Source organism: Sorghum bicolor, chromosome 6 (assembly GCF_000003195.3).
Source record: "Sorghum bicolor cultivar BTx623 chromosome 6, Sorghum_bicolor_NCBIv3, whole genome shotgun sequence".
NCBI lineage: Eukaryota > Viridiplantae > Streptophyta > Magnoliopsida > Poales > Poaceae > Sorghum > Sorghum bicolor.
Window position 1 is genome coordinate 45,059,390 of NC_012875.2, and position 71,771 is coordinate 45,131,160.

The 71,771-nt window shown below is 44.9% G+C and overlaps 3 protein-coding genes, 1 long non-coding RNA gene and 2 pseudogenes across 5 annotated transcripts; 5 read left to right on the forward strand and 1 right to left on the reverse strand.

Annotated features, from left to right (window-relative positions):
* Positions 1,874-4,558, forward strand: LOC8079538 (subtilisin-like protease SBT1.7). Its single transcript, XM_002446448.2, has one exon. It carries the CDS (start codon positions 2,015-2,017, stop codon positions 4,328-4,330), a length of 2,316 nt encoding a protein of 771 aa, XP_002446493.1. The 5' UTR covers positions 1,874-2,014; the 3' UTR covers positions 4,331-4,558.
* Positions 7,489-9,288, reverse strand: LOC8074005 (thioredoxin M3, chloroplastic). Its single transcript, XM_002447803.2, has 2 exons — positions 8,930-9,288; positions 7,489-8,152 (listed from the first exon to the last, which is right to left on the reverse strand). Exons 1-2 carry the CDS (start codon positions 9,180-9,182, stop codon positions 7,830-7,832), a joined length of 576 nt encoding a protein of 191 aa, XP_002447848.1. The 5' UTR covers positions 9,183-9,288; the 3' UTR covers positions 7,489-7,829.
* On the forward strand, positions 15,064-18,742 carry LOC110436186. 2 transcript variants are annotated; one of them, XR_002453922.1, is made up of 4 exons: positions 15,064-15,761; positions 16,166-16,419; positions 17,714-17,845; positions 18,389-18,742. It is a non-coding gene; the product is annotated as an uncharacterized LOC110436186 (long non-coding RNA). The 2 variants fall into 2 exon arrangements; XR_002453923.1 differs by having other exon boundaries at positions 15,074-15,761; positions 16,166-16,241.
* Positions 19,973-22,206, forward strand: LOC8080297 (putative magnesium transporter MRS2-D). Its single transcript, XM_021464028.1, has 6 exons — positions 19,973-20,443; positions 20,673-20,775; positions 20,888-21,016; positions 21,140-21,291; positions 21,351-21,510; positions 21,640-22,206. The coding sequence occupies exons 1-6, from the start codon at positions 20,100-20,102 to the stop codon at positions 21,919-21,921; spliced, it is 1,170 nt and encodes a 389-aa protein (XP_021319703.1). The 5' UTR covers positions 19,973-20,099; the 3' UTR covers positions 21,922-22,206.
* On the forward strand, positions 33,718-35,554 carry LOC8074006 (annotated as a pseudogene).
* LOC8074007 lies at positions 38,335-44,294 on the forward strand (annotated as a pseudogene).

Sequence of the window (71,771 nt, forward strand, 5' to 3'; positions counted from 1 at the left end):
ATCATAATAAGAGTAATAATCGACCTAAACAAAGCATCATCGCCATGGATCGTTCACCTTTGCATCATGCTGCCGGCGGCCTCTCGATCGCTTCATAATCACACACCAATGATCAGTAATCGCCACTGAAAAAAGGCTTTGCCAGGACAATTGCCACTTTAGCAAGCCTCTGCATTCTGCATCCACTGCTATTATGGTACTACTAGTACTACACAGTACTACCAATCTCTTGTATTTTTTTATGAAAACCAATCTCTTCTTCTGCCTTGTACTTCTGCCCACTTGAATTTATGGAGCTATTGCAATTATGAGTGCAGTGTGCCATGCATGCAATGAGTTTACAAGAAGCAAGCTTTTCGTGTGGAATTCAGATGGAGTACACAACTGAACCGAATTATGGAACAGTGCGATGGCAGTTGGAGTGCTCAAAGCCAGTTGATATCATATATTTTATTTGATTTGGAGCTCACACACAGCAAGCAACTGATTTTGATTTCTCCCTGAAAACGCGATGATACAGTGTGGCAATCTGAGGAGCAGTTGGTGTCGCTTTCGGTTGCCATCGTCGTCAGGAATTAGAATCTGTTACGCTAGAAAAACTCAGAATTGAATGTGCGGCATGCGACCGTGCTGCACTCTTCCACCTCAAATCTTTGGCGCCCTCCTCAAAACTCCAGTTCATATAGGTAGTAATCATTGACCACAAACTCATCAGAGCAAGGAAGATCATCGACGATGCCACATCCACATCCACCTGAAATTGCTTCTAAATTCCGGACTGGCATCGTCGTCAGCGGTTGTAGAGTTCGTTACGCGAAAAGAAGAATTAAATGAAGAGAATGCAACCCTCAGGAATCAGAAGTTCAGAACCCGTTACGCGAGAGAGCTCGGAATTGAATGAGAAGGGCGACGCAAATCGTGCTGCACTGTGCACTCCTCAACTCAACGGTCTCACCGGTCACTCTCAGTGCTCGCTGCCCGCCTGTCCTCCAGTCATCCAGTCGGCGGCCGGGTCGGTCTCCGCCGCAACCGAAGACGGCGGCCGGCGGTGGAGCACAAGGCCGGAAAAGGAGCACATCGGCTTGACCGCACACACACCAAGACCATCCCATCCCATCCCATCCCATCCCTCCCTGAATGCATGCCTGCCTGCCTGACTGCCTGAGTGCACGCAGCACCCACAGTGGAGCGCACAGCACTGGCGCCCTGCGTGCCTTTTGTTTTCATGCGCTTCTGTTTCCTGTTGTGCATCGGTTTCATTTCACGCGATCATATCGAAGGGAAACAGATAGCATATCCACACCCGAATCGTGCCCCTTTTTCTGAATTTCTTTGACGTAGCAACAGTGCCAGCCAAGTGGCGCAGCTTGACCGGAAGAAAGCACTGCTGCAATTGCATAACGAACTGATTGGCGAGTAAACAAGGTGGCATCATGGCATTAGCACTGTAAAGTGTAAAGACAGGAGGATTATAGGATGCTACTAATCAAACCGGCTCGAGCAGGTGCGAATAAGAGCCGCTGTCGTGGGAGGAAAGCAAGTCCAGTGACATGGACGCGCACCAGACGCCGGTTATAATTTACATATATACATACATGTGCTTTCATCAAAAGCTAGCTAATGGAACTGTACAATGATTGCAACGTCGACAGACATGCAGGCCACCCACTGGGGTTATCGATCCCATGGCTGAGCTTTGCGTTATTTGGTGACGATCTTGCTAAGATTCTTCCGTGTGTGACATTTGATTAATCCCATGCATTGCCGCCATGGAATCCATTATATATGTGTATATATATATATATATAATGTATGTACTATCAATCTGCATCTGGTAGGGTGTCACCACACCACTGCACCGGCGACGCGACGGCGAGTGCTCTCCACTCGTGTCATCCACTCACTCACTCTCACTCCACTCCGCTGCTGATGCATAAGAAGCGGCAGCTCTGAGCTCAAGCGTCTCAGCTCAGCTCGCTTCAACTGCGGGCGGCTGCTTCTGACGTCCGCGATCATGTTCCGCGCCATCAGCCTCTTGCTGCTGGCATGCGCCACCGCGGCGGCGGCGGCGGCGGATGACGGCGAGCGGCGATCGTACATCGTCCACATGGACGTGGAGAAGATGCCGTCGCCGTTCATGGAGCACGAGGCGTGGTACCTCTCGGTGCTGTCGTCGCTGCCGTCCTCGGCGACGGCAGGGGAGGGCGCCGCGGCGCCGGTCCACCTGTACACGTACACGCACATCATGCACGGGTTCAGCGCGGTGCTCACCTCGCGGCAGCTGGAGGAGCTCAGGGCCGTGGATGGCCACGTGGCCGCGTTCCCGGAGACGTACGGCCGGCTCCACACCACGCACACGCCGGCGTTCCTCGGGCTGACGATGAACGGCGGCTCGGGCGTCTGGCCGGCGTCCAAGTACGGCGACGGCGTGATCATCGGGATCGTCGACACGGGCGTCTGGCCGGAGAGCGAGAGCTTCAGCGACGCCGGCATGGGCCCCGTCCCGGCGAGGTGGAAGGGCGCGTGCGAGGTCGGCCAGGCGTTCAAGGCCTCCATGTGCAACCGGAAGCTCATCGGGGCGCGCTCCTTCAGCAAGGGCCTCAAGCAGCGCGGCCTCACGATCGCGCCCGACGACTACGACTCGCCGCGGGACTACTACGGCCACGGCTCGCACACGTCGTCCACGGCGGCCGGCGCCGCCGTCAGCGGCGCCAGCTACTTCGGCTACGCCAACGGCACGGCCACGGGCATCGCCCCGAAGGCCCGGGTGGCCATGTACAAGGCCGTGTTCTCGGCCGACTCGCTGGAGTCCGCGTCCACCGACGTGCTGGCCGCCATGGACCAGGCCATCGCCGACGGCGTCGACGTGATGTCGCTGTCCCTGGGCTTTCCCGAGACGTCCTACGACACCAATGTGATAGCCATCGGAGCCTTCGCCGCCATGCAGAAGGGCGTCTTCGTGGCGTGCTCGGCCGGGAACGACGGCTCCGACGGGTACACCGTCATGAACGGCGCGCCATGGATCACGACCGTCGGCGCCGCGAGCGTCGACAGGGACTTCACCGCGACCGTCACGCTCGGCAGCGGCGCCACCGTCCAGGGCAAGTCGGTGTACCCGCTGAGCACGCCGACCGCAGGCGCGAACCTCTACTACGGCCACGGCAACCGGAGCAAGCAGTGCGAGCCCTCTAGCCTGAGAAGCAAGGACGTGAAGGGGAAGTACGTCTTTTGCGCCGCCGCCCCGAGCATCGAGATCGAGCTGCAGATGGAGGAGGTGCAGAGCAATGGCGGCCTCGGCGCCATCATCGCGAGCGACATGAAGGAGTTCCTCCAGCCGACGGACTACACCATGCCGGTGGTGCTGGTCACCCAGTCGGACGGCGCGGCCATCGCCAAGTACGCGACGACGGCACGGTCAGCCAGAGGGGCGCCGCCCAAGGCGAGCGTCCGGTTCGGCGGCACGGCGCTCGGCGTCAAGCCGGCGCCGACCGTGTCCTACTTCTCCGCCCGCGGGCCCGGCCAGATCAGCCCGACGATCCTGAAGCCGGACGTCGTCGCGCCGGGGCTGGACATCATCGCGGCGTGGGTGCCCAACAAGGAGATCATGGAGCTCGGCAAGCAGAAGCTCTTCACCAAGTACGCGCTCATCTCCGGCACGTCCATGTCGTCGCCGCACGTCGCCGGCGTGGTCGCCCTCCTGCGGTCGGTGCACCCTGACTGGAGCCCCGCGGCCATCCGGTCCGCCATGATGACAACGGCGTACGTGAAGGACAGCGCCAGCAACGTCATCGTCAGCATGCCGAGCGGGTCACCGGGGACGCCGCTGGACTTTGGCAGTGGCCATGTCAGCCCCAACGAGGCCATGGACCCTGGCCTCGTGTACGACGTGGCGGCCGACGACTACGTCAGCTTCCTGTGCGGCCTACGCTACAGCAGCCGGCAGATATCGACCATCACCGGCCGGCGAAACCCCAGCTGCGCCGGAGCAAACCTGGACCTGAACTACCCGTCCTTCATGGTCATCCTCAACAGGACAAACTCGGCCACACACACGTTCAAGAGGGTACTGACAAACGTCGCAGCCTCACCAGCAAAGTACAGTGTGTCAGTGGCGGCGCCAGCAGGGATGAAGGTGACGGTATCGCCGACGGCGCTGTCATTCAGCGGCAAAGGCAGCAAGCAGCCGTTCACAGTCACGGTGCAGGTCAGCCAGGTGAAAAGGAACTCATATGAGTACAACTACATTGGGAACTATGGGTTCCTGAGCTGGAATGAAGTTGGAGGCAAGCATGTTGTGAGGAGCCCAATAGTCTCTGCATTTGCCCAATGATCGAGGAAGACATGTTAGCATAACAGGAGCAAAAATAAGACTATAAGAGCACGACAGTAGAAAAGATAATTATTATATTTACGATTAATCCTGATCAGGAACATAAAGAAAAATAGACTGAAGAAAGGGGGAAAAGCCTCTGACAGATACTAAATTACTACAGTTGACAAGTGTATTTATACCTGATAAATCAAATTATAGGTTTCTCAATTATTATTTTTCTCAGCATATCAGACTCTGCTCCAATCCACTGAACTGCTTTCCATATTTTGGTTTGCTTCATAAGCACACAGTTGCAGAATGGTTGAAATTGAAAGGGATTGCACCCCATCTCTGGGAACCTCAATCAGATGGGTTCTGTAACATGTCACGTTACTCCAGATAAACTATAGTATTACTCCCTCTGTTCAAAAAAAAAAAAAAAACATGCAACTACGAGTTGCATACCGACAAAAGTAGTTTACATTTGACCAAATTTCTAGTGAATATTATTCACATTTACGACTCTAAATTAATTTATTAAGAAAATATATTTTGTAATAATCTAAGGGTATTTTTTACTATCATAAATATTGATATTTTTTTATTTATAATTAACCAAACTTGAGATACTAAACCATGACACTGTGCTAGAATTGCATGTTTTCGTGGACGGAGAGAGTATTATACAGTTAGGGCAATCCATGTTAACAAACCTCATACAATGAGTTGGAGCAGGTACATGTACATCTCAGGCTTCCTCCCTCCTACAATTTGTCCTATGGGCAGTGATAGATCAGATACAACATTGAACAAAAGCAACTTCCAAATCCCAAATGTAGAAAATAGTTCTCCAAAATTGCACAACCAGCACCTCACCATACCAATACCCAATTAGATCAGCAAAATTATGTGACATAGGTTGATGCGGCCAAATGGGGATACTCTTAAAGATAAGTCTAACTGGATATGCTTCATATTGAGGCATTTTGTATTCAATATATCCAAAACATCCAAAACTATTGTGTTCTAAGCTCCAGTGGGACAATTTGCTTTGCGCAAAGCACTAGTACCGTCAGAAAAAACTTAAGAAGTCATGGCCATCTTGCTGTAATCAGATCACTGCAGGTCTGTACTACTCAACACCATTCCTGCAAAAAATCCAAAATCCTACTCATTCTAAACTTCTACCTTAGGTATAAAGTCATTGTTAGCAGAACAAGTGAACAACACTTGCAAATGATTATCCATATCACATCAAAGTCTTTTGCCATCCACAGTTAGGTACTTCATGTTGTTGACCATACTAGCACCGGAGACGTACACTGACACTAAAGACCATCAAGAATAGATGAGTCATTGTCTTATTGAGTTGCCTGACTGCTAGCTGTGGTGCTTCCAAAGCTCTAGTGCCTTGTGTAATACAGGTGTATCTCTTGTATCGGCGAGGACAGAGGAGCTCTAGTGCCTTGTGCAATACAGGTGTATCTCTTGTATCGGCAAGGACAGAGGGGCAAGCCTGAGATGATACCAGCAAGTAATGCCTCACCAAGTCACCAGGTACCCAAAGGCTCATGAAGTTTTCTGAAGAAGCCTTAAACACCCAGACCAGTACATCTGATGATGACATTGACAATGCACCCACAGACTACAACAGCCATCAATCCCACATCTTCATGGTTTCAACTACAGATCCTGTCGTCATGGTTGATTGTTTCAGTTGTTATTGGATTCAACATCAACCATTACCACCATAAACTGTACAGGCATGCACTATGTTATAGTCTCAGCAATTGCTATTTTTCATCAGCACTTACAAACCTAATTGCATGGTTACTTTCCTGGTACCAACCACTTGATTTCAAACGTTTCTCAGGATCTCAGATCTCCAGTAGTTCAATAACCATGTGATGTTTTATGCCCATGGTAAATATGATCTTCATTCATGTTCAGCTGGCATGGCTCCCAAGGTACATGCCCATGAATGTCCCAGACCAGATGGTGTACTGGTTGATATTTACGATCAACACTAACTTCATGTCTTCATGTCAATTGCAATATGTGACCCAATAATTTTCTTATTATAGCATAACAGGCCAGATAAAGTCCAAAGCAACAACAGTCATGAAATAGTTAACTAGTCACTGGCAGATGGTGTGCAAGTACTGCAAGAACCAAGCAATTTCTTCATGGTAAGGCTGTATATCAGGCTCTTAAATGCTGGACATAACAAGAAATTACATAGCTGCAACATGTGCACCAAAGACCAATTCCATTTCACCATGCTGACTTGGGGATGAAGCGAACACCACGAGTCGTGACCACATGTGCTTCTGCTGAGGGAATTGAGTGCTGAATAAGATGCATGGAGATTGGTGATACCAAGTTGATCATCCAGTACACATTCATTCTACCATAACCGCATAATTATTACAAACTTGCTTGGTGCATGCCATGCATGAAAGTATGTGCAGCAACCATCAAGTCTGCCACGACAACAGCATATTTGGTCAATAATCCACTAACAAGATCAATAGCATTTGAGCTAGAGTAAGCACAATTCTGCGATGTGTTGATAATGGCTGTGTCATGTTAACACTTCAACCTTAAATTGTGCACCAAATCTTTTTAGTAGGAGCAGTGACTAAGAGATCCCACACGAGCTCCACCAGTGCCCAATCCTGATATAGATTACCTTTCCTAATCATTCTTAGAGAATACAAACAATTAGGAAAGGCTAAACAGGATCTTACAGAAAATCACTTAATCTACATCCAATTAAAATATTCACATGGGCATCCAAACCAGCAGTTAAAGAAGCAGTGTTCAGAAATACAGAGGTAATCAGGAAAGTTAGCTTTGCCCGTCTGTGTCTTCTTAAGTAATACAACAGGAAAATCCCCTGTTTGTTCACTTAAAAAAACAGGAAAATTAGAAACATGTGAATATCATATAGTATAAACTCTAAAAAAGGTATCATATATGACCTTAGCAGTAAGCACGAGTAGAAGTATGTTCTGGACAAAATTGATTATCTCAGATTGCAGTGATTTTCTTGCACTAAAGGCTTGTTCAGTTAATCCCTCCAAATCCTCGGGATTGCCCAAACAAGGCCTAAGCAAATGCAAGATATGTACTATCTATGGAATGCACAAAGGATAAAACAGATAAAAATTAGATGATATAGACTCAACAAAAAAGTTGAGGAAAACCTAACTTTGATTTCATTTAATAAGGTATCGCCGAGGGCCTCAAATAGGCTGCCCTTGCCCTGTAATAATATATTTCAGTCTTTGAGGAAACTTTTTGGTTAAAAAAAAGGAACACGCTGGCTTTTAAGAAATACATCTATATTTACACTGCTATTGTATAGCAAAAGGATCACCATCAGTTCCATACTTCTAGATAAGATGCTTGTGCTGTAAACTCAAATTTTACCTTGAGTTCTCTCTGCACTATCTGGTATAAAATGAAGTATACAGATCAATAACTCTGGACCAGAGAATATTAACCAAATATGTCATTGTTCTGAAATAGATTTCTCAATGGCTTTCACATAAACAGCCTTTGGCAGTGTCCCGGTAATACTATGTATTTTCTCTCCATCCTTGAAGAGTAAAACAGTTGGAATCCTATCGATGCTGTAAGCCGTAGCAACCTGTGGGTAATCGTCAGTGTCAAGCTTGTAGCATTTTATTCTCCCAGCATATTCTTGTGCTATCTCATCGACAATCCGTGTGACCATTTTGCAAGGTCCACACCAGGAGGCCCAAAACTCAATAAGCACAGGTACATCACTGCAGATCACATATTCATTCCAAGAGCATGCAGTGATTCTTTCAGCTGTAGAAGTAGACAATATCATTAGAATTTTTCTAAATATTTCTACATAAGCTTCACAGATAAAATCCATGTCAAATTCAAAGCAGTAGTTCTGCTCATATAACGGAGTTAGAAAAGTTGAAAAAAAAAACAAGAAGTACACAGGGAATCTGAAAGTCTTTATTTAGGTCAATCACAAAGATGCCCAAAGTTGATGGGCTATCTATCACACGAAGAAGATGAATAAAACAGAGAATGAAATCTACTCAATCAAACTATGAATGGACAAAGCTGAAAGCTGTATGGCAGTAAGATAACATAATATGCATAGATGCGTAGTGCCTGTCTATCTTTATGGTATAAAAATATTCGATAGTTTAGTTGTATTTACTCATGAAGTTCTATTGTTAACGGCAAACAGCTATTAGAATATTTCAAAGAAGTTCCAGGAAAGTTCAATTTCATAGCCAGAGCTGCCAGAAGATTATTTCAAGTTTTCAACATGTATTAAGACTCAACTTTCAATCATTCTAGCCAACCACGGCTTCAAATCAAAGGATGATCTACAATGTCCATTCCATCCGTTACATCTAGCTTCTATAAAGTTGCCTTTCACCACGGAGAGAGCACTAGATGCCCGTAAGCATGTTCGCTACAAAATAATGGCAAGCGGAAACTACAATAGAAGCTTGAAGCATGCTATTGCACTTTCCGAGGAGTGTTAAGCGAGCAGTAAAGAGGGCGTGAGAAATAAAGCTTCACGGCACGGGGATAAATCAGCGGCAGCTAGGCCCTTACCGCCGGGGGAGTAGGCGCAGGTCACCCTCAGTGCCGCCGTGCGGCGCGCCGTTGGCCGCCGGATCCGCGTCGTCGCAGCGTCCGGCCGGTGGGCCCAGCGGCGGCACTGCCACCGGCGGGCGTAGGAGGAGCCGTAGACGACCCTTCCGCGGCTGGGTGCGGCGGCGGAGGAGGGAAAAGGCACCGTCTTGGCGCAGCGGAGCCCGCGCGGAGGCGCGGGGCAGGGAGGAGCGGCGACGGCGGCGGCGGCCATGTCTGATTTCGTGTGTCGAGCTCGAGTCGTGGCGGAGAAATGCGGTTGGTAGAAAATTCACGAGACAGCCGCACACGGCCGATCCTGCCTCAAGACAGCGACGTTGACCACGGCGAAAACGTGGAAACGCTGTGGCTGGACCGCTGCAGTGTTGAACCCTTCCAAAACTTCTCTTTCCATCTCACGGGACCAAAAATGAATTTTAGGAAAGTCTAGGCCGTGTTTAGTTTATGAAAGGAAAAATTTTACAACATTGTAGCACTTTTGTTTGTTTGTAGTAATTATTATCTAACCGTAGACTAGGCTCAAAAGATTCGTCTTGTAAATTCTGACCAAACTGTACAATTAGTTTTTATTTTCGTATATATTTAATACTCCATGCATGTATCTAAAGATTCGATGTGGTCGGAAATTTTGAAAAATTTTAGGTTTTAGGGTGCAAATAAACAAGGCCTAGTTCAAAAAGATTCTCCTAACATATACAAGAGTTTCCAAACTCACTCCCAATTTAAACTTGGAAAAAGTCTACATCACCCACTGAACTATGAGGTGGTGTCTACTTTACCCTCCAAACTATGAAACAGTCTAATTTACCCCCTGAACTATCCAAAATTGTTCAAATCACCCCAAGCGGTTTTTGATGGCGGTTTTGCTATAGTACCGTGGTTTTGACTTTTTCTTTTTTCCTATTTGTTTTCATATAATCTTTGAAAAATCATAGTAAATCACAGAAAAATTATAAAATAGAAAATGTAATTTTGTTAGACTCCGCATGAGTAGATCTACGCAATGAATATATAATATGGTATACTTTAATATAAATATTTTATGTAGCTTTAAATTAGTTAGAAAAATAAAATTTTATATATAATTAATTGGAATAATTCATAGCTGCAGCTTCTGTGGTCCAATTGTGGTGAAATATTTATGGTGGACTAATTATTCTATGTTTAAACTATAGTAAATATTTTATACTCATAGGATCATGTATAACTAAGTTTATTCAGGTTTATGCTTGTTAAATATAAATAAATCTATAACTAAGTTATACATGATCCGATGAGTATGAAATATTTACTATTGTTCAAGCATAGAATAATGAGTTCACCAAAAAAAAATTCACCACAGAACCTGCAGCTATGAATTATTCCAGTTAACTACAGATAAAATTTGATTTTTCTAACTAATTTAAAGCTACAGAAAAAATTTATACTAAAGTATACCATATTATATATTCATTCGTAGATCTACTCATGTGGAGTCCAACAGAATTAATTTTTCTATTTTATGATTTTTCTGTGATTTACTATGATTTTTCAAAGATTATATGAAAACAAATAGGAAAAAAGAAAGTCAAAACAACTGTTACTGTAGCAAAACCGCCATAAAAAACCACCCAAGGGATGATTTTAACGATTTTCGATAGTTCAGGGGGTAAATTAGACTGTTTCATAGTTCGGGGGGTAAAGTAGACACCACCCCATAGTTCAGGAGGTGATGTAGACTTTTTCCATTTAAACTTCTTAGCAAGATTAAAAAAATACTCAATCCATTCCAAATTGTAAGTCGTTTGACTTTTTTAATATCAAGTTTGACAACTCGTCTTATTCAAAGTTTTGTATAAAATATCACTTTTTTTGTTGTGTATTGGTCTATTAATAAAAGTTCTTCAAGAATGACTTAAATTTGACTATATTTACACAATTTTTTTTGAATAAGACGAGTGGTCAAACTTGGGGTAAAAAAAGTCAAACGACTTACAATTTGGAATGGAGGGGTACTAGTCTCCAATGACGTCGTGTCTCACCCCTCAATATGCACTAGAGAAAAACGATCTCACAAGAATATACGCCTGCCGATGGGCATGCCAATATAAAGGTGAAAGAACGTGGGAAGAGAAAAGAGTAAGATAAAGTTTATGATGCAAATGTACATGAGAGAAAAAAAGTATAAAAATGATTTTGATGATTTAGAACAGTTATGCAAAAATTTCTTCTATATTTTAGAGGCTAGATTTTAGAAATTATTATAGGAAGCCAACAAATATGTTCCCAATATTTTTTTAGCTGCTTCTAAAACTTATTGATTTACCTAGTAATTTTGTTGAAACTATTGGAGATACTTCCTCTGTGTATATAAATAAACAAATACTAATATATATCCTCTACATAGTATAGGGTAATAACTGTTTTGAATTTTTTAATGAGGTGAATCACTAGATGCACTATGGATTATGGAACACACGAGACTGCGAGAGTAAACAAACAAACAGAACATGTAGACGTGCAAATAAATAGATGGAAGAGGAATCACGAGAAACGATCCACCGGTTGCCTTCCCTTATAAAGAAGGCTTGTGATTGCAGATTATTTCTTCTCTGTACTCCATCCAAAGGAAAGAAAATAAAGACATCACATTTCTCCTCCCTATAGTCACTGAGTTATTGGATGAGCTACGTGGGGGCAAAATGGTTCCCCAAACTATATCGTCGATTTGGATATCATCAACTTTGGTTTGCAATTAGGGATGAGGATGAGTACAAACCTGCATTCAAAACTCATCGTGACTTGTTTGAGTTCAAAGTTATGTCATTTGGGCTCACTAATTCCCTAGCTTCCTTTTGAGGTCCTATAAATTCCATTTTTGCTCCCCTGTTAAGAAAAGGTAGTGTTCTAGGTTTCATGGATGACATTATGATGTATAACTCTACTTTGGGAAAACATGTGGATCTCTTTCTCCAAGTCTTTGAGATTTTGCACCAAAATGAATTCCATCTCAAACTATCTAAATGTGCTTTTGCACAACTAGATCTCGAATATTTGGGGCACATCTTCTCTGTTGCAGGTGTGCCAACAAAACCAACAAAAGTTCTAGCAATTGCAACATGGCCTTCTCCCAAAATAGTAAATAATTTGAGAGGATTTTTGGGACTCGTCACTAAGCCTTTCGAAAATCTATTGAGAAAGTGTACTATATTTTAGTGGACCCCATTAGCTCAACGAGTCTTTGACATTCTGAAACAAACACCTCATTCATGCTCCTATGTTGGCTGTTCCAAACTATCACAAACCATTTTGTGATTGAAACTGGTGCTAGTGACGTGGGTTTTGGAGTTGTTATGATGTAGGATGGGCATCCAAATTTGATATTAATAATTATTTGATCCCTAAAAACAAACTCTCTCTCTGTATGAGAAAGAATGTATATATGTTTTACTAGTCATGGAAAAATGGAGATCATATTTGTTGGGGGCAAGAGTTCACTATGAGAGTTGATCATCAAAGTCTCTAATACCTTATTGAGCATAAGGTCACCACCTAGTTGCAGCAGAAAGCCCTTCTCAAGCTTATGGACCTCAATTTCAGAATACGATAAAAAAAGGTACTTCAAATGTAGCAGTTGATGCATAATCTAGGTGTGTTGCCCCTTAGTCTACTACTGTCATTTCAACTTGATCTCCTATATGGTAAGAAAGACTATAAACTAGATATGATGATTCTAAAGCTAACAATTGCTAACACAATTGGCTCTATGTGATAGCAATGACAGATGTTTTTCTCTCTTCAATAGGATCATTTAATACAAGGGCAGAGTTTGGCGGGTAACAATTCCCTTGCTCAAAATCACATTTTACAGGCCTTGCATGCTAGTGGGATTGGTGGACACTAGAATTCATGACACTTATTGCAAAATTAATGGTCTGTTTGCATGGCTCAAGCTAAAGCAATTGGTTATCACATATATTCAAATAATGTTTCTCGAAAAGCAACAATAGAACGTGTTGAATTGTCATGTCTTCAACCTCTTCTTGTCTATGAGCATGCTTGGTCCATTGTCCGACTTGACATGAAGGCCTACCAAAGTCTGATGATATGATGTTATCTTGGTGGTTATCTATATATCCTATAAAGATAAACCCCACTAACTGATTTCTCTGTGATCTCATGAAGCCACATCATCGTGTGGAGCCCACTTCTCTCTACCTGTTTTGATGTAACAAAGACCATTTAGTTTCTTCTGCTTCACGTTGTGCCTGCGGGCGCCTGTTCTCCTTCTAGCATCTGAATAGACTAATTAAAACTGATGCAAACACTACCACTCACGAGCAAATAAACACCACAACTGGTGGAGGTCTTTCATTAGTGTGAAAAATTGCATCACAAGACGGCGGTACAGGATCCGAACAGTCAATTTTGTAGGATTTATAAGCTACGGATAGCATCGCGGGATCCATATGTGGTTGATTTAGCAGAGTGGCAAGGATGAATAGCAGGCCGCGGCAGCGTTTTGCGCCAGCAGCAGCAGCGGGAAGAGGAGGTAAAGGGGAATTGCTGCTCGCGCTCAAAAGCCGGCAGCGGCATGGAAGCATGGTGGCCTTCATCCCGCGGTTCATGCTAAAGTTCCATGGAATCTTGTCAATGTGTTCTCGGAAGCGCCCCTCGGTTGTCACTCATGGAGTCATCATCGCTAGACTGCACGTCATGGGCCAAGAACATGAACAAGAAGCAGTGGATGCAGGGCCAGCGTGACCGACTACCGAGCTAGGCCGGGCTGTGCATGCTTGTGCTGGAGTTTTGCTGGGCACAACAGCAATTCGCAGCAGCACTCGACTGGCTCGCACTCGCAACTGGCAGTCAAGCTAGCGTTTGTCCATCCGCCAATCTACGTGTGGCCGTAGACATGTACAACGACGTGTCTGCCTTTGGCGTTGGTGGTTTATGTTGTGCTTTCGCTTTTTTTGTAGCGCAAGCTCAATCATTGTGTGTATTCGTATGCAATTGCGGAGCTGCAGAGGATTTTGAAGGTATCAAACGGATCAATTTGTGGAGAAGGAAGACCATCAATTTGGGAAGAGATGGACAATAGTTCTAGATAAAGATTAGTCTGTTGTAGAATTGTTTTGTCATGGAAGTCTGATCAATTTTAATTCCAATAGCCATGCCTTCTAGGTAAAAATAACGGCCATGACATATAAGGAATACAAAATATAAAATTAATGGCAATGGTGAAAACATATATTTTTTTATTAATAACATAGAAGGCATGATACATAAGGAATTTTCTTTGTAATATATGCTTATGTATTTTATATGTAAAACTCTAATTATCAACTCATAAGCACCTACCGGTATGCTTACTGAAACAATTATGTGTATTTTCCAATTACTACCATTTTCTTAGTGACTTCATGTCTTTCTCTTCAAAAACCAACTACTAATAATCAAGGTATATATAGATGACTCGATAAACTATAGTGAAGATATATTTATATTCCTCCTTCGTACCCGCGGCAACGCGCGGGGAATCCTCCTAGTTGATAAGGTTACAAAGTGTGCACACTTCTAGCCTTGTTTCACCCCTACAACGCTCTTCGAGTGGTCAAGTTATACTTCAGTCAAGTTTATTGCTTTCATGGACTTTCCTCTTCAATTATATTTGAGAGATACAAGATTTTCATTGTGGCTTTATGACATGAGTTATTTCGACTATCTGATACTCAACTATTGATGAGCTCCTCACATCATCCCCAAATAGACAGTCAACACAAATTGTTTGAATTAGTGTCTAGAACCCTTTTCTCATTGCACTATTCATTCATGTCCAAAACCAGCAGAATAAATGGTTGCCATTAGCGGAGTTTGTTCCACTCTGCTTCGGGTCATACTCGTTTTGAGGTTTTCTATGCCCGTGCTCCGAGACATTTAGGAATTATGAACCCCTATGATTTTATTGTCCCAAATTTGGTTGATTGGTTGAAACAATGCTCTTTGCTGACTTCACTCTCATTCAACAACAACTATCTTGAGCTTAGGCTCACATAAAACATCAAGCGGACAAAAGGACGATTGGAAAGGCAAATTGAGGTCAATGATCTCGTCTATCTCAAGTTTCCACATGTTCAAACTTCGGTTGCCATGAGATCTCTACTACTAAAACGTTTACAGTCCAATCGTCCACAGGGTTACCGCTCCCGCAACCTCACCTGGACACTCCACATCATCGATCCGCGGCATCCTGACATCCCCAATCGGTGCTCGTGCCCGTCCCTCCTTCCCAATCGGCAGCGGCAGCTCCTTCCCACTCGGCAGTGGCGGTGCCACCTAGCTCTCAATCGGCAGCGATAGCCTCGCCCTTATCCTGACACCAAAGCTGCAGCTCCCGTCCGCCCCGCGCCTCTCCGCCCCACCCTCATCGACGTCGCTGCCAGGGTCAGGGCGCTGGGCCGCTGTCACCACTCGACGCCGACGCTGCAACACTCCTCCACCATCGCGGCCAACGCTGACACTAACCCCGACCCCCAGGTGACCAGGGAGTTGGACCGCAACCGTGGCGTCGCTCCTGCTCCTGGTTCACGCCGACCACCACCAGCAGCCGCCCCCACCTTCCTAAAGTCTCTGCGTCTCCCTCGAGGTGCATGGCTATCGGAGGTGCGTGGCCGCCCAGCAGCAGAAGACGCTTGAAGCTCCTGCCAAAGGTGTGTGGACACCGACAAGTAGCAGCTCGTGCCGGAGGTGCGTGGTCGCCGACCAGCAGTAGAAGACGCTTGAAGCAGCAGCCACCGCTGAAGTTCCACCGGAGGTGCGTGGCCTGATTCACCGCTGCCCTGAGCAGAGACATAGTCGCACACATTTCCTGATTCACCTCTCTGCCCTCATTTTCTAATGTGCGGATCTGAATTAATTGGCTTGATTCAGTGCATAACTAACACAACAAGTATATAGGGATTTCCTCTATGAACCTTAAGCCTTAAATCAAATCCGCACATAAAAGGTGAGTCTATAAACTCTATATTCTATAGAGGGATGTCATACTATTCTTTTTCTCTTCTTTTCCCCTCACCTCCAACTTGTAAATGATTTGGTCATTCCATGCTTGCTAAATTTGCCAAGCTGTCTTCTTACCAAAGAAGGACACTATTAGTAGCAGTATCCAGTAAACATTGTTGTCTTCTGATATCTGATCTCAATCTGGTTAACTTGCAGATAAGAACAGCCGTTCAGAAGCAGAGCAGCATGTTCTCTTCAATTATTTTTCCAGGATTCTGAATTTCTGCTAATTGTGAGTGAGACAGGTTTCCCAAGCTTGTATCCTTCTTTTATTTGATAAATAAAAAAGAGTTCTCCAAGCTGCAAACATATAACATATATCTCTTTCATAGTTTTGTTCATGCCGATTGGGAGCTCGCATTCTCTGAGTTTCATTGTCTTAATGTACATCTGACAGAATAATAAAATAGGTAGGTTTTCAGTTTGCTTCGGCTTATGAATTTAATTGGGTTAGTTTGTCTTGCTATTATAGGAAGAATCTGTCCTGATCCATGTAAAGTATGATTTCTTTTGGTTAACTACAATATGCATGGATAACATCACTAACATTAGGCAAGACAAGATCTAAGCAGGTCCTACAATCTACAATACACAAATAAAGCAACTTGATTCAGAACAAGTAGAATATTGCCAGTGCAAGTATATCTCTTTCAAAGCCTTGTTTAGATGTGAATTTCTTTTGGATTTCGCTACTGTAGCATTTTCGTTTGTTTGTGGCAAATATTGTCCAATTATAGACTAACTAGGGTCAAAAGATTCGTCTCACGATTTACAGGCAAACTGTGTAATTAGTTTTTATTTTCGTCTATATTTAGTGCTTCATGCATGTGCCGCAAGATTCGATGTGATGAAGAATCTTGAAAACTTTTTTGAATTTTGGTGGAAACTAAACAAGGCCTAGAAAATGTTACCTTCAAAAAATGATCATTTAATTAGAAGCAAGTATATAGGGATTTCAAATCTGAGCCTTAAGCGTTAACTCAAATATTATTTGACTGCAAGTCTGCGACCCGTAGAGGTGTAACCACAAGCAGGATACTGAGGATGTATTTGCTTATTAGCTTACTGAAAAATTTATCTTTTTTCCCCAACTCGTGACAATTAAAACTAGGTCACAACTCATATGTTTATGACATTGTAATCTTTTACTTTGCTACATGTAGAATAGTGCCCCACTGTTCATTGGTCAAGAAGGGGCAGCATATGAGCTTTTGATGAGCTCTCTTAAACTCCAGATTTCCATAGAAAATAGGTTTCACTCTGGAAGAAGTACAATACAGAACCTAGGTCTTCAAAATGATTTTGCGTCTTCAGTTTTTTATTTAAAAGATCCAGATTAGCTACTTCTTCTTTCTTTCTTTTTGAAAAATGTGGACTGGCTGCAAACTTATATTAATAAGGAGGACTATGAGAATGTGGAAGTAGCGCCTACAGGAGGCCCTTGGAGACAGATTGCCAACAGAGGGTTTAAAAACAAACACTAATTACTTAACGAAAGGTAAGATGACTAGGTCCTTTGAGCATTTTGCCCCTAGCAGTTGTATCCTGCTTGTCGCTATTCAGTGTAGAGTTTCTATTAACAGTAATATTATTCCCTTACGAATTGCAATTGCTGAGTATTTTCGTGATATGGGATACAATGTCAATATGATGGCTTGAATTGTTGCAATTTTATTGGCATGGCTTACATTTGTAACTCTACAGGATGAGTCGATGGTTGGCATTGTCATGGTGATGCTTGATGCCGATCAGTTAGCATAACCAGCTGCCAAAGCAACTACAAAAATCAGATGTAGAATAAATTTTGTGCTCAATATAATGATATTGCAACTAAAGGTATTTTTTAATATCTTGGTATGGCCATGTTTAGTATACCTATGGAGCTTTTACTGTCTAAAGTAGGGAGATGGCAAGCAGTTCACTTTCCTGAGAATGTATCTATGTGATTAGATTGGTTTAGTGGACTAGATAAAATTCTCATTTTGAAAGAAGTGAAATTCATTCAACAATTTTGATATATTTGGCAAGCACATGCTGACCATCTTGACTTATGACACTTCGAACAAGAACAGTGCACTGAGCTTGCCATGTATTGTGGTTGCATTATAGTACATGAGTATAATAGTAACATACATCTAAACTTAAGTTATCATGATATTATTTTATTCCCGTTGCAACGCACGGGCATGATCCTAGTCAAATAAAAAATGGGTATTGAAATCCTATGGTCCAGTCCATTAAAGATTTTGAAACGTGTGAGCTCAGTGGCATATCAATTAGAGTTACCACCAACTATGGAGATTCACTCGGTGATGCATGTGTCTGAAATTAAACAACATAATCCTCCACAGACACAAGTTAATATTGATTTTTCATCAGTTTCAGATTCCCCAATTCCTTTGATGGTTGTGTTGGATATCTCTGCTTATTCTAGTGGTCGAGGCAACTCCTACGAAGTTGGAAGTGCGCTAGGGAAACTCAAGGTGACACTCAAGATGAACATGATATGAAGCATCGTTGTCCTGAGAGGCACCAACTTGTGGTCAAGCCGCTTCTCAAGGGAAAGGGGGTGTCATGTGGGTCTTTGATGAGTGGGAAAGTGGCCAGGCTTGTTTAGTCCTTGTTTAGTTGGTGAAAAATTTTAGATTTAGCTACTGTAGCACTTTCGTTTGTATTTGACAACTTTATCCAATCATAGACTCTCAAAAGATTCATCTCGTAAATTACAAACAAAGTGTCTAATTAGTCATTATTTATCTATATTTAATGTTATATGTATGTGTCTAAAGATTTGATGCGATGATGAATCTTAAATTTTTTTAGGATTTTGGGGCGAACTAAACAAGACCTTAGGCTCTGTTCTAAACTATATAAAAAAGGAAGGCCACAGGCCCAGTAACTCGGCGCTGCGTCACCTATATCAGCCATGGTTGGCTTGTAACATAAACCAAAGAATTTTGTGGATAACTATTATACCTGAACCAAAACATCCACCCTCCTCGCGGAATCCAGTCGTGTCTGATATCCTCATCTGATTTCTCCCCAAATTCCTACTGATTAATTACTTCCCAAGCTCCATTCTAGCTTCCTAGGTTCACAAAGCTGAGGTACACATGTAGGGTGGACATCTTGTCTCAAATCCAATCCATCCATCGGCGTCGCCTGGCCTCTTGCAGCTAACATACCTATAACAAAAAGAACAGCACAACGTTTCGTAAACCACCTGAAATGGTCGTCCAAATCACTGGTCGTGGTTTTTCGTTTTGTGTGTGTGTGTGTGTGTGTTCAAGCATCTCATCTGGAAGGAACCGTAACGTCAAAAAAAAAAAAAGGTTACAAGAAAAACCTTAATACGAAATCCTAATGAAGTTGCTTATATAATCGGTGGTTCTTACTCCATATTGATCGACAAGAGCATTGTGCTCCACTCCACATTGGCCGGTCCTTAACACAACGAAAACGAATCAAGGCATGCAGCGCATCTATCCAAAGTACAGTATTAACGTATACACAAACACAACTTGCTGTTCTTAAAGTTCTGTCGCCGACAAAACAAGCTCAGTAGCCACTTCTGCTGCCTACAGCGGCCAGACAGCACACACAGCAGTAGTGCCCTCTCCAGGTAGCTAGCTGCTGCCGCTACGCATTTTCTATTCTTGCCATCGACCAACCCAGCAGCGGAGAGACGGAGAGACCAAGCAGCCCAGACCATGGGCACATCACAAGAGCAAAGCGCGGCAACAAGGCCCACAGGGCATCGCCCGCACCGCGCACCGCCTCCGATCCTCCGCCGCAGGCCGCAGCTTTTGTCCCGCCGGCTCCTCCGCAGGCCGCGCTGTCTGGTGCTCCCCTACGTGCGTGCTCGTGCCGCCACGCCACCAACGCCGGCGGCAATAGACGTGCATGGTCACGTAGGATAGCCGTAGCCGCAGGCCGCAGCCGCAGCAGCCAGCAGCCCCCCTCCCCGGACGCCAAAACCGCGGCAGGACAGGACAGGACGAGGACACGATCGAGCACTCCCCATCGCGCCGGTCGGCTGCAGCTCCGAGTGGTACTCGTAGTCTCGTACTCGTGCGCGTGCGTCCATTCCATGGCGGCGGCGGCGGCGGCGTTCACGCGCAGGAGGCACGGCGCGGCGGCGCCGGGGGCGGAGTGGGCGGCGGTGTCCGGAGCGGGGGCGTGGCGCGTGGAGGAGGTCGGGAAGCACCAGCTGATGCGGCGGACGGGGCTCCCCGCGCGCGACCTCCGCGGGCTCGACCCGGCGCTGTCGTGCCCGTGCAGCATCACGGGCCGGGACCGCGCCGTCGTCGTCAACCTGGAGCGCGCACGCGCCGTCATCACGGCCACCGAGGTGCTCGTCCCGGCGCCGCGGGACCCCGCCGTCGCGCCGCTCGTCGGCAACCTCCTCGCGCGCCTGGCCGCCTCGCCCACGCCGCCGCAGGCCTCTGTACGTCCGTCCGTCCGTCCGCCGCCCTGCCCTCCTCCTTGTCTTTCGATCGGTCTCTTTATTTAGATTGGTCGTTTCATGCATGGACTGCTCGCTGAAGCAAAAGGTTCGATTTTTTTTGTTTCCATGGAAGGAGGAGGACGAGGCGGCGGAGAACGGAGGTGGTGCGTTGCCGCCGAGCTCCGGTGGAGTAGGAGGCGGCGGCGGCGGCGGCAGGGACGACGGGCAACCGTCTGCACGACGCGACAAGGCCCTGCCGTTCGAGTTCAGGGCGCTGGAGGTGTGCCTCGAGTTCTCATGCAAGTCACTAGAACAAGAGGTGCGTGCGTGCTGTCCTGTTCGCGGTCAACGCGGTCAAATCACTGTTTGCGTGCAGGGCTCAAGTCAACTGCTGTTGTCTGACTCTCTCATGCTGTTTGGAATTTCTTCAGACTTGCACACTGGAGAAGGAGGCGTACCCAGCCTTGGATGAGCTCAGCTCCAATGTCAGCACTCTCAATCTTGAGCGAGCGAGGCAAATCAAGAGCCGTTTGCTTGCCATCTCCGGGAGAGTTCAGAAGGTAATTAAGCTCCCTCGACGACCACTGACGATAGTTGTGAATGTTTTTCGTGTTGTTATGTGCTCATGTTAATTACAGCACTGAAAGTGCCATTGTGCCATGCATGCATGCACATTTTGGCAGGTCAGGGACGAACTGGAACACTTGCTAGACGACGACGTGGACATGGCCGCCATGCACCTATCCGACAAGCTCGCCTACTACCAAGCCGCCGTTGATGGCCGCTCAGCGAGATTCGACACCAACAACGAACCGAGCGAATTCGACGAAGAGAGGTACCCAAAGCTGATGAACTCCAGTTACTAGAACAGTGCCCTCAGTGTCAATATTGCAGGGGCCGAGAAGAAGACGAAGAAGGCGAGGGGTCGTTCTCTGAAGGCGGCAATGGCAATGGGACCTCCGTCGTCGGCTTCACGCCCAAAATCGACGAGCTGGAGAACCTTCTGGAGGCCTACTTCGTGCAGGTCGACGGCACCCTCAACAAGCTCTCCACTGTACGTACGCTAGCTGTGACGCTGATCGATTTCCCACATCGTCCATTTCTTGGCTTGCTTCTTGCCATCCTGAACGTACTCGCTCACCATTGCTGGATCGATCGCCATGGCTCTGTTGTTGTTTTGAAGCTGCGCGAGTACGTGGACGACACGGAGGACTACATCAACATAATGCTGGACGACAAGCAGAACCAGCTGCTGCAGATGGGGATCTTGCTGTCGACGGCCACGCTGGTGATGAGCTGCGCCATCGCGATCACGGGCGTCTTCGGCATGAACATCACGATCCCGCTCTACACTGCCTCCACCGAAGGCGTCTTCTGGGAGGTCACCGGCGGCATCGTCGGCGCCACCGTCGCCATCTACCTCGTCGCCCTCATCTTCTTCAAGAGGAGCGGTATACTGCAGTGATCGAGCCAGTGACATGCATGTCATGCATGGCCATGGGAAGAATGGACCATCGTCTGTTCTTTTTCCTTTTGATAATAGATCGAGAGATGATCGTACTTGCTTTGACGTGAGCTGAGGAATGCAAATGCGAACATGGGATGGCGAGAGAGGAAGATCGAGGCACTGACCTGCTATAAGCCTATAAGGTTTCTGTGTTCATGTCTCCCTTGCTGCGCTTTTATCTAGTCGCGGAAGTTTGGGCAGTTTCTCGTCACAACACTTGTTTTGGGAGAAGTACCAGAATACGGTTTTTTTACCCCTAAAGCACATGACCTCACAATGTGAATCACAGAATTCACATTAAAATTCGTGTCCAGTAGGAGGGATATTAGAAAACTATCTTTTTTTCCGCTGGTCACGAATCTCAGAGCGAATCCTGTGGTCCACATTATGCCTTTGGGGCAAATTTTACTTTGTCAGAAGTATAGCGTCAGTCGCAGCAAAGCGTGAGATTAACATTTAATTTGTTTGTCAGATTAATAGGAGACTGATTGTCTTATCCCAACATCTCTTTCTATATTCTCTATCTCCATCTGACTATCTCCTCTTTATATCCATCTCTTCTCTTCTCTGTTGCTTCTATATCTATTCTATTATCATCTATAATCTGTTAAGTGTATATATATATATATATATATATATATATATATATGAGAGAGAGAGAGAGAGAGAGAGAGAGAGAGAGAGAGAGAGGCAGACACAACTTTAAAAGAACGCAACATTCTTGTACTCTCACTTAGAGCATGTCTAACAGATAACATCACGTCTCCAACCAATACCAAAAAGCTACCATATAGAAAATTGAGATGTCTCACCTAACCCATTATTACCAATACCTAAATCTTTTGAACACATTCCCATCTCCTTCAAATGTATGAGTTTGGGGGGCATCAAGTGAAACTTTAAATGGGGTCTACATTAAGTGTTAAAATAAACCAGTGACAATTCAAACTATAATGTATTGAACAAAAAGAAAGTATAGTATGGACTAATGGAAGACAAAGAATTGATTAGAACTAGATATCAAGTACCCACCTCCTTGATTCGCAGGTGTCCACACGCGGAAACATGATACGTGTGAAAGAATTAGGAGACCTGACTGCCTATCTTGGCTCGCCATGGGTACATGTTATTATATAGCCTCAGCCAGGCCTTAACCTTAACAACCGAGGAAGATACGAACTCTAGATACGATGCAGAGTTTGCTACATACTTCCTCCGTTGTGTAATATAATATATTATAGCGTTTAAAGTTTGTCGTTAAATATAATACATTATATAGGACCAAAACTAGTTTTACATTAAATACTTTCCACTTATCAACCAATCATCATTAATCATATTGATAATAGCGTCGGATTAGGAAATAAAATGAGGATACATACATCTTTTATGTTCTCTCTTATTTTGTCTTAAAATTCCTAGAATTTATTATATTACAGGGCAACGGTAGTACTTGGCAAACAAGAACATCTAGCTACCCAGGTGCACTCCAACCATATCACGCAGGATATGTTTGCTTACAGACAAAAGATATCTAGATCATATATCTATATCGTATTCTAACAGCCCCTCTCCAATCTACTATCCTTTGTTAGATTTAGATTGCGCTTGAACTATTTAAATTGCCAGACTGCCAAAGGTTTTGTAAATCCATCACCGACCTGATCCTTAGTTGATATCAACTTGACTTGCAGCAATTTCTTTGCTAATCTCTCTTGAACATAATCAAAACCTATATCAATTGTCTTGCTTGAGCATGAAAGACAGGATTAGCACCCAAAATTATCAAACCATAGGCAAGACACTTGATGTTGTTTTACCCCAAAGTTCCTTTAATAATTATTCTATGCATATATACACTAGTAGAAATATGCACAACTATGACAAAATTAGTAACGTACTGTCACACCCCAAAATTAAAATATTAGGTTGTGCATAGAAAACACTAACTAAAATAAATGTTTTGATATTTGGATAAAATTTCTAATGTCAGTAAAAAAAATAGCGTCAATTAGTTATATGAAATACATCTTTAAATTTTTCTAAATTTAACTTGATGGGTTTTTGCTTGATATGATGTGATGTGATGCTTGTTTGTTGTTTGACTTTGTGTTGTAAGTGGGTAGAGTTTTAGAACGCGCTTAGTAAGTTATTGATCTGTATCCTACGTGTCTCTATCTTTTTCTATAATCGAGCCTCTTCTTTCTTGATCTTAATCTTTGATTTAAAGTTTTTCATATTCTCTTATTCTACCCTAAATCATTCTTTTGAGTTCATCTTTCATCAACCGATCTATAAAAACTTTTCGAGAATTTTTCCATCTTTTTCGGGAATTATTTCTCGCTTTTCTGTGAGCATAATCTAATTTTTAGATGCTCCTAGATATCTTTTCATGAGCTCTAAATACCTTATTTGGGTTCTTCATGTTCTAAAATGTCTTTAAGAATTTTCTCCAAAATTTTGGAGCCTTTGGAGTATTTTTCGGGGCTTAAATATCAATTCTGGACTTATCAGGAATTATTTTAATCCCGAAAATAATTAATTCCGAAAATAATAAAATATCTCGTTTTTCCATCAACCCAAAACCCTAACACTATATATATGCCGGCATAGCCCTCGACGCGCTGATTCCGAAAGTACAGCCGATTTTTCGAGCCGCCGTTCCTATCGTCCTAGATCTAAAGCCGAAGTTTCGAAACCTAGAGCTCCGGCAAACTTCCGGCGAAGGTTCGGCGAGCTTTTCCGGTCACGTTTCTCATCTCCGGTGAATTCCGCTTCCATCATGAGGTTCGTTTCGTTGCCCTCTACACCGGCACGCCATTTATTTTGCGAACCCATCCCGTTTTGATCGATTCCCTAACCCATCTTCTTCTTTTCCGGCGAACCTCCATTGACGCTTGTGAAGTTCTTCGTTTTCCGATTGTGCAGGATATCTCCGGCCACTCCTTGCGCGTCCTGGTCTTGTCCCCGCGTGGCCTCATGCCACGCTAGTCCTAGAAGCTCGCGCCCCTGTTTGTTTGTGCAGAGCAGCAGGCCGACATGCTACTCGTGACAAGCAAGGGGAGCAGCCCTAGCTGCTGGTCCTGCTAGCCACCTCCACATGGTGTGCTGCGGCGTCGGCCGGCCAGCAAGCTCTACGGCCGAGATCCCTCCCTCCTGTGCGTGGTGCAGCAGCAGCCTGCAGTGGCCATGGAGGTCACGTCCAGATGCATAACGTGGAGCAAGGTAGAAGATGATTATATTTACGGCTTTGCCACTGCTTGCTCAATCCCCACCGTTTATTCGTTTTACGTTCGTTTCGAGTAATTCAAGTTATGTTAGATTCATATCGACATGCTCTACATAGTAATATAAACTTTTATTATGCAACTCAATTCTAAATTTATTAATTTAAAGGTAATTTGTTTAATAGCTTTCTAATTAAATTCGACCTAGGGTTATAATTACCTTTTGTTGCATTATGACTGTGTCGAGTTTAAGCTATGTGTTAGCGACGATGTTTAACATGTCTCACATCATTGAATTTCATAAGTTAAATTTTAATTTAATTTATGCTTACGCAATTGTATTTCTAATTAAAAGCATAATAGGTTTATATTTTGGTCCTTCATAAATTAATGTTAATTTAACTAATATTAATCTTTATGTCCTTTGAATTATAATATGCTTAGTTCAACCTTAAAATATAAGTGCTTTAATTTAGCTGTCATATGGTTTTATACGTAAAGCTAAACACTAAATTGATTATTATACTTGTATCTAGTTTTATAATTAAAAATCAAAATAGATTTTATGCTTATGTATTTTATATATAAATGATTAACATGATTAGTTGCCAACACAATTATATTCCTAAATTATAATTTGTCCAGTCTAAATATGCATATTATACTCGATTAAATGTTGTCATATGTCAATTTGTATTTACATGTTAGTGTTGAATTGGCATAAATGATATCTAAATATTTATAAAATAAAATATGATTAGTTTTAACTTGACCTTTGAAAATAAATATGCTAACATTAATCTGAATTAATAATTTTTACATTATTTTGTTTACTTAAATAAATCAAATATGTAGGCTTCTCTTCTATAATATAAAACTACCATTAATCATTTCTTTTAACGATAGGTTCGGTTCCGGTGCTTCTTGTGATCTTGTAGCGTTGATTCTCCTTTAGTACGCTCTTTTCTCTTGCGTGGTGTATTGTTCTTAGTTGCTTTTATTTTTTGCTTGTATGTTTGTCTATGTGTGGTGTTTGATACGAGTAGACAAGAACCGTTTGTGGGCGCTGAAGATCAGAAGGTGATGACCGAAAGCTGAAGGTGTGAGAATTGAGCAAGTATTTAAGACAAATATAACTTGGGATCATCCTTGTTACCTATTCACTTAAGTACACATATATATCATATGCATGCTATCACCTTGTCGACCTTAGCAAAATCATAGATGATTGTCACCTGTATTCCTTGCTACCTACTTGATATGCATTTGGTGTAGATGTGCTAGTGCTTTATATAATCCATGATCTTGTAAGATGATTAATAGCTATGCAATGAATATAAAAGAATGACAAATAACTGTATGAGATCTTGTCTGTACGTGATCACCCGGGATAACAGTGCAACCATGAGGGCTATAATGGCTCTGGCTTTATCTCAGTATGAAGACCTTTTCTAGCTTATTAGAGGTTACCCGAAAGGGCGGAGGGGCTGGACCGTTTTGGGTATAGTGCGAGCCCCTGTCCCTATGTGTATAGGCTGCGCGTCATTGTGCCATTTGGAAGAGGGGTATCTATATCTGCGCGCAAAGGAAACCTTACGGCCCTAACATGTTAGACGAACTTTTGAAAGGCTTCATAGTGATCCCTGCCGACCTTCCTTGGTAGTGGGTTAAGAGGTCGACGGGCCTCGGGCGAAAGGGTAAATCATGACTCATGGATAAAGATGTACAACCTCTGCAGAGTGTAAAACTGGTATACTAGCCGAGCTCACGGTCAGGAGCGGCCTTGGGGACATCTACATTAAGATGATGAGCTTATTATGTTATTATGTTCATTTGATTATCGTTTATGCTATGGGTTAATTATGCTTACACTTGATCATGTGATTAATGGATTATTTATGCTACCTTGATATTTGATATCCAATGATTAAACATGCTATCCACTATTAAAAGCTAAATGCAGTCAAACCAGTGTCAGCTATTTGAGCCTCATGAACCCCTGGTTGTACTTGTTGAGTACGATATGTGCTCACTCTTGCTATTTCCCACCACTTCAGTTTACTAGTAAGAGTTGAGCAGAAGAGCGATGGAATCATGAAGGTGTTCTCAGGATACAAGAAGTGCTAGGCATATGTTACCCCCAGTCAACCGTCCCTGTGAAGATTGAGCCTAAAGATTAGTTACCGTTCCGCGATACTCTGATGTAAGTGTTAATTATAAGTATGTTTTCGCTATATAACATTGTTTCTGATACTGTTCCTTTCTGTTGTTGTATGTGTGGACTTCCTGGGCACACATATAGCTAGCCTGGTTTTGTTTCTTAAAACCGGGTGTGACAGAGTGGTATCAGAGCAGTGTTGACTGTAGGACATATGCCTAGGTAGCACTGGTCGATTAGAAAAGTCTAATTTGGTATAAAAACTAATTTTCCACCTCCTTGACCATTGATTTGACTATTTCTCATCCTTGTCATATTGTCTCTCCTCCTTGAATAGCTTCCTTTGAGCTATTTCTGTTTATCAACTTGGCCTTTATTTACTTGTCTTACTTAACTTTTCAAAACTTGCTTTATTCAAAATTCGATGGCCTTTCATCATGTCTAACCCGCCCTTTAGGATGACCACCATTATTGAAAAAACGTATAGAATCGATGATGTGTTGTGTGCCTGTCTTGGTTGTGTGATGCCTGTGTGTCATCTCTGTTCATGTGTTACAAAGGAGATCTAGAAGGTACCATCTTGAGAAGTAGCTCAATCTTGTTAAGTGGGGTAGCGTCCGCTACCATCAACTATCTCAAGTTTCAAGACATGAAAATCTAATGTTCAATTTTATTCTTCTTGTATATCTCTTTCTTGTATATCAAACTTTATCTTTTCTACCATCCATCGTCATCTTCTTATGCTCTTTTGTTGGTCTTTGCTCCTTGATCGTTTACTTCATGTAATATAATGATCTAAAGGTCAACTTCATCTTTCTAGTGTACTTTTCTTGTCATCAATTTTTGTGTTTCTTGTGACCAACCAATATTTTCTATTTAACCTTTGTCCATCTACAGTCATCCTATCATCTCTTATCATAGAGCTCAAAATAACCTTGAAAAAAACAATCTTCATTCTTCTTATCAATCCTTGCTAATTTATAATCTTTTATCATAAACCTCAGAAATCTTGAATTAAGGAATTCTGACCACTATAAGATGTATCTTTATCTTTTATATTATCTCTTATTGACCTTTACTCCTTGACTTTAAACCTCATAATGTGTCACCATTTATCTAATTCTCTTAAACCTTCCTTGACCCTTCCTTGACCTTTCCTTTCCACCTATGCTAATATATAATCCTTTGATCTCATGTCATAAATCCTGAATAAATCTTGAGAATAAATCTTTGCAACTTTCGTTAATGCTTAATTCCTAAATCATATCTTGTCAAAAGTCTCAAAAGAACCTTGATGATCTGCTTTATCATTGTCTATAGTCTCTTCGAATCTCGGGACGAGATTCCTATTAAGTGGGGTAGAATTGTCACACCCCAAAATTAAAATATTAGGTTGTGCATAGAAAACACTAATTAAAATAAATGTTTTGATATTTGGATAAAATTTCTAATGTCAGTAAAAAAAATAGCGTCAATAGTTATATGAAATACATCATTCTTTAGATTTTTCTAAATTTAACTTGATGGGTTTTTGCTTGATATGATGTGATGTTTGTTTGTTGTTTGACTTTGTGTTGTAAGTGGGTAGAGTTTTAGAACGCGCTTAGTAAGTTATTGATCTGTATCCTACGTGTCTCTAGCTTTTTTTATAATCGAGCCACTTCTTTCTTGATCTTAATCTTTTATTTAAAGTTTTTCATATTCTCTTATTCTACCCTAAATCATTCTTTTGAGTTCATCTTTCATCAACCGATCTATAAAAACTTTTCGAGAATTTTTTCATCTTTTTCGGGAATTATTTCTCGCTTTTCTGTGAGCAAAATCTAATTTTTAGATGCTCCTAGATATCTTTTCATGAGCTCTAAATACCTTATTTGGGTTCTTCATGTTCTAAAATGTCTTTAAGAATTTTCTCCAAATTTTTGGAGCCTTTGGAGTATTTTTCGGGGCTTAAATATCAATTCTGGACTTATCAGGAATTATTTTAATCCCGAAAATAATTAATTCCGAAAATAATAAAATATCTTGTTTTTCCATCAACCCAAAACCCTAACACTATATATATGCCGGCGTAGCCCTCGACGCGCTGATTCCGAAAGTACAGCCGATTTTTCGAGCCGCCGTTCCTAGATCGAAAGGGTAAATCATAACTCATGGGTAAAGATGTACAACCTCTGCAGAGTGTAAAACTGGTATACTAGCCGAGCTCACGGTCAGGAGCGGCCTTGGGACATCTACATTAAGATGATGAGCTTATTATGTTATTATGTTCATTTGATTATCGTTTATGCTATGGGTTAATTATGCTTACACTTGATCATGTGATTAATGGATTATTTATGCTACCTTGATATTTGATATCCAATGATTAAACATGCTATCCACTATTAAAAGCTAAATGCAGTCAAACCAGTGTCAGCTATTTGAGCCTTATGAACCCCTGGTTATACTTGTTGAGTACGATATGTGCTCACTCTTGCTATTTCCCACCACTTCAGTTTACTAGTAAGAGTTGGGCAGAAGAGCGATGGAATCATGAAGGTGTTCTCAGGATACAAGAAGTGCTAGGCATATGTTACCCCCAGTCAACCGTCCCTGTGAAGATTGAGCCTGAAGATTAGTTACCGTTCCGCGATACTCTGATGTAAGTGTTAATTATAAGTATGTTTTCGTTATATAACATTGTTTCTTATACTGTTCCTTTCTGTTGTTGTATGTGTGGACTTACTGGGCACACATATAGCCAGTCTGGTTTTGTTCTTTAAAACCGGATGTAACACGTACAAAGCAAACTTTTATCACATAACAACGCATAATTATAATGAAATTTATATTTCATCATGGATCGTTTATTACAGACCCGGCGCAAACTATTGGTGACAAAGCCAGATATCATCACAACTAATCATTGGACGACCCAAGATATCATCATAGATCACAAGTGCCCGCGACCCGCGACCCGATGGGTATTTACTCTATTAGGGTATCAATATGGAGTGAAACCAGTATCCATGGGTACACAAACGGAGCAAACCCTTCACCCATTGGGTATGCGGGTATGGGGACGTTCTAATAGTCCCCATACCCATTTACCCATGGGTGAAAAATACCCAGCCCAAAACTAAAGAAGTCCACCAGCCACCAGTCCACCGGCAGCCCATACACTGAAACCCTATGTAGTGCTAGCAAAGTACTACTCTCTACTACGTGATTTGTATGGACAATGAACTATTATGGTGTTGTGACTAGTGGTTGCAGCAGAAATTATTATGTTGGTATTTGCTAGGTATATGATGAGGTGGCTATGTGACGATGCTTGTGAATGGCTATATGACGATGCTTGTGAATTGCTACTACGTGACTGGTGCTTGTGAATTGCTGATATTTGGCGGGTATGGGTGACCCGCCGGGTCTAATTTACCCACCCGGGTATGGATCTGGGGAAATTCTCCAACCCATCACTCTATATGGGGATACCCATGGTGTCATATTGTTGTCACGGGGATGGGTCTGAAGAGTTCATACCCGATGGGGATTTACCCATTGCCAACACTACTCTCGCCCTACTCATATGTCTGTTTTAGAAGTATAGCAAACACCACTTCATCATTGAACCAAATACTCATCTATGACACTCACAGTTTTAGGACCGTAACGAACGCCACTTCGTCATAATATAAGTCTCTAGGCGGTCATTTATCCATCCGACAGATATGCATGCCAGTCACATGTACATGTGACGTGTACCTATATGGGACCCGAAGACTTGCGTGGCGTGCCAAAATCAACATCGCGAAGAAGCATCTCCTGATTGGCATTGTCCTCGGTGCCGACTGGCAGCTCCTAACAGCCCTGTTGCGCAAGGGCTGCCTTTGTTGCTGTAGCTAGCATTTGAGGCTTTCCACTGACAATGCCTTCATATCGTGTCTATTTGATCAATGACACCAGTTGGCAAGATCAGGTTACTCATGTAAAAGGCTAGCCTGCAGAATTACAACATTAACCATTGTGGGTCTTCTACAATATGAGCGCAACTCAACTTACCAATTTTTGATCAGTTTTGTTATGGCAGCAAAGTAACCACCAACCTACAATTCTATATAAATTGTCGTGTGGGTAGCCACTTACTTTCTTAGACATTAATTAGGGCAATACCTAACTGCATAAAGTCTCAAACTCCTGATTTCTTTCATGCAGAATATATATTAGCTAGTGCATCTCTTGTGTGTGGTGGAGAAGCAAACCCAACACCTAGTAAATCAGCTAGTGTCAGGCATGAGTGGAGCTAGGATTCCAACTGGTCATGTAAACATATTGGAAATTATCAAATCCATCTTTTGATTAAAATATACACCCCCTCAGACATACTAGCTCCATTCCATATTAAGTGCAGTTTTGGATATGGACACATGGGAACTAAGGTGGTGTGCAAAGGAAACGAGAAAGAGAGAGATAGAGATAGAGATAGAGACAGAGATAGAGATGTATTCAGAGAAAAGTGAGAATGACACACTCTTTGTGAGACAAAATCTGAATGTTAGAATGACATACTTTGTGGGATCCGAGTGTATTAAGGAAGAGCTATAGAAAATATAATTTACCCATTGATAAACTTGTTTTACTTCATGCACAGATTAATTATATCACTATTATAGAAACGGTTTATAGAGGCACATCTTTTTTCAGTTCCATCAAGAACAACTCTCGAAATGCCTCCAGAGTGCCCCAGCATTGGACTGCATCTGGAAATCAAAGTTTAAAAATGGTCTATATTCCCAAACTAGAAACATTATTTTGAGAACTAGAAATCAATCAATTTCAAATATAATCCAGTTATATAAAAATAAGTACCATTATATTAATCACAATATATAATTTTAAATCCATTTGAAGATATAAATATTTTTTGAGGAAACAGGAGAGACCCAAAGGGCCTCTACTGAAAAATATATTAAATAAATAAAGGTTCGAGAAGAAACAACAAAGTAATCAAGGGGATTACAGAAAAAAGGAAAACCTTAAGGATTACAGCCCCAGGACCAAAGAGGGGAGTTTAGGAGACAAAAAAGGAAACAAAGAAAATCAACAAAATTACGCAAGGTGGTCTATCCATGACTCAATTGCCGGGAAGTACTTCTTCTTAGCTCTCCACAGGAGTTGTCTGAAGATTTCTTTGAAAACCGTTAAACCTCTGAGGCAGTCAACTTGAATTCCTCTAAAGATGAAATCATTTCTTAATCCCCAAATGCACCAACACATGATGATGATAATCTCCATAAAGAAGGGAGCATTGATCTGATTTCTGAAACTGTGAAATCTGTCCACAAAATTAGGACTGCTGACCACTGTTAAATTAATGAGGCTCCAGCAATCTCTTGCCACGCTGCACTCAAGAAAAAGGTGTGAAGCTGTTTCTTCCACGCTCTGATTACACAGAATGCAATCATAGGAAGGCAGAAACATATTTTATTGATATTGTTTTCTATAAACTTAATCAAAATTAAAAATAATTTAGTACAAAATTAGAATTGCACTCTTTTCTTGACCGAAGGAGTACCAAAGCTTGTACGAAGAGGACACCTCTAAACAACTTTGAGAGTCGCTGATGAATTTTACTTAAATAGACATGTTATATTTGTTTGGTATGGTTGTGGGTCCTAAGGGAATTGCGCGCGCTGATGCAGAATGCATGCTTTGCTTTTTACATTACCATGAATGTCCCATTGCCTAACAATTGCATTTTATTGCTCTTTCGGATCCTATCAAAAGTTGCAGGAGTTCAGCACAGCTATATACTATATATATAAAACAAAAGGAATCATAAACACGTTTTAAGCTCTCTTGAGTCGTCTCTAACTGTGACTGTGACAGCAGGTTTCCTGGAACTACTACTAGGTCGATATGGACGGGAGAAAGCCTTACAGATTCGCTGTCACCATACGGGTGATCGTCGCTGGCATGTTCGTTATCAACAAGGCAGCAGTGGACCATGGATTCAACGGCTTCTCGTCTTCGTCTTCTACCGCCAAGCAGCCGCGTCTCTGCTCCTGCTGCCCATTGCAGTCGTTCTCGAGAGGTAATATAACTGTAACTCCATCACCCGCTGGGCCGCTGACTGCTGACTAAAATCTAGGAAAATAAATGACAAATTACGTGGTCTTGTAAACGGTGGATCAAAGGGCCACGAAAACGTCAACTTTCACCAGGGGATTACTTTCACCTGAATATATTCAAAAAGGGTCTAAAAAGGTAGATTTACAAAAGTTTTGAGAAGAAAAAAAAAACAACAACAGCACCGAACGCTCTAGCGCTAGGGCGAAAAGTGGCAGAGCCACAGATAAACAAGGAAACAGTAGCAGAAAAACGTTAATGGGAGCGGCATGGATCAAAGGGACGTTCGTCGCGGTGCTCGCTGTGCTGGCATTAAGGATGAAAACGGTCGGAAACGGTCGAAAACGGAATTACAATGTAGAAAACGAAAGCGGTCGGTACGGAATATTTCTATATTTTAGCAACTAAAAAGTACAAAAAAAGAATAAAAATGGTTGTGAAACCAACTGAAACTGACAAACTTTTATGTTTGACAAAATTCGAAAACAGTTTCATAATATAGAAAACGATATCATAATGTAGAAAACGAAAGCGGTCGGTACGGAATATTTCCGTTCCGTTTTCATCCTTAGCTGGCATGGTCCATATCGCTCGTCCTGCAGGTGTCATCAACATATCTGCATATCAGAACTATATAAATGTTTTATTAATTGTACTTATTACTTGTGCTTGATCGATCTATGTCCATCCATTTGTAGGCCGCTGTGCTCAAGGAGTTCCCGAACAAGATGCTTGTGACGGTGACACAATGCTTGTTCAGCACAGTGCAATCGTTCTTCGTCGCAGTGGTTGCTGAGAGGGACTTCTCAATGTGGAAGGTCTGGCTAGACATCAGCTTGCTCACGGTCGTTTACTCGGTAAATTTTGTATTTGAGAAGTTAATTAATTACTGCATCAAGTTCTTTTTTTGTGTTTTTTCTAACTAATAAACTGGTACTGGTATGTACTGGTTCTGGTACTACCACCAGATCCTCATCTACAACAAAAGTTTATTACGACTTGTTACATTTTAGTTAGGTTAAGAAAACTGTCAACCTAGATTAAGAATTCCCAGGGTTTCCATGGAAGTTGTCAACTAGGATTCAGAAGCTGTTGAATAATAAGATCTCAAAATTTGTTGCATTTTCCTCATGTTGATTTTTCACTAGATAAGTAACAACTGCACCTTCACCAAATAATACTTTTATTTCATTTTTATTATTGACCAATGCTAGCTATATTGTGAGGGATTATTTTATTCATTTACACAACCCATTTCCAAAAAGGTGACCGTAATTTTTAAGAATACTGATTTGCATGTTTATATGCATGCATGCATGGATCCAACAAACCAATGAGTAAGGGGTTTTTGGTGTCCGGACTGAACTACTATATCCAAGCATAGTGCATGGAGATGAAGGGTCCTGTCTTCCTCACCGCTTGGACTCCACTCACCTTTATCCTAACAATATTTTGTTCCTCCTTTCTAGGAGAGATGGTTCATGTTGGCAGGTAGGTAAGCATATACTACTCTCTCCATCCCAATTTATAAATCATTCCAAGAATCTTCGAAAGTTAAAACATCTTAAGTTTGACCAACATTATAAGAAAAATAGACAGATTTATGACATCAAATAGATATTAGTATGAAAATTAACTAATAAAGAACTTAATGATACTTAGTTGGTATCATAAATGTTATTATATTATCATATAAATTTGGTCAAACTTGAGATGTTTTGACTTTCTAAGATTTTTGGAATGACTTACTATAATTTGGGATGGAGATAGAGGGAGTATATATTGTACGTCGCACCAGCAATAACGAACATAAAAAATTGAATAATCAACCTTTTTATGGCCCTCTTGTTTTTCTCTCTTAATGCAAAACTGCAGCGTTATTGGTGGAATCCTGCTATGTGGAGGCCTTTGCAGTGTGCTAGTGCTATGGGGTAAAAGTAGGGAAACTAAGACTGGACAGTGCAATACAGAGACCACCACGGTCGACGGTGCTCAAGGTGAGGTTCACAGAGAACTAGAAGGGCAGAAGGAAAATAATGGTAGGGAAGCAGAGCAGGAGAAAGCAGAATTTGGAACCTGTATTCAACAAGTGTGATCAATCATCCCTTGAATCCAGAACTGTTCCTGTTTATTAATTTGTTTTCAATATATTTATGTATCATGACATCCTATATTCCTTTTGAGAACTAATTTGTTAGCTAAAATCAGAAACAAAGGTACTGTATGTGAAATCTTAGGCGTGGCTATTGAGCATTCACAATTTGCTCACATTTTTGTTAACTAGAGAGAGAGCACGGATCTACTTCAGATTTCAGAAGTCAAGTCTCACTTTCTCTCATCATGGATCTGTGTATTCTAATACTAGAGGGTACTCGTAGGAACGAAAATCGCTTAATTTTCAGCCAATTGTTCTGAACTTTTGTGATATTTTCATTGAAATTTGAAAACTGAACAAATCTCGTCCATTTACTGATGTATGCATTTATCTGAGGTCATCCAAAGGGCCAAAAATCATGAAATTTTAGCCAAAATTCTGTACCAATTCAAAGCATCTGACTAGCTACTCCTTAAATACAGTATATCACTTCAGTTTTGATGTCAACTAGGGTGCCAAGGACCCCATGCATTGAAATACTCAATCGATTAATTAAGCAATGATTGATGTATGTGAGTACATCCAAATCAGTGAAGAAATTTACTAGTGCACGGGTGTGCTGGAAAGTACATCGAAATCAATAAAAAAATTTACCAGTGCACGGTTGTGCTGGAAATGAACAATCGGATTGCACGTGCCTTTTCCTGAAAAAAAAACGACACCCCCTCCCGTTTTTTGGAAACACACGCGAGGGAGAAAAGGTAAAATCGTTTATGACAACGACACGGTCTCCAAAGCTTATCTTTGATTTTTTATAAAAATATTTATCAAAAAGTGGCATATGTATTTTTATGAAATTCATCAACTTAAAAGTTATTTATGATTTATATTCATAATGTTTGACTCAATTCTTATCCAAAACAACTTTCTTTATGGGTATGGAGGGAGTATGTAGTTTTGTGCCGCTTTCAAGGAGTGGGCCTATACGAACCTGTTGCCCAAGGTTAGTTTTAGTGGGGATCTCATGAAAGTTTATAAGCATTAATAAGCTGACATGATATAAATAAGTAAAAAAAGAGATGATAAAAGTTTTATGTGATAAAATGTATTTCATGGAGATGAAGATGGTGTTTATAGATGCTTTTGGAATGACAAAACTTTTGTCCCTAATCTTTTGCTACAAAACTCTTGCACATTTAAACTTTACTTCTTGGTGTTTAGATGCATGGTAAAACTTTAGCCATGCAGACACAACACGCGCCCCTCAGTTTTGGGCCTCTTGGATCTCAAATGCAAAAGTTTAGCAATCCAAGTTTTGTTCTTTTTTTCCCATACTGTTTAGAATGATTTGCCAAAAGATGGGGTAAAACAGCAAAAGTTTTGATGAAAGAGGTGAACTAAACAGGCCCAAAACTTGTCTACACAGCTTCCAACTCATGAGGTCGAAAGTGGAACATGAAACCTACCACTGAGATTATTCTTAGTTTTCTTTTGTGGAACCTAATTTTTTTAAAGGTCCAGAATTTTGACATTATATAAATAAGCAAGAAATAGAGTTACAAACAAATGCATGAGAGGCGCTAACCCACGGAGCAGGCCGCCATGTGGGCTGCTAGAAACCTATGCTAATTACTCATGTTGTTTATTTAAATCCTTGGGAAACTAAGTCTTCGCCTTCCTGTTGAAGCCCAGTCGGAGTATTCGTCCTTGATTCTAGTGAAGACCGATAGCTCCCCACTCGATGCTTCACTGAAAACTCTAGTGTTTCTCTCCTTCCAGATATGCCAAATAGTCAGTTGTGCGTCTGATTCTAGTGAACCTTATTTTTCTATTTCCAACATAAACACAGATCGAGATCCAGAAATCTAGAAATCAGAAGACCCTGATGATCCAAAAATCAAACAAGATTGAAGGAAAAGAATCAACATGATTATGTATTCAAGTCAAATTCTTGCATCCTTTTCTATCTTTCTTCACTTCGTATCTCCTGCCCAGTTCATTTTTTGAGTAGAACAGAAATCTGAAAACCAATTTACTGATTTAGTTTTATACTATGCTAGTTCCTTTTCGTTGCACTTAAAAAAAACAACTTAGTTCAAACCTAGAATTGTACTCTTTAAGAAGCCGAAGGAGTGCTAGAGTTTACTGAGGACGAAGAGTTATAAGAGCATCTTCAAGAGTCTTTCTAAAGTTTGTTATCTAAATCATCATTTGAAGAGTCATTTCTATAAAAATCATCTTTTATATCTTTTCATTCTCCATTTTTTTACATCTTGTGTGCATTCTAGGAAGTCATTCTCTTTTTCTATCTTCAGCTAGCAAGAAATTTGAAATAAAAGATGGCTATGGATAACTAAATAAAAAGGCTGTTGGAGGTTTTTTTTATCAATATCTCTATTCTTAGTAGCTAGGAAGAATATGAAATTGCTCTTAGTAGAGAGGATAAAGATAAAATAGAGATATGTCATATTTTTTATATGATTGCATATGATACGTTGCCTTGTTATATATATGGCTGTGGGTCCTAAGTCCTAAGGGAAGTGCGCGCTGATACATAATGCTTTGCTGTTCACATTATGATAAATGCACTTTGCAACGATAGCATTAATACTTTATTAATATATTTCGGATCATATTAAAAGTTTCATGAGCATTCATCTGCTATATATATAGAACGAAAGTATCAGAAACACATTTTAAGCCCTCTAATATAAGTCTCTAGCTGTGTAAGAGCATATTATCTCTGCAAACTAGTCGATATGGACGACGGGACAAAGCCTTACATAGTCGCCATCATCGTACGGGTGATCTTCGCAGGCATGTTCGTTATCAACAAGGCAGCAATAGACCATGGATTGAACAGCTTCGTCTTCATCTTCTACCGCCAGATAGCCGCGTCTCTCCTCATGCTGCCAATCGCAGTCCTTCTCGAGAGGTAACTCGATTACTCTACCACCCGGCCGCTGGCCGCTGACTGATAACTAAAAGCTAGGAAAACAAGCAAAATCACGTGGTCTGGTGAACAGAGTTTCATCACCTCAAAATGATATAGAGATGATCTAGATGATCTGTTTAATTTCTAGCAGGAGAAATGCAAGATCCATGTCGTCCGCGTTGCTCTTCAAGATCTTCGTCTGCGCCTTGATCGGGTATGTAAGCTAAGCATATGCATGTAGTTTTGTTGAGTAATTTATTTAGGGTTCATTGAACGATTGATTTCCTCCGGAGCTGAAGGAGGAATTTGAGATCGAATTGCTGTTGGATTGGTTCGTCGGTTTTGCAGGATTACATTCAGCGGCACGCTGTACAACGTGAGCCTGAAATTGACATCAGCAACGGTGGTAGCAGCATCAACCAACTCCATTCCTGTGATTACTTTCTGCTTGGCACTTCTATTAAGGTGTCTAACTGACATTATAAATCATAGAAGAATCAAGTATATATATATGCAATAATGTCTATGGAGTAATTATAAATATATATATATGCTTTGGTTGTTAACTATATGTAATATTGGCCCACGCAGGATGGAGGAGTTGAAGCTGAGGAGTCCATCGGGCATAGCCAAGCTGACTGGCGTGGCGCTCTGTCTTGCCGGCGTCTTAGTCATTGCCTTGTACGCCGGGGAGTTGCTGAGCGCCGTCAACCATCACCATGCCTTCGTTGCTGCTCCCACCCATGCCGCCTCCGCCACGGCCCCGAAAACGTTGATGGGAGCCACCTGGATCAAAGGGACGTTCATGGCGGTGCTCGGCTGCTCGCTGCCCTGGCATATGTCCTCTGGCTCATCCTGCAGGTCTCATCAACATCTGCAAATCAGAACTGTATACATAAATATAAATGTTCTAGTATTAATTTTACTTATTACCTTACGCTATATATATCTGTGTCCATCCATATAGGCCGCCGTGCTCAAGGAGTTTCCGAACAAGATGCTTGTGATGGTGACACAATGCCTGTTCAGCATGGTGCAATCGTTCTTAGCCGCAGTGGTAGCTGAGAGGGACTTTTCAATGTGGAAGCTCCACCTAGACATCGGCTTGCTTGCGATCTTTTACTCGGTAATTTTTGCATATGATGAGTCAATTACTGGGTCAGGTGTTTTTTTTGTTTTTTGTTTCTAACTACTAGTAAACTGGTACCAGATCCTCATCTAGTCTAGCACAAGATTTATTTAGAACTCGTTAATTACATTAGTTAGATTAATAAAATTGCTGGCCTAGGTTAAGAATTCTCAGGGTTTCCATTGGAAACTCGTTAATAAACGCACCATCACCAAACAGGGCTCTTGTTGCATTAATTTTAGTGAGCTGCAGTACTAGCTATATACGTACTATTCATTTGCACCATACATTTCTAAAAACGGCAATACAATAATTTTAAGAATACTGATTTGCCCTGTTTTATGCATGGACCCAACAAATCAATGGCCTAGGGTTTTGTAGTGGCTGGAGTGAACTACTATCTCCAAGCATGGTGCATGGAGATGAGGGGCCCTGTCTTCCTTACCGCTTGGACTCCACTCAGCTTCGTCTTAACAATGTTATGTTCTTCCTTCTTTCTAGGAGAGATGGTTCACCTTGGCAGGTAGATAACATAAGTTGAATAATTAATTGGCCTTTTGCTAGATGAACTCATGGAATTTGTTGATGCCTCCTTATTTTTCGCTCTCTAAAAAATGCAGCATTATTGGTGGAATTCTGTTATGTGGAGGCCTTTACAGTATGCTATGGGGTAAAAGCAGGGAAACAAAGACCCTGCAATGCAACATAGAGACCACCACAGTCGATGACGGCGCTCAAGATGGGGTTCACAGAGAATTAGAAGGGCACAAGGAAAATAAGGGTAGGGAAGAGCAAGAGAAAGTAGAATTGGAAACATGTGTTCATCAACAAGTGTGATCAATTCAGATGAACCAGGAAATGCTCCTGTTTATTAATTTGTTTCAATACATTTATGTATCACAACATCCTATGTTCCTTAAAAGACTAATTTGTTAGATAAAATCATATATAGAGGTATTGTATATAAAATCTAGGTGATCCATGCTCTCTCTGATTGCACATCCTTTTTCTGCAAAGAAATAAATTTTCCCTATCATCGTTTTTAGGAAATACACAGACGCGTGAGGGAGAAAGGTGTGCGGTTGCATGCCGCTTCCACAATGGTGGGCCCACATGAACCCGTCATCGATCTTCTATTCCCTTGCTTGCTTCACCGTTTGGGACTCCAGAGAGCCTCACGCTCAGGTCTGCATGGCCAAGCAGCACCGTTTGCCAGTTTATTTGCCACCAGTGGAGTGACCGATGTGGAGCCTTATAATTACAGCACCGGTACCGTCTGTTTGTACTGCTGTTTCGGTCCCTGGAATTTTCGGTACCCTCACGTCTCTTTATGTTCTCGCGCATGTAACTTTTGAGATAGTGAGATTGTTGTCGGCTGGTGTCCATGGTTTTTTCTCTTCGTATTGAAGGGATTTTCTACGTAATTCGTGTGTCTTCGCTGTGATTGATTTCGTTTACTTCATACTTGTATACGTCGTTCATAACAATTTGTCCTTTCTTATGATAATAGATAACTGGATCTTTTAACAAAAAAAATTTACCGATTAACTTTGTCTCCATGCAGCCTGGTTCTTTTCCCTCGGCACATCCAGATTTGTCCTTGACTTCCAGCATGCACGCAGTCCACCGCGCATGGTGCTAGCGTGTCTGGTATTGCTATGCCCTAAGCCTGACCTCGACTCAGGCTCGGCCGGACCCACTTGCCCTTGCATCTCGCTTGAGTCGCTTTGACCTCGCCAGCACCACCACCCGGATAAGTGTCGGAAACCTTGCCATCTACAGTTCACTGCAACCACAATGCAACCAAATTTCTATAGTTTCTCGTCGTGCTGAGGATACCACACCGCCTTTACTTCTCCCGGAGGTTGGAGGGTTTTTCGCATATTTTATGAGTTGGGTAGCCAGGATTCCTAGTTTCCCACCTAGGCACGCAGTTCCAAATCATCATCGTCTTCTCCTTTGCCTTTTGCCAGTCGCCATCGTCGAGATGTCGACCCTCTTCTCCTGGCACGACCAACAAAAGCCCTCTCAAGGTCCGCCCTTGCATGTTATATGATTATGCATCAACTTAACACTTGCAATTAGCACCAATCCTCTTTGGATTGTTTTTGTCTGCCAGTTCTAGATTGGAATCGACGTAGGAAGTTTTGCTGTTTTAGGAGGCCAAGATGGCCCTTCTGTGTTTACGATGGTGGTGTGGAAATACGTGTTCATTCTCATGCCATCTATATAATGATCCCATGAAGCATGACAGGGGAAGATTTGTTTAAGCTTTTATATAAGGGTGATGAGATGGTGGTCATTGAGCATGTTGTTAAATTTCAGAACCATAATCTTAATTATAGCCTCCATGCACTGCAAATATTCACAAAATTGAGGCATTGCATTATCTGATTTAAGTTCATAATCCGAGTATCCTACTCACTATGATGAAACTAGTTGCACTAAGGACTAAGCCAGGGTTACAACATCCTGATTCCTAGTGCTCCGGTCCCGAGCAATCTGAGTTCAAATCACTAGGAAGAGGAATGCTTACTTCTAAACTTTCAGTAGCATTATTGCCTCTAAAAGGATATGATGATAGCTATGGATGTGGCTCGAGATTTGTTGGATCATTATGAACTGATTCTCATCATTTTTAGATTAGAGAACTATAAGAAGGAATACAATCTTTTGGGGATATAGGGCCACATATGAAGAAAAACTGCCTGGTTTTGCTAAATCTTGATTTTCGATGCAAGGGATAAGCTTCATTGTCGCTTCTAGGATTGGATTTTTTAAAACTACGGTTAACAAATTTATTTAACAATTTGATATTTATACCAATATATCCTAGAATCGGATCTTGACGTGCGGTACTCTAACTCGTATCACTCATACAAGTCCACAAGTATCCCTGACAGAATGAGATCCGATAGCTAGCAACCGATTGAAAGGTCCAAATGGCTAGGGGGTGAATAGCCTATTTAAATTTTCTACAAACTCAACTAGAGATAAGTTGATTAGTAAGACAAATAGCGAAGCTAAACTAGCACTAGCTTAGCTAAGCTATGCAATCTACCTAAAGTCTAAATGTAACATCCCCGATGTTACGGTTACTAAAAGTGGATCATGTCATCATGAGCATTGCATAGTATTTTTGTTAAGCACACACTGATGCACTAAATTAAAATAAGTTTAAATTTTGTTGAATGTGCTTAGGAATTTAAGTGTGTTTATATTGTGTTTGGATGTTTGTGTTGGTGATTAAATCCCTTGGGTGAAAGTTTTCCGAGAGCTAAAAGGAAAAAAAAACCCTAATTTTAAACCCTGGATATGCCCCCTTTTGTGCAATTTAAAAACTAAGCAAAATTTGAAGTTGTGTTTAAAAGCAAAGTTGAAGATCTTGTCAAGATGTACAACTTTGGTGTTTTGAGTTTTTGAAGTTTCAATACAAAATTCAAAGTAATTTTGAAAATACAGATTTCCGGAAAGTATCCCCTTTTCTAATTTGAGTCTTCAATTCAAAATCTATTTGGAATTTTGAAAAATGGTCAACATGAAAGTTGTAGGGCTTGAAAAGTTGAACAACTTTCATGTTGGGAGTTTTTCAAGTTGTTTTGGAAAATCAAAAGTAATTTTGGAATTTCTAATCTGCCCCAAATAACAAAATTGAAAATTTTCCCAATTTGAGATTTGATTTCAAACTGTTTGGCTCAAATTCGTCCCTTTCCTTTTGAAATCAGTCTTGGACCCTTAAAGATGTTTTGTAGCATTCAAAATTCTGAACAAGTTTTATTTTGGCAAAAATTTGACTTCTATTCAAATTTTGGTTGATTTTCGCAAAAGACAGAAAGGGTAAATGGGGAAGAGGGAGATAAGCCTTGGTCACTGTTCTTGGCGGTGTGCAGCTGGTCTTGGATCTGCGTTTGCCAGCGCGTGAGCACCGTTTTACCTCGTCCAAGCACGTGCTTGCGACCGTGGCGAGGTGAAGCAGCTGCTGGCGAAGTGGAGCGCGGCGTGTCCCTTCCTCTTGCGCTCACCGACGTCGTTTTGCCACCGGAGCACCGACGGGCAGCGTTTCACTCAAATCCAAAATTCACCGCAACGGTTGATCCATATCCAAATTCACCGTGGGCATATCTTTGTTACATCCTTGCGCATCGCCAGAACCCATCCTTCTGTTTCCTTTCGCACCAGAGCACCGGAATTCATCGTTTTCCTCCTCGCCGGAGTAAATCGCCGCCGAGCTCGAGTCTCCCGTGGTTGGCCCATCCGGGCAACTCTCTGCTCTCTCTTTCTCTCGTCTTTGCTTCGACATGACCCTGTGATGCTCATCGGCTCGTTCTTTTCTCCGTTGTTTCACAGCTGTCGCTGAAACATCATCTTCTTCGTCGGAGCTCGCCGCCGGAGTCACTGGTCGCATGGACGAGTATCACCCGATTGTTCTCTGCTCCTTCTCTCTGCGTCAGCACACCCAGGGTGAGATGCCGATGCTTCCCGACCTCTTCATCCTATCTCTACCGGTCCAGGGTCACCGGCGTAAGCGCCGCCGCGGCCATGTCCGCCGCCGCTCGTGGCCAGAGCTCGCTAGGGCAGTAGAGTTCGGGTTTTCTAGCTCGTTCGGTTGCGGGTTGCTTGCTGGTGCTCGTGCTCGCCTCAGTTTGGTTCGGGGTGGCCGGAGTTGGCTGGCGTAACCCACGCCGCCGCGTTATGCCGCGCTCTGGTCAGCCGGGGCGTCGGGGACCTCGTTGTTGTAAAGATGAGAAAGGGGAGGGGGTTGGTTGCGAAGTCCTTGACTCAAGTGAACAGTCGTATGGACTGCGGGTTAGTTTAGTTTAAGCCGAGGGATCTTTTTGCAAGATCGCCATGGGGCGCGGGTGTTTGGCCGGCTGGGCCGCTGTGCGCGCGCAGTGGGCCGCTCAGCTGGGCTAGTGCTGGGCTGAAAGCCAAGTTAGGGCTAAAATTTGTGTTTTTCTTTTTGTTTATATTTAAACAGTAGCTAGTTTTGTTATTTTTGCTATATTTAATCTATAGCTCTGATGTTCATGAAAATTTACATGCTATCTTATGATATGTCTGTGCTAATATAAAAATTATCAAACTTGTATATTGAGTAACTTTTCTGTGATAATTAAATCCATGCTTTAATTAATAAATGAAGCTTTGATGATTTATCTAGCTCTCTGTAAAAGTCCAAAAATTATGAAATTTGACATGTGAGTTTGTGTTACTGTTATCTATCTCCATGAATAATTTCAACTCTTTTTGATAAAGTATGATCTGTTCCATAATAAAGCTATTTAAAATAATTATAAAAGAAATAGAAATAATTAATCCCTTTAGGATTTGAGTGGTATTTTGGATTGATTGACAACCAGTGGTTACTTAGTATGATATGCTCCCTGGTTATGGATTATTTTATATAAATGATCTTTGTTGATTGATAGCTACACAACATTGCTTAATGAAGATGCTAAAATTTGTTTAGTAGTAATCTATGCTTTGATAGCTAGGTTAGTTTGTTTCTTTACAAGAAGGTAAATTGTACTCGAGGTAGTTATGTTTGTTGTTATCATCCAAGAACATGTAACCTGTCTTTATCATGTCTTGAGCATCTCATTGATCATGCATATGCACTTCTACGTGTAGACTACGTTCCAGAGGAATCTGATCCTCAGTGGGTTGCTTCTGAGTTGGTGGATCCATCTGGTTTTTCTGAGTTGTCGGACTTCCCTTCCCACCAAGGCAAGCCCCGGACATTAAACCCTATCCTTGTATTTTCATAAAGTTATTTATATCACTTGAGTTAATATGATGCATTAGGTGAATAGGAGTTGAGTGAATCCTATTTGCTGCATTATCTACCATGATGATTTCAATATTAACCTTGATACTTGTTTTATGAAAATACTTAGTATGCTTAGCCCTGCTTATTAGATAGGTTTTCAAATGAGAAAGTTTGAAGGGTTGTTGCGGAATACTTTTATGGTTAATAATGTTTAAACTTGAGACCGGTTGGTGGACTTGCTTTAAGAATGGAGTCTTAAAGTAGTGTCTCCAACTGTGTCGATTAAGGACCGTTCCGTTGTTGGCCTGTTGTGATTGAGACCTTTGAGTACAGCCCACATGCGATGGTAAGCCTTACCTATAGCTATTCCGATACTTGAGAACGGCTAACCGCGTACTGGGAGTGGAGAGATGGCGAGAGTAGCGTGTACCCACCTTACGGATCTGAGATGACCGGGAAACATCTAGATTGGCTGTAGGATGGTGGTGTACTGTACTCTCGGGTGACGCTGGACCCGTTCTTGTATGGGAGGATCTATAGAAACAGGTTGACATATGCAAGCTTAAGTTCTACATATGTCGTGTGGTACATATGCCAGCTGGGTTTAATCGATTCGAATCGCCGTGTTTCCTCGGATATGGAGCCTCAATCCTCACACCATCATCGTAGTAATAAGTGAATCTTTGGTATAAGAAAGATATGGTTTGCTTATGAAAGTTTGATAATAATTTAGTTAGTCATATATGATAACCTTGAGTTAAAACTTGAAAGTAGGTTTTAATCTTAGTAAGCTTCTATGCAAAAGAAATGCTTTGATTTTGCTAAAGCTTTACCTTGAATCCCTATAGCCTGCATACCTAAGTCTTCACCTCTTTTATAGTCGGTTAAGTCTTGTTGAGTACTTTTGTACTCAGGGTTTATTGACCCATGTTGCAGGTGAACCTTTTGATAATCCTTTTGATGGTCGTTGTTACTTCACTCTTGTGGAGGAAAGTAATGATGATGAATCTGATGTGTGACCTTGGGCAAGCAAAAACTTGTTGTGTGACTTATGGTTTATGTAATATAAAGTTCCGAACCCTTTATGTACTAATACTTATGGTTTGTAACCGTTGGACTTAAGTTTCAATCTATGTTATGTAACCTTTCCGCTTTTACTCTGATTTATCTTATCTATGAAAATGTTGTAATGTTGTAATGCTTAATGAGGGAATTCCTGGAAAGAATGTAACGTGGATGATTCGGGTTTCCCAAGGACACCCGACAGACTTCTTGTGTCATTTGGAACTCGTGCACGCCGATCAGAAGTCTTTGAGACAATGATGGGTGCATGTGGGCCACTTAATTCAGGAGGTTCTGCCACACTAAAGTCTTGTACAAGGCTAAACACTAAACCACAACAACAAGAGAAGGCTAGCTACACTCCTAAACAAGAAGACTATGCTAAACAAGCTAAACAACTAGCAAGGTATGCAAGTAAGTAAAGGAGTGGAGAGTGATAGTTATACCAACGCTGTAGAGTAGAGATATATCCAACCAATCACTCACAATCACAATCATAATACATAATCCTCGACAAGAGATGACACAAGATTTTTTACCGAGGTTCACTTGCTTCTCCACAAGCTAGTCCTCGTGGCGATATACCCACTTGATGGATTATAAGCTAATTGGCAATTCAAAGTCAAACCCTCAGCGGGTGCCGCACATCCACTCCAAGATGGGGATCCTCCAAGCCATGAGCAATCCACTAGAGTAGCCAATTGCGATCTCCCACGAGGAAGGCTCAAGAACCCCTCACAAATCACTTGGTGAGGCTCGAAAAATCTCCAATCACGAGCTCAACACCTCCGCTGCTCCAAGTCGTCTAGGGCGTCGAGAAATACCCAAGAGTAACAGGAAATCCACAGCAAACTCAAGGATCAAGTGCCACTAGATGCAACTCACTAAGCAATGTACTTGAATCTCACTCAATCTCACTAGGATTAGCAATCAAGCAAGGATATGAGTGAAGGGAGTATTCTCTAGCTCAAAGTATGCCTCAAGTGTTCAAAGTGCAAGAGAGAACCCCCAAGGCTGGCCACCTTCTATTTATAAGCCCCCTCAACAAATAGAGCAGTTGGCTCTTTCACTAGACAAAACTCGGGGGCACCAGACGCGTAGAAGGTCAACCACCGAACGCTCAAGAACATCCGGTGCTCAGAAGACAGCCACGTGTCAAACTTTTGAATCTCGCACGTCGATCTCTAACGGTCACTTTCAAACCACCAGACGCGGTTAAGTACCCACCGGACGCGTCTGGTACACACTGGACCCGTACGTAGAGAGGGTGTTTTTGACACCGGGTCACCGAACGCGGGACACCGGACGCTCTCCAGCGTCCGATGCCGCGAGCGCTTCTGCAGTGAACCACTGGACGCACATCACCGGACTCGCTCATGTTACTGTGCGAGGGGTCCACCTCCTTTGCAAAAGTGCTAACACCACCAAGTGACCACCACCATTGTGCATGTGTGTTAGCATTTCATAAACATTTTCCCAAAGGAGTTAGGTTAGCACTTTACTAGATCCTAATACATATGCTCAAGATATGGACCTAGTAGCACTTGATTCGAGAGATGACCGTGATTTCTCCTCTTGATAGTCGGCTATCTATCCTAAATCCGATCAAACATTTCTCTACTCAACTTAGACCGACAAAAGCAAAATCCTATATTTATACCTTTGCCTTGATCACTTTACTCCTTGTTTATCACCATAATCTCCACTTCATGCTTCATCTCTTTGTAATCATGTGGCCACCTTTCCATACCACCTTGCACCTTCATCACATGTGTTGCTATGCCTAACTCAAATCACTTGGACACAAGGCATTAGCAACTTGATGTCATTAATTACCAAAACCAAACTTGGGCATTCACCGATAATGATGAGCCTTGCCTAATACTGTTGTTGGTTTGACCTCTATCCGACAGTGATAATATCCCTATCAGGTCAATGGCTTCAACCGGTAGTAATATTTATTTTTTTATATACTTATCTGTCGGCGTCTAGACTCGCGGTCTAGGCACTAACAAGTATAAACCTGCGTGACTGACCAAGCTCGGATGGTGATGCAAATGAAACACAGAGGGTTTATACTGGTTCGGGCTAAGAATGCCCTACGTCCAGTGCGGTCAGAATCTCTGTATAACTTTGCACCCAAAGGTGCTTGTAGTAGGGGGTACAAGCAGGTTGCGAGAGAGGGCTAAGTCCCAGGTCTCGGCTTAGTGGTGGGCAGAGTGCGAGTTGCTGCTCTGAGAAAGAGTGCTCTGTGTGCGAACTTGATCCTCTGGACCTTGTGGACCTGTCCGTTGTTGTGAGCCCTGGCTCCCCTTTTATAGCCTCAAGGGAAGACAGGTATTTACATGAGTAGATTTCTTCTGTTGAATGGTGAAGCCACAGTCCTGTCCCTGTTGAAGCTGGTCCGTCTCGTCCTTGAGGGATGGCTGCCAGTATGGTTGCTTCTGTGGAGGGTTACCGAGCCCTGTAGGAGTCGGGGGGGTCGGGTCGGTGATACTTGTTGACACCGTTTTTGGGCACGTGTCCACGATTGGTAAAGTGTAGGTCGGCAAGATAATACGGCAGTGCTTGATCTACAGGGTGAGTTGCCGATGAAGATGGTTGCCGATGGAAGGATGGTTGAACGTGACCAAGTCCATAGGTGATGATGTGTTTGTGCCGATGGCTATGACATAGGAGTCTGCCGATGACACAGAGGGAGAACCTGGAAGTTGCCGATCGGCTTATGGGGATGTCCTAGTTTGTCACGTGAGGATAGTTTTACGTTTTCCTTAGTTATTTAGATCGTTTTGCACACGAACTCTGTTTAAATTTGGAATTCGAATTCTAGTCGTGTCTGGTTGCAGCTCTTTGAGCAGGGTATAAATGTAGACCCTCGAGCCTTGTAACATAAATCAATCAATCAAACACAAGTTTTTACTCATATTCTAGTATCTACTTTTCGACGACTTCGTCATACCTTTTTTTTTCTTTTCTTTTTATCACGAGTTCTTAGGAATTCGTCGACTTAAGCTCGGCGTATTCTCGAGTTTCGCGTGAGTACCTCTTGGCCGTGACATCCGGGCGTATCGCTGTTGTCAGGACCAAAGTATTCGAGTTACCACCTTTGCCGATAGTAAGGTCAAATCGGCTGGCACGCCTTAACGTTTGAATCGGGTATTAGCCCTTTGTGTTTGCAGATCAGCTTTTGCATCAACACATCTTTTGGCACGCCCGGTGGGACCAGATTCAAGATCAAGATCAACATGTCAATTGATCAAGAAAACGTCATCACCGTGACGGAGGCCAATCTCAAGGATGAGCAGAAGCAAGCTATTGCCCAAGCCATGGAAGAGTTCAAGCTGCAATGCCTGAGGTCTTTCAGCATAAACAGGAGCGGCGAGGTGATCCAGAAAGAGGCACTGCCGACACCACGGCAGGTTACTTTCGAAGCCAATTCGGGCAAGCTTCAAGATATGGTTGACAGTGCTATCAACCGGGCTTTGATCAACCAAGCTGGTGTACTGTCTAATACGGTTTTTAATGCCGTGGCAAGAACTTTCAAGGAAGGACAGATCCCACCAGATTATGTGGGCCCCTCTCATCATCAGCCAACGGCACCAGAGGTCACGGCTCCATCGGCTGCTTTGACGGCTGCAAGTGCACAATCTGTTGTCCCTCCAAATACATCGGGAGCTACCGATGCACCATCTGTGCCGATGACAACTAACCCGCAGACTTCAGGTGGGCAGAATAGGCTGACTACAGATATGTTGGCATCGGCAATGTCAGGGTTGACTCTTCCTCCTAACTGGTGGGGTTATGGTATGCCTCCAGAATTGACGCCAGGTACATCGCAGATAAACGACATGAGGGGCAAGACTCCTATGACATCGGCGCCTCCCAACGCGCCGTTGAATCAGAGTCCACGGTACACGACAACTACTACTGCAAGACCTCACCCTGGGAATCCTCAAGATTCGATGTTCCAGATGCCTAATGCATCGGCAGATGCAATGCTGATGCAACAGAGGTCTATGGCCCAGTCAGGATATGTCAATTCAATGATGGTACCTAATTACCAATCATCGGCAGCGCCTATGCCGATGAACGCTAATAATGGGTGGCTTGGACAACAAGTTTTTCCACAGAGTTACCAGGCTACAGGGTTCCAGCAAGGACAGGTCTATCCCGGATTCCCAAGTCAAGGGATTTCCAGCCAGCCAATGAATATTGGACAGCAACTCGGGGGGCAGCAAGTCGGTGGACAACAGTTTGGTGGTCCGCAAATTGGGGGCCAGATGATCGACCCAATGTTCCGTGCAGATCATGCCCCAAACAGACACGTGGAGGCTCGCCACCAGGTGCTAGACCCGCAGCTGCCTCATCGGCAGGATGCCGATGCATATTGGGCCGATAAGATCGCTGAAGTAATGAGAGATCAATTTGGGATAAAACCCAAAGTCAATACTTACTCTTATCGGACACCGTATCCTCCCGCGTATGATTTGATCCCACTTCCACATCGGTACAAGGTACCAGACTTTACCAAATTTTCCGGGCAGGATGATACGTCGACTATGGAGCATGTCAACAGGTTCATCATTCAATGCGGAGAAGCTGGTAACAGGGACGAATTGAGGGTTCGGCTATTTTCATCATCATTATCTGGATCGGCCTTTACTTGGTTCATATCATTACCTCCCAACTCAGTGATTACTTGGGCCGATCTGGAGAAGCAATTCCACAAATACTTTTTCTCCGGGGTTCATGAGAAGAAGATCACCGATTTGGTCAAGTTAAGACAGCGCAATGATGAATCGGTTGAAGGTTTCGTGCAGAGGATACGGGAAGTTAAGAATAAATGCTACAGCCTGATTCTAGATGATCGGCAGCTAGCCGATTTGGCTTTCCAAGGTTTATTGCCACATGTCAGGGATAAGCATGCTTCTCAGGAATTTGAAAGCTTAAGTCATTTGGTGCAGAGGATTTCTGATCAAGACGCCAAACCTTTCGAGCCCAAAAGAGCATGGAACAAGAGAGTATCATTTGTTGATGAAGCAACGAGCTCCGATTCTGATGAGGAACCAGTCATCGGCTTGGTAGAGTGGGTAAAAAACAAGAAGCCGATGTCTTGCCCTTTTGGGCAGAAGGAACCAGAAAAGTTCGCTTTTGACACCGCTAAGGCCGATAGGATATTTGACTTTCTGCTTCAGGAAGGTCAGATCAAGCTATCTCCTAATCACGTAATCCCATCGGCTGAGGAGTTAAAGAGGATGAAATATTGCAAGTGGCATAATGCAACTTCTCATGACACTAATGAATGCAAAGTTTTCAGACAGCAGCTGCAATCGGCAATAGAATCTGGGAGGATTAAGTTTGATAGTTCCAAGACCCAGAAGCCGATGAAGATAGACCAACATCCTTTCCCGACAAACATGTTGGATGCCAAGGGGAAGGCCAAGGTCTTAACATCGGAAATAGCCGAGAAAAGTGCATCGGTAGATCCTCAACATCAAGTTACTACTGCCGATGCGCAAAGTAAGGGCTTAGTCCAGACACGAACCAGTTTGGATAAACCCCCTCGGTCTGGTATCGTTATAACTCATAGAAGACCTCGAAAGAACTGGCAGCAACGGGAAAATCGGTATCGGCGCCAGCAAGAAGATTATCGATGGGAGGAAGAAAGACGCCGACAGGAGTGGAATCGGCATAGAGATCATTGGAACTGCCCGTTCTTCATCCATTGTTGGGAAGAAAATATTAAGCTTCCTACTGTCAGAGACTACCCTGAGTGCAATGGTTATGATCGGTACGACAGGTCTGATCGGCGTTATCCTGATGACAACCGGCGATTTGATGGGCCGATCAGAGGAAGAGCATCGGTTCATGATCGGCTGGGGAGCAGGCTTAACGTACACGATAGGCTTGGTGATCGTGTCCAATATTTTCCCAGGAACCAGGAAGAGCTCGAAGAGATGGCTAATGCACGAATTCCCGATGAATTTATATTTTGCAGGGATGCTAACACATATCGTATGGAGTCAAGGGAGAGCCGACGCCCGGCAGCAAGGCAAAAGCCACTCCCTCCATGGTGTCCTGCAGGGTTGACCAGGACACAGAAAAGGAGATTGCAGCGTGAAAGGCAAGAGGAGCTAAGCAAGGTCGAAAATTCTGGTCAGTCTGGGGATCAACAGCAGTCAGATCCTAAGAAAGGAGGTCCATCGGCAGGAGTTAATATGGTCTTTATGTTGCCGATGGAGTTTCTTGCGCCATCCAGTGATGATGAGTTGGAATTTTCCGATCAGATAGCTCAGCTGGCTCTGGATCCGATGACGGCTATCTTTGAGAAACCTGCCGATGACGAGAGACAGCATCTCAAAGCTCTGTTTGTCAAAGGAAGGATTGATGGGCAGCCAATGACCAAGATCCTAGTTGATGGTGGAGCTGCTATTAATATTATGCCATATGCAGTATATCGGAAGCTTGGAAAAGGAGATCAGGACTTGACCAAGACCGATATGATGCTCAAGGATTTTGAAGGAAACGTGTCTCCAGTCAAAGGGGCAATATGTGTGGAGTTGACCATCGGCAGCAAAACCTTGCCGACAACTTTCTTCGTAATCAGTGGAAAGGGTGCTTATAACTTATTGTTGGGAAGAGATTGGATTCATGCCAATTGTTGCATCCCGTCTACCATGCACCAATGCCTGGTTCAGTGGGTAGGTGACAAGATTGAGATTGTCCCGGGGGATTCTTCTTATGTCATTGCATCGGCAGAGGCAGATACCTATGAGAGGACCAAGTGCATTTCAGGAGAAGTTTGGGAGAAAGATTTTCTCAAAGTTGTCGATTACGAAATTCCACCGATCCAAGCAGTCGGTTCTGACGATGGCTTTTAATGGATAGGTTCGCCGATGATGGAAAGTTAGGCCAGGGATTCACATCGGCCGATGATTTGGTAGGGGTAGATATAGGTAATGGTGATAAACCCAGGCCTACTTTTATTAGTGCTAAGTTAGATCCTGAGTGTAAGCAGCAATTAATCAATTTGTTAAAGGAATATAAAGATTGCTTTGCTTGGGATTATACCGAGATGCCTGGTTTAGACCGATCAATTGTTGAACATCGGTTACCCATCAAGTCTGGATTTCGGCCACATCAGCAGCCAGCTCGCCGATGTAATCCTGGTATTCTACCTGATATTAAGGCTGAAATCACTAAGCTTATTGAAGCTAAGTTTATTCGGCAGTGTCGGTATGCCGAATGGATTTCCAATGTCGTTCCGGTTTACAAGAAAAACGGGAAGCTTCGGGTGTGCATTGATTTCAGGAATCTCAATAAAGCTACGCCGATGGATGGATACCCAATGCCTGTTGCTGATCTGTTGGTTGACGCCGCGGCTGGTCATCGGGTTATCAGCTTTATGGACGGCAATGCAGGGTACAATCAAATATTCATGGCAGAGGAAGATATTCCAAAAACCGCATTTAGGTGTCCTGGTCATGTTGGGTTATTTGAATGGATAGTCATGACCTTTGGGTTGAAGAATGTTGGTGCCACTTATCAAAGAGCCATGAATTTTATATTTCATGAGTTCATCGGCAAGCTGGTGGAGATCTATATTGATGATGTGGTGGTTAAGTCTGGGGATTTCTCAAAACATCTTGCCGACTTAGAGAAGGTGTTAGAGTGCACAAGGAAGCATGGATTGAAGATGAATCCCAATAAGTGTGCATTTGGTGTATCGGCAGGGCAGTTTCTTGGTTTCATGGTACATCAAAGGGGGATTGAAATTAGTCGGAGATCTATTGATGCCATCAATAAAATAGTGGCCCCTACCAACAAGACTGAGCTCCAATCTTTGATCGGCAAGGTAAATTTTATTAGGAGATTTATATCCAATCTGTCTGGTAAGATTCGTGCTTTCAGTCCTCTCCTTAAGTCGAAAGCCGATCAAGAATTTATTTGGGGAGCAGAGCAGCAGTTGGCTTTGGATGAAATCAAGAAATATCTAGCGAATCCTCCAGTTCTAGTTCCACCTCAGCCGGGAAAGCCCTTCAGATTATATTTGTCTACCGATGGGACGATTATCGGTTCGGCTTTGATTCAAGAATTTGAAGGGAAAGAGCGTGTAATTTATTACTTAAGCAGGAGATTAATTGATGCTGAGACCAGGTATTCGGTCATTGAGAAGTTATGCTTATGCTTATATTTTTCGTGTATTAAATTGAGGCACTATTTATTATCGGCCGAATGCACTGTTGTTTGCAAAGATGATGTGGTCCGATACATGCTATCTATGCCGATTATGAGTGGCAGGATCGGTAAATGGATTTTGGCACTGTCGGAGTTCGATCTGCGCTACGAATCGGCTAAGGCGGTTAAAGGACAGATTATGGCCGATTTTGTGACTCAGCATTGCGGTATAGTGGAAGCCTTGGAAGTTGTGCCTTGGACGCTTTTCTTTGATGGATCTACTTGTGACCGGGGGGCAGGAATCGGCATTGTATTAGTTTCCCCTAAGGGGAAGAAGTATGAGTTTTCCTTACCGATTGTTGCTACATCGACAAATAATCAGGCTGAATATCAGGCTCTGATCAAGGGATTGGAGTTGTTAAGAGAAGTTCGTGCCGATGCTGTTGAAATTTTTGGGGATTCTATGTTAGTTATAAATCAATTGGCCGGGAGCTACGAATGCCGAAGTGAAGTTCTCATAACTTATTTCGAAAGAAGCATGCAACTGTTAAAGGAATTCAGAGATTTCCGATTAAAGCATGTTCCTCGGTTGCATAATGAAGAGGCCAATCGGTTAGCTCAGCATGCCTCAGGATATCAGCCTATGATTAATACAATATCGGCAATTGGTGCCGATGATTGGAGGAAAAAATTATTGATTATTTGAAAAATCCATCTAAGAAAGTTGAAAGACGGGTTCGATTTCAAGCAACCAAGTATGTGCTCCTCGAAGATGAATTGTATTATCGAACTATTGATGGAATTCATCTCCGATGCCTAGGTGATGATGAAGCTAGAAGTTTAATGGGAGAAGTTCATGAAGGAGTGTGTGGAGCACATCAGTCGGCTTTCAAGATGAAATGGATGATTAGAAGGAATGGATATTTTTGGCCGACCATGCTCGAGGATTGCTTTAAGTATTTCAAGGGGTGTCAAGGTTGTCAAAAGTTTGGTAACATTCAAAGAGCCCCTGCATCGGCCATGAATCCTATTATTAAGCCTTGGCCGTTTCGGGGATGGGCTATCGACCTAATCGGCCAGATTTACCCACCATCTAGCAAGGGGCATAAGTTCATTCTGGTTGCCACCGATTATTTCACTAAATGGGTTGAAGCTATTCCTTTGAAGAAAGTTACCTCGGCTAATATGATTGATTTTGTAAAGGAGCACATTATTTACCGATTTGGGATTCCTCAGACAATCACTACCGATCAAGGCACTATGTTCACATCGGGGGAGTTTGATGAATTCGCAATCGGTATGGGGATTAAAGTGTTGAATTCTTCTCCTTATTATGCTCAAGCCAATGGGCAGGCCGAGGCGTCTAACAAAGGAATTATCAAGCTTATTAAACGAAAGATTGAAGAAAATCCTAAGCGATGGCATACATTGTTAAATGAAGCACTATGGTCTTATCGGATGGCTTGTCATGGATCAACCAAGGTGTCACCCTATCAATTGGTGTATGGACATGATGCAGTGTTGCCTTGGGAGATTAAGGCTGGATCTAGGCGATTATCTTTTCAAGATCAATTGGCTGCCGATGATTATGCCACTTTGATGACCGATGAGTTAGATGATTTAGCAGGGCATCGGTTAAAGGCTTTAATGAGTATAGAAGAAAATAAGAAGAGAGTTGCTAGATGGTATGATAAGAAAGTAAAGGCTAAGAAGTTTGCCGATGGGGATTTGGTATGGAAGTTGATTTTGCCAGTCGGGACTAAAAGTTCGAAGTTTGGGAAGTGGTCTCCTAATTGGGAAGGTCCTTATCGGATAAGACACTCGGCTCCTGGTAACGCCTATATTCTAGAAACTCTCGAAGGAGTTGAATTTCCCAGAGCATTAAATGGCAAATATTTAAAGAAGTACTACCCCAGCATATGGGTCGATGCATAAAAGTTTAAGTGCCGATAACACTCCTATCGGCTGGATTTAAATGTTTGGGGGCAGACTTAATGTTTCAAAAGATGCCGATAACAGTCTTATCGGCTAGACTAAAAGCTAAAAGCGGGAAAACAAAGGTGTGTTGCCGATGAAAGCTTCAGATGTTCAGCAGCGCTTGGATTGCTGATATGGCGCGCAGCCGGATCTGATTGGCTGTCTCTATCTCTTTGATATCATCATCGGCAGAACCTTCTATCGGCTTCAACTTCCTCTTCAACTGCAGTGCTTTGCGACCGTGGACATTTCGTTCTTGTTCAAGGTGCTTGATGGTCTCTGGCAGTTGACTCTCTTCTTGCTGGGCTTGGGACAGAGCATTCTCTACTCGCTTGAGTTCGGCCAGTAGGGCTTCCCTTTTTGCCAATAGATCAGATATTTTCTGCTTCAGTACATCACCTGAGGACTTTAAGGTGCCGATGTTCTTATGTTTTTCATCGGCTAAGAGTTTTTCTTTCATCATCTCCTCAGAAAGCTGGATTTGAGCAGCTCTATCGGCAAGGCGTCGAGTGGCTCTCTGGTACTGTAGCTGGCGGCTTTCTAGGTGTGCAGCCTGGAAGAGGGTTTCTTCAGCTTCGGCAGGAATTTGGCTTCTAAGGGTCTTGAACAGGGCCTTGGCTGGGTCAGAATCGTTGACCAGTTGAGCTGTGTCTTGATGAAATATGGCCGATAGCTCTTCCAGTTTAGCCCTGGTTTCTGCCGATACAGTCCCAACTGCCCGAGAGGAGCTTGCTTCCTCACCTTCTTCTTCGAAGATATCAATGGCGAAGGAGAATAAGCTGTCGGGAGAATCTTGTTCCTGAAAATGAGGATGAAATAAGTCATTTTTATGGTCAAAACTTCGGCAGACGATACTGGTGGAAAATTGGATGACTTACTTGCTTCAAGGCAATTTCTTGCCTTTGACTCAAGGATACCGATGGAGCTATAGGTTGATCGGCAAGTGTTGCCGATGGAACAACATCGACTGGAAAGAAGACAGAAAGAGTTATAAGGCTAAATGAGAATAAGTTTATCGGCGGAAGTGTTGTTGAAATATGTTACCTGGAGAAGGAACAACAGTTGTCTGAATTGGGGGAACTGCCGATGATATAATTGGACCTGCCGGGCCAGTTGTTTGTTCACCCACGTCAGCTGACGTACCTTCTGCTTGAGGTTCTTCCTGCTGGGGTTCTTCCATCGGTGGTGCTTCCTGCATTAGTTGGGGAGATGGTGCTTGCTGTGTCTGGACTTCTGGCGAAGAAGGGGAAGATTCCACCGGGATTGGAGACACCGGAGGAGGAGGGGGAGTTGCCACTTTCTGGCGCTTTGTTCCAGCCTTAGCACCTTGGGTGCCCTTCCTCTTTGGTTGGCTAGACTGGGGGGCATCGGTACCTTGGCGTTTGGCTTTTGCCGATGCACCAGTTTGCTGCAACAACAAAAAGGAGTTTATGAGCACAGATAGCCGATACAAAGATAGTCAGCATAAATGAAAAGGGTTTGACAAATTGCCTTGAAAGCTTGCGCCAGAGTGGAAGCAGCTACCGTTGGCGATGTCTGAGTTTTCCTGGTGGTAACTTTCTTGAGGCGCACACCCCGATGCACGATGGAAGCCAGAGTGGGAGCATTGTGGCCGATTGAGGAGATCGGGCCTGATGGGAACAAGTCGATCGGCTTGCCACTCCTGCTAACCGATGGGGGGATGTTGTCAACCTGCAAAAGGAATACAGGGGTAAGTTACCGATGGAAATAGTATTGAAAAATGAGACATCGGTTTAAAATACTTACAGTGTCATCAGGGACTTCGTATTCGGGGTCGATCATGCCGCGGTATGAGAGGGCCGATCTGCAGAATAGATTCTCTTTCCATTCTGCCCACCATAGCTTGTATGCCTGAGTGATAAAGGCAGCTGGAACCCATTCTGACAGATCTACATCTGTATCGGCATTTGGTGGTAGATGGGCTACTCGAGTCCACTCGAGAAGGTTGGTGATGGGTTCTCTGGGCTTTATCACATCGGCATAAGGAAGTGCAATCGGCAACTGGCCGAAAGCTAGCTGGCGAGCTAATGCCGATGGATTGTAAAATTCATAGGTTTGGGGAGAGGTTTTTGTGCTACCAAAGAAATTCACTGGTATGGCTCTGGGAGTCACAATCGCTATCATCACCTCATTATCCCTGTCAAGAGCTTCATCAAATGGATTGAAGGTTAGAGGGAGCATGCTGTCTGGGTCATCATAAGCCAACCATGGTCGTTCATCTCTGGCCAATCCCTCATACAGAGTCTGGAAGAATCGGCCGATTTGGTCCGGATTACTCCCTAAACCAGGTAGAACTATGGCAGCTTCGCCAAAATTCAGGGGGGCACGTGTTGCCGATTCCTCTTCGCCCAACACATGATTTTTGGCTATATCTCTTGGGAAATGCTGTGTGAACAAGTTGAAGTCAAGGCGCTTATGCAAGTGCAGATTGAGCCACATGTTAATAAACCACCAGGGACCTCCCAAGTTGCCGATAGACTGACCAAGCAGGAGTTTTTGGGCTACCTGATGGAGAAGATGGTAAGCAGCGCCAAGCAAGTATCGGCCGAGAGGAAATTGGCCACCGTTAGCCAGTCTCTCTGCTGCCGATAGATAGACAGAAGTCGGTCCTGCCGATCGACCACAGAATACGAACTTGTCCAGCCACATATTCAGAAAGGTGGTTTGTTCCTTTGTGGTGACAGGCCCCTTCCCACGGTACTTCTGAATGTACCCCGACCAACCGCCGATAGCGCGAGTCTCCACTTTGGCACTAGGGGCGGTATCGAAGAAATGGGTGCTATCGGCAGAAGAAACGTCTAGACCAGTGAGCATAGCAACGTCGGCAAGAGTGGGAGAAACAGGACCGTGGCCAAAGATGAAAGCATTAAGGGTATCTGACCAAAAATAAGATGCAGCTATCAACAGCGACTCGTTCTTGTGCATATCGGCAATAGATAGCCTGATGCATTGGGCTAGCTTCCTTTCACCCCACTGGACTTCATTCGAATTACTGACTCTCAAGAACCAGTCTTTCCACCCTACAGTAGGGCTGGGCCAAGAGCGAAAGGTGTCTTTCCACAGATCTAAAGAAAAGTTTTCGGCTCTAAAGGGAATCCTGTTGGTTTCTGCATTGATAAGGTCAGTTGGATCTGGATTCCCTAGAGGGCCGAGGCACTGAAGGTGTGGTTGATCGGTGGGGATGACAATTTTGTTGGACAACTCCTAGTATTTTGGGGAATAAAAATACAAAGAAAAACGAAAAGGAAGATATTCAGTAAGATGAATCGCAGATGAACAGGAATGCGAGAAAAGGTACAGGAGATGAGATGGAGATTTGACCTCAGGAACGACGAAGTTAATGGCCATCTTGCAGCAAGGAGAGCGTTTGAGGGCACCGGAGTTGATGAGGAGGAGTGCTTGTCGGAGGTCTTGAAGGTTTTCAATGGCACCGCCGCTGGAAAAGTAAAAGTTGGGATGGTGGAATGATGTGATGGAGAAGGAGTACCCGAGAAGGAACTATTTATAGGACGAAACGGGCAAGGGCAAATCTGACTTATCTCTTTGCCGCATCCGAGAAACCCGAGGGTGCTCAGGAAGATATGGTAACTGTTCGCACGATAATCAAGGGATTGTGCAGGTGATTTGATAGGAAGCGGTCATCATCCATAGATATTTCACTGTGCGAAATCTCCTGGTCGGTCCATCGGTAGCGCCTTGTAACGGTCATATTGCCGATGGGCAGGTAACAATGAGATAGCCGTTTGGGAGGATAAGATATGGACGTTCATCGGCAAGTCCCTGTAACGGTAATATTGCCGATGTGCGACTAAAGTGGAAATGTCCGTTTGGGGAAGTTGAGGATTTCGAGGAATCTGCAGAGGAATAGGATCAGAGTTGTTCAGATTAAGGCTGTCGGTTACCAAATTGGGAGCATTAATTGCGGGAAGGCATCATTACTGCAGAGAATTTCGGAGCATTAATGATTTCATTCTCCGAAATTGGGGGGCATGTGTTGACACCGTTTTTGGGCACGTGTCCACGATTGGTAAAGTGTAGGTCGGCAAGATAATACGGCAGTGCTTGATCTACAGGGTGAGTTGCCGATGAAGATGGTTGCCGATGGAAGGATGGTTGAACGTGACCAAGTCCATAGGTGATGATGTGTTTGTGCCGATGGCTATGACAGAGGAGTCTGCCGATGACACAGAGGGAGAACCTGGAAGTTGCCGATCGGCTTATGGGGATGTCCTAGTTTGTCACGTGAGGATGGTTTTACGTTTTCCTTAGTTATTTAGATCGTTTTGCACACGAACTCTGTTTAAATTTGGAATTCGAATTCTAGTCGTGTCTGGTTGCAGCTCTTTGAGCAGGGTATAAATGTAGACCCTCGAGCCTTGTAACATAAATCAATCAATCAAACACAAGTTTTTACTCATATTCTAGTATCTACTTTTCGACGACTTCGTCATACCTTTTTTTTTCTTTTCTTTTTATCACGAGTTCTTAGGAATTCGTCGACTTAAGCTCGGCGTATTCTCGAGTTTCGCGTGAGTACCTCTTGGCCGTGACATCCGGGCGTATCGCTGTTGTCAGGACCAAAGTATTCGAGTTACCACCTTTGCCGATAGTAAGGTCAAATCGGCTGGCACGCCTTAACGTTTGAATCGGGTATTAGCCCTTTGTGTTTGCAGATCAGCTTTTGCATCAACACATCTTTTGGCACGCCCGGTGGGACCAGATTCAAGATCAAGATCAACATGTCAATTGATCAAGAAAACGTCATCACCGTGACGGAGGCCAATCTCAAGGATGAGCAGAAGCAAGCTATTGCCCAAGCCATGGAAGAGTTCAAGCTGCAATGCCTGAGGTCTTTCAGCATAAACAGGAGCGGCGAGGTGATCCAGAAAGAGGCACTGCCGACACCACGGCAGGTTACTTTCGAAGCCAATCCGGGCAAGCTTCAAGATATGGTTGACAGTGCTATCAACCGGGCTTTGATCAACCAAGCTGGTGTACTGTCTAATACGGTTTTTAATGCCGTGGCAAGAACTTTCAAGGAAGGACAGATCCCACCAGATTATGTGGGCCCCTCTCATCATCAGCCAACGGCACCAGAGGTCACGGCTCCATCGGCTGCTTTGACGGCTGCAAGTGCACAATCTGTTGTCCCTCCAAATACATCGGGAGCTACCGATGCACCATCTGTGCCGATGACAACTAACCCGCAGACTTCAGGTGGGCAGAATAGGCTGACTACAGATATGTTGGCATCGGCAATGTCAGGGTTGACTCTTCCTCCTAACTGGTGGGGTTATGGTATGCCTCCAGAATTGACGCCAGGTACATCGCAGATAAACGACATGAGGGGCAAGACTCCTATGACATCGGCGCCTCCCAACGCGCCGTTGAATCAGAGTCCACGGTACACGACAACTACTACTGCAAGACCTCACCCTGGGAATCCTCAAGATTCGATGTTCCAGATGCCTAATGCATCGGCAGATGCAATGCTGATGCAACAGAGGTCTATGGCCCAGTCAGGATATGTCAATTCAGTGATGGTACCTAATTACCAATCATCGGCAGCGCCTATGCCGATGAACGCTAATAATGGGTGGCTTGGACAGCAAGTTTTTCCACAGAGTTACCAGGCTACAGGGTTCCAGCAAGGACAGGTCTATCCCGGACAGCAAGCTTTTGCATCAACAATACTGCTGATCGTCCTGTTAATAGTAGGAGAAGACGGCAGACAGTGGCGCTGATTGACCTTCCCCATCTCCCTTTTTACTGTGAGGCAGTGCGCCACAGTGAAAGAGGTAAGGTTGCATAGTGAAAGAGGTAAGGCCACAGTGACCAGGGTGGTTGAAACAGTCGGCACCCTACCCTGCTGCGGTATGGGAGTCATCGCGCTTGTCACTTCGCGGGTATGGGCGCCGTATGGTGGAAGTCTTGTCGACCTGGTGGGGCAGGGTCCAGCGCCTGAGCCCAGAAGGGATCGGGCGAGATGGAACTTGCGTCCGAGACCCTGAGGGGTCGGGCGAGTCGGAACGTGCGTCCGAGACCCTGAGGAGTCGGGCGAGTCGGAACGTGCGTCCGAGGCCCTGAGGGGTCGGTGAAAGCCCTAGTTTGGTTTTGGATAATTGATGAAACCCTTGTACTAACCTCTATGCTAAGTATGTGTAGACTTAATGAGGTTGGTACATGCCAAGTGATGGAGCAAGAGATGATCATGGTGATGATGGTGATGACCACAAGATGATCAAGTGCTCAACTTGGAAAAGAAGAAAGAGAAAAACAAAACCCTATGGAGATCAAGGCAAAGGTATTGCTTAGGGTTTTGGTTTTGGTGATCAAGACACCATAGAGGGTGTGATCACATTTAGGATAGATAGCCGTACTATAAAGAGGGGAATTCTTTGGCTAAGCGGTTATCAAGTGCCACTAGGTGTCATTGTTCATGTGCATGCATTTAGAACCTAGTAAGCTAACTTAACTCCTTCGAAGAAAATGATTGTGAAAATGCTAACACACGTGCACAAGTTGGTTTACACTTTGGTGTTGGCACACTTTGAGAAGGAGGTGGAGTTTGAAAGGTAGAGAGAGGATTCGGCGCTTTTCGAGAAAATGAAGTGCATATTTTCTATTGCGCAGGTGGGAAATTTGGAGAAGTCGTGGGAGTGTTTCTCGCTGAGAAAACACTCACCGGACGCTGGCTTCTGGGGCACCGGACGCTGCGTCTGAGCGTCCGGTGCAGACAGTGCCTGGCCCAGCTAGGGTAAGGCACCGGACGATAGGCACCGGACGCTGGCTTGAGCGTCCGATGGTTAGCGTCCGGTGTGCGGGCGTTTTGCGACCCTCTCTGCGCGTGGGTCCGGTGAGCACCGGACGCTGAGGGTGCGTCCGGTGGCTTGCGTCCGGTGACCCTGCGAGTTTGCGGAGCTCTCTGCGCATGAGTCCGGTGTGCACCGGACGCGTCTGGTGCCAACCTGCTTAGCGTCCGGTGCTCTGCAGGTTACCGTTAGACTCTGACACGCGGCTATCGTTGGAGCACCGGACGCAGGTGTTGAGCGTCCGGTGCCCCTTTAAGAGCGTCCGGTGACCCCGTATTTCGCCCAGTGAAAGAGCCAACGACTCTATTTGTTTGAAGGGCTATAAATACGTGTTTGGCCGGCTTGGGGCTCTCTCTCTTAGCATTCTAACATACTTGACATCCTTGTGAGCCTAAGCAAACACCTCCCACTCATCTCCTTCATAGATTATACATCTTTGTGAGATTGGGAGTGATTCCAAGTGCATTTGCTTGAGTGATTGCATCTAGTGGCACTTGGGGATCGTTTTAGCTGCGGTTTTCTTGTTACTCTTGGTGGTTGCCGCCACCTAGACGGCTTGGAGCAGCGGAGGAGGATTGGCACGAGTTGGTGATTGTTCGTGGCCATCTCCCGGTGATTGTGAGGGGTCTTATACCTTCCCCGGCGGAGAGCCGAAAGGTAACTCTAGTGGATTGCTCGTGTCATTGAGTTACCTCACTTGTGGGTAGGTTCTTGTGGTGTCCTGGTGAGGACGAGGTTCGTGCTACACCTCTTAGCCACCGAACCACCAAGTGTTGGTCGACACAACGGAGACGTAGCGTGCCGGCAAGCACGTGAACCTCGGGAGAAAAATTCTTTGTCTTCATTGTGTTTATTCATTGGATTTCTCCCGATGATTGGACTTCATATTATTGATTGGTTCATCCCCTCTACGCGGTGGTATAAAAATCAAACCATCTCTTTTTACATTCCCGCAAACTAGAGTAGCTTTCTTACTTGTATAGAAACTTTAGGTAGCTCTCTAGTGTAAGTAGTGACATAGCTCTTGTGTGCCTAGAGATTATATCAACTAGAATTATTGGATAGGTGGCTTGCAAACACCCCTTTAGAGCTAGAGCAAAAAGCTTCGCTTTGTTATTTACTAACCTCTTGCTCTAGTGAGTTTGTAGAATTTTTAAATAGGCTATTCACCCCCCTCTAGCCATATTAGGACCTTTCAGTCGGGCGAGTCGGAACTTGCGTCCGAGGCCCTGAGGGGTCGGGCGAGTCGGAACTTGCGTCCGAGGCCCTGAGGGGTCGGGCGGGTCGGAACTTGCGTCTGAGGCTCTGAGAGGTCGGGCGAGTCGGAACTTGCGTCCGAGGCCCTGAGGGTTCAGGCGAGTCGGAACTTGCGTCCGAGGCCCTGAGGGGTCGGGCGAGTCGGAACTTGCGTCCGAGGCCCTGAGGGGTCAGGCGAGTCGGAACTTGCGTCCGAGGCCCTGAGGGGTCGGGCGAGTCGGAACTTGCGTCCGTACCCCGGTGATCGCGGTTATTATGCTTTTTGCGTTTTTTCGTTGCTCTGATTAGGGTATCCTTTATTATGGTACCCGACAGTAGCCCCCGAGCCTCTGAAGGGGTGAAGTCACCTCTTTAGAGGTTCTTTTCCCCAGGGACTGTAGTTGAATAGGAGCTTTTTACTTTTCTCCGGGGGGGGGGGTGCGCGCGAGCGCACCCGCCGGGTGTAGACCCCGAGCCTTTTGGAGGAATGGTGTTATTCCTTCATAGGCTTTCACCCTTTGACAGCTATAGTCTGGAGTGTTTTAAGGGGTAGGTTGCGTGTTCTCTACACGTAGTGCCTTTTCCCATGGTGCGAGGAAGCCCCCGAGCCCTTTCCCCACAAGGGTCGATCAGGTTCTTTCTCGTCTTGTAATTACGTCCCTCATTCTTCCTTTCGCTCGGAGGAGGGGTGGGTCGTGCCGTACTACCCTCGATGGGCGAGTGACGACGTTTCCCGGGAGCTGCAGGCGGGTAGATCCAAGTGGATGTCTGAAAGGTCCTTGTTTGGTTTTGGTAATTGAGTGACAACTTAGGTGGACTAATAGTGTTTATGTGAGCTATACAGGAGATTAGTCCACAGGTGATGATGTGATGATGGAGGAGCTCATCGCAAGCTCGGCGGGATTCGGCGCTTTTGAGAAAAATAAGTGTATTTTTTCTATTGCGCCGGTGGGAAATTTTGGAGAAGTCGCGGGAGTGTTTCTCAGTAGGAAACACTCACCGGACGCTCTGTGCGGAGGCACCGGACGCTGGCCTTTAGCGTCCGGTGTGCTGTTGGGTACAGAAGAGTGCACCGGACGCACCGGAGTGAGTCCGGTGCTCAGCGTCCGGTGTGAGGGGTTTTTGCAACCCTCTCTGCGCACGAGTCCGGTGAGCACCGGACCGTCCGGTGCCTAGCATCCGGTGAGGTCGCGAGTTTGACAAACTCTCTGCGCACGAGTCCGGTGAACACCGGACCGTCCGGTGCCCATCGTCCGGTGGTGCTGTGCAGGCGCACGTGCGAAGTAGTCGTTGGCGGCAACGGTCGACTTCAAACGGCTAGTGACACGTGGCGGTCAGCTGAGCACCGGACGCTGGGTGTTGAGCGTCCGGTGGCTCCCTGTGAGCGTCCGGTGCTCACGTGTTTTGCCCAGTAAAGGGGCAACGGCTAGTTTAGCCCTTGGGGCTATAAATATAAGTGGTGGTCGGCCTTGGCTGGTGCTGAGCACCCTTGGGACTTAGTGTCCATGCTTGGGGAGTGCTAGTGAAGCCTCTAACTCACATATGCTTGATAGTGATCATTCGATTGTGTGAGTGAGCGATTCTAGTGCGTTGCATTGAGAGATTGCATCGAGTGGCACTAGGTGTTCGTGTTGCAAGCCGGTGGTGCTTGTTACTCTTGGAGGTTGCCACCTCCTAGACGGCTTGGTGGCTTGTGACTCCGTCGAAGCACGCAAGGAGATTGTGCGGTGCTCCGGAGAAGAGATTGTGAGGGGTACGGTGCTCACCCCGCGAGGATCGCGAAGAGCAACTCTAGTTGAGCGAGACGTGAAGAGCAACAAGTGGTCCGGCCGGGTCAAGTGCTAGAGCTTGTGGTAAGCACTCCACGTGGGAGAGTGTGACTTGCGGGTCACCACTAGCAAGAGGACCGGCGGCAACCTTGGAGCTTGTCTCAACGGGGACGTAGCTTGGTGGCAACCAAGTGAACCTCAGGAGAAAATCATCGTGTCAACATTGTTCTTCCCGTTGGTTTGCAAGTCCCTAACACAAGCTCATTCTTACGTTCATATACTTGTGCTTGTGTAGTTGCTCTTGTAATTAGTTAGCTTGTGTAGCTTGCTAGTTGCCTTCTTGCTTGTGTAGCTAGAAGTAGTTCCCTTGCGTGACTAATTTGGTTTGTGTAACCTTGTTAGTCACATTGCTTAGTTTGTGTAGCTAAGTAAGTTGTGCTCTCTAATTTGGCATTAGTTGCCTTGTTATTGAGCTTGCTAGTGAGCTTAGGCTTTGTGCGCTTGCCTCACTAGTTTGTGTAGGAGCTCCCTCGGTTTGCAAAGTACTAGTTGCATAGGTTTGTGTGACCTTGCTCCTAGAATTGGTTAGGTGAGCTCTTGCTAAGGTAGCACCTTGCTTGTTTAGGATCTTTTCAAGGTGCTAGAGAACTTAGATAGAGGGGTGTAGTCTTGGCTAGACCAATAGTTTTAATTCCGCATTTATTTCGGTTAGCCGGCGTGTTAAATTTTTAGAAAGGACTATTCACCCCCCTCTAGTCCGCCATCTCGACCCTTCAATGTCCGAATCCCGTTCGATAGGGATCGGCTAGCGGCCTTATGGGCACATCTCAAAAAGTACCCGAGGGCAGTCACGGTGGATGTCAGAACCGTTCGCTAGGTTCCGAGGGCTCGATGCCTCCCTCGATGGGATCCCACTCACATGACACCCGCGTGGGTCTTGGATATGACTTACAAAGATGCGCTGACTCCCAGTAGGGTTCGGACCTTGGCCTCTATTGTGCTCATCTCCAGTCATCCCTCGCTCGGTTATCCTAAGGCGACTGTTCGAACCTGCGTCGCAGGTCAGTCTCGCAACCTCTAGAACGTAGGTGGCCATGGCCTGGGGTTTCCTGGGCCTCGAAAGGCTTTTTTCAGACTCGTTCTTTAGTGTCGGGGTTGTCGCAAGACAGGGTCTGCGCCCGACGGGAAACCGCCTCGCAACTTTGGCGCGGGGTCTTGATGGGGTCGGGCGAGGCGGAATCTTGCGCTCGACGAAGACCTCCCCGCGACGCTTGGCCCGCGGGGGGTCGGGCACCGCGTCCCTTGGAAGGAACCGCCCTGACATGACTTTTCAGGGCGCTCCTTTTGAGGCGTGGAGCGTGGGGACTCGAAACGGCCGTGCCGTTTCGCCCTGGTTGGATGGGACGTTTCGCCCACGAAATTAATGCGCGCGTGCGGCGGGCGCGGGAATCGGAGGAAGTTGGCGCTTCGAGTTTTTTCAACTGAGTGGGCGACGGTTGCTCTCTCTCCCGTTTGGCCTTCCTCGCAGTGGTCGTGGCTTGCCTCTCCTATAAAAGCGGCCGCCGGAGGCTTGGTTTCTCTTCTCTGCGCCACAAAGCCCTTGCCTCCCGTCTTTTCTTTCGCCTCCATCTCCTCCACTTCCGCCGCGCAGACACTCCTCTTCCTCCCAAAGCCATGGCCGGCGTTGAGGCGTGGCCGCCCAGCAACGTAACCAGGTCCGCGCTGGAGGCGCGCGTGAGGGCCGGGATTCTCCGCCCTCTCAACGACGTTGGTTTCCCGGAATGGATCGTTCCTTCGGCGAACGACAGGGAGCCAAACCCGCCGCCGGGCTATGTGGTTTGCTTCCTGTCGTTCTTAGACCGGGGGTTCGGGGTCCCAGCCGGTCGTCTGATCCGGGCGATCCTCCACTACTATGAGGTGGAGCTGCACAACCTGAATCCCAATTCGGTGATGCAGGCCGCCGTCTTCGCCACGGTCTGCGAGGGGTTCCTGGGGGTTCCTGTCAACTGGAACCTCTGGCTTCACCTCTTCAAGGCGGACATGTTGGCCCGCTACGTGGGGAAGGAGAAGATCCCCCTGCGGGCCGGTGGCTGCACGCTGCAGCTTCGTCAGCAGCGATCCGGATTATATATCTGGAGTTCGATGCCGTCGTCCAACCGGGGGTGGCAGAGCGGGTGGTTCTACCTCCGGAACGACGACGGTCTGCTGCCGAAGTACATCGGGAAGATGGTGACGGAGGCCCCCCAGAAGTGGGTGTGGGGCGCTCCGGCCGAGGAGCAGAAGAGGCTCGCCCCGCTTCTTGCGGGGCTTCAGAAGCTGCGGGATGCCCGAGTCACTGCGGCCACGGTGGCAGTGGCGTTCCACAAGAGGAGCCTGCTTCTGCTGGCGCAGCGCCGGGTGCCCATGTTCGAGATGTCCCGGGACGTCCCCTGGGCAGGGACGAGGATGTTAGCCGAGCCGATCTCGGCCTCGGACATCGCCGCCCGGGTCGAGAAGACCACGCACTCGGAGCTGAAGAACTCCCGGGTGGTGCCGATGCGCCCTGAAAAGGGCTACATTTCCCTGGTAAGAAGGTTTCTTTTATTTCAATTTCTTGCCCTCGTTCTTTCTTTTGCCTGATTCCCTGTTGATCTGTTTGCTCAGGGGATCGGGGCCGTCAGGGACTCCCCACCCCCTGTCCCGGAGGACAAAGAAATTCGGGCCAAAAATCGGGCCCGGAACGAGGAGCAAAAGAAGGTCAAGGACGGCAAGAAGGCCAAGGCGGCGCGAAGGGCGGAGAGGCGGGAGATCGCCTCCAAGAACCGCCGTGAAGCCGAGAAGGCGGGGATCGCCCCGCCTCCGTCTCCTGAGACTTCGGACTCGGAGACAGAGGGCGGGGGCGGCGACGTCGACTGGCTTGACGCGCTGATGGAGGAGGACGACGCAGTCCCTCCTGCCGGGGGGATCGAGGCCCCGGAGGGGTCAAAGGCCCAAGGTGGGTCGGAGACCCCCGAGGGGACCCAGGCGCCGGGGGGCGGGCAGCCCGTCCCCCACATCGTTGTGGACGACGAGGGCAGCGTCCCTCGTGAGGATTCAGCCCCCGTGGGCCTCCAAGAGGGGGAGAAGGCGTCTGAGGCCGAGCCCCAGGGGGCCCCTCACTCGGTAGCGCCGGAGGGTCCGGCCGAGCCTGCCCCAGCGTCCGGGACGGGAGCTGGTGCCCCGTTGGCCGAGGACATCATGGTGCCCCCTGCGCCGTCGGCAGGCGAGGCCGGTGTCCGACCGTCGGCCCCTGACGCCGTGGGGGACCCCCGAGGAGCCCCGGGTTCTTATAAGAAATCTGCTCCCCGGGCGAGGTAAAGATAGGCTTCCTGATCCTTCTTTCGATTTTTTATTTTTCTCTTTCTTATGACTTGATGTTGTTTCCCCAGCCGTAAGCAAAAAGCGCCTTCGGTGGCGCTGGCCCCCTAAAAGCTGTGAAGAGGGGGGCTCGGTCGACTCCCGGGTCGGCTAGGCCCGTGTCGCCGCCAGGGGCAAGACACGGGGGCGCCAAAGCCCCAAGGGCCGGAGGACGCTGACCTCAGAGGTGCGGCCCGGCCTGCGCGCGCCGACGAAGGCCGAGCCATCGTGGTGTCCGGTGCGGCGCCCGAGGCCACCGCGGCGGGGAGGGAGGAGGAAGCTGGTTGGGGCAAGAGCCCCGTAATCTGGCCCAACCTCGGCAATGCCGAGAGGAGAGCCAGATTTGTCCTGGATGACCCGTCAGAGGATTACCTCTGGCAGGGTCTGGATGCGTGCGGGCGCGTCGGTGTCGAGGCCCTCAACCGAGCTACCCAGCTCGTGGGCCGTGACATGTACAATTTGGCTCAGGTAAGATTTTTACCCGTGTTATAAAATAGTTTCGTCCTTGCTTTTGTGGTATTAACTCCCTGTGTGACCCTTGATCTTGCAGGCGCTCAAGGCCACCTCCCAGGAGAAGTCGGTATTTCTCCGTCGGGAGAGGGATGCTTGGGCGTCCTTAGAGAATGAGAGGGCTGCCAGGGAGGCGGCCGAGGGGGAGCTTGCAAAGGAGTGCGAGGTTTCCGCCGAGCTTCGGCAGAAATGCTCGGCACTAGCCACCGAGGCTCAAGAGGTCCGGAATAAGGTTGCTCCCCTAGAGGAGAGGATTGGGGTCCTCACCCAAGAGTCCGAGGCGCGGAAGGCGGCGGCTGAGGGGTATAAGGGTGAGGTCGCTCGGCTTGAAGCTTTGCTCGCCGAGAAAGACCTTGCCTTGAACCAAGCTCAGACCGACCTGACCGAGGCTCTGAGCCAGGTGGCCCGCTGGCATCAGAGCTCGGCGGAGTACGAGAAGCGCGCCAAGGGTAGGACTTGCGCCCTTTACCTTAGACGCTTTTGTGCTTTTGAATCGGTCTTTCCTGATTCCTTTTTTCTTGTCGTATTTTTAATCAGAATTGGAGGTGAAGGTGGTCGAGATGGCCTCTACTGCCGAGGCCCTTCAAAAGTCCCTCGACGCCGAGGCTTCAGACCGCTCGGTTCTTGAAGCCGTGGTCACCTCGGCGTGTGAGGGGCTTGGGGTATCGGCGTCGGGGTCGTCGCTGCGTAGTCGGATCGAAGCCCTTTACTCCCGGGCCGGGGAGAGGATAAGGGAGGCACTCCGCACCGGGGTGAAGAAGGCCCTGGCGGTGGTGAGTTCTCACTACGCCGGCATTGACTTGCCGGCGGTTTGTGAGGACTACGTTCTCCCTGACGACGAAACCGAAGCCCAGGAGGAGGTGCAGAGGCTCGACGACGCCGCGACTGTCCCTGGAGACGCCTTGGCCGCCTTTTTCGATGATGAGGCGGAGCTTCCCCCCCTCGGAGCTCGAGGACCTGAGTAGGCAGGGCGATAGATTTCTTAGTTTTTCTTTTTTCTTTTTGTGGGTGTTGTGGCCAGTAGGCTTTGTATTATACAATGTTTAATGTTGAATACAGATATTTGTGTAATTGCTTTTTTAATCTGTTTTCGTTTTTCTTATGCCGATCCGACCTCGGCAGCGCGAGGTCGGGTAAGCTCCTTAGAGTTTTGCGCTAGCCAGAGTCCCCGAACCTAGGTGCTTTTTCTTTTTCCTTAGCAACTCCTGAAAGTCCGAATTCGTTCCCCGAATCCAAGGTGAGTAGAGGCGGTCTTTGCTCATGAGCGCAGATCCTTCCTCGGGCTCATGCCTTAAGGTTTAGGGGACGGATTTTCGGTTTCTTAAGTCTTTTTAGAAGGGAGGAGGAAAACCTCGGGTCGGGGTTCTTTTAGCTTGCGTGAAAAAAGAAAAAAGTTCAGAGTCGACATAGGGGGTTCCCCCCATGTAGCCCCCGAGGGGGGCT

What these genes read in the sequence shown, in the direction of transcription:
- LOC8079538 (XM_002446448.2), top strand. Translation starts at nt 2,015, where the DNA reads ATGTTCCGCGCCATCAGCCTCTTGCTGCTGGCATGCGCCACCGCGGCG.
- LOC8074005 (XM_002447803.2), bottom strand. Translation starts at nt 9,182, where the DNA reads ATGGCCGCCGCCGCCGTCGCCGCTCCTCCCTGCCCCGCGCCTCCGCGC. An exon ending in CTGCGCCTACTCCCCCGGCG is followed by an intron (nt 8,153 to 8,929) that starts GTAAGGGCCTAG and finishes CTACTTCTACAG; the next exon opens with CTGAAAGAATCACTGCATGC.
- LOC8080297 (XM_021464028.1), top strand. Translation starts at nt 20,100, where the DNA reads ATGGCGGCGGCGGCGGCGGCGTTCACGCGCAGGAGGCACGGCGCGGCG. An exon ending in CTGGCCGCCTCGCCCACGCC is followed by an intron (nt 20,444 to 20,672) that starts GCCGCAGGCCTC and finishes CGGCGGCGGCAG; the next exon opens with GGACGACGGGCAACCGTCTG. An exon ending in CCCTCAACAAGCTCTCCACT is followed by an intron (nt 21,511 to 21,639) that starts GTACGTACGCTA and finishes GTTGTTTTGAAG; the next exon opens with CTGCGCGAGTACGTGGACGA.